The 72,089-nt window shown below is 45.1% G+C and overlaps 1 long non-coding RNA gene across 1 annotated transcript; it reads right to left on the reverse strand.

Moving 5' to 3' along the window:
* Nucleotides 1–25,088: 25,088 nt before the first annotated feature.
* On the reverse strand, nt 25,089–58,077 carry LOC140735071 (uncharacterized). Its single transcript, XR_012100677.1, has 3 exons — nt 57,939–58,077; nt 27,949–28,104; nt 25,089–25,268 (listed from the first exon to the last, which is right to left on the reverse strand). It is a non-coding gene; the product is annotated as an uncharacterized lncRNA (long non-coding RNA).
* Nucleotides 58,078–72,089: the final 14,012 nt, after the last annotated feature.

Here is a 72,089-nt window from a genome sequence, read left to right on the forward strand (position 1 = left end):
ATGCATTTGAGTTTCTCAGGCTTTTCAACTTCTGGCATTTGATATTTCATGTTAATGATTCCGGTAATACCTTCAGGGTGTGTGAGCGGGGAGGAAAGTTGGGACAGATGAGACAGGCAGGGTGGGGAGAATTGGGACAGGTGAAATGGGGGGGTGTGGGGCAGGTGAGATGGGGAAGTGTGGGAACAGGGGAGACTGGGGGAGTGTGGGGACAGGGGAGGCTGTGGGAGTGTGGGGACAGGGGAGGGTTGGGAGTGTGGAGACAGGGGAGACTGGGGGAGTGTGGGGACAAGGGAGGGTTGGGGAGTGTGGGGACGGGGAGTCTGGGGGAGTGTAGGGACAAGGGAGGGTTGGGGAGTGTGGAGACAGGGGAGACTGGGGGAGTGTGGAGACAGGGGAGACTGGGGGAGTGTGGGGACAAGGGAGGGTTGGGGAGTGTGGGGACGGGGAGTCTGGGGGAATGTGGGGACAGGGGAGGGTTGGGGAGTGTGGGGACAAGGGAGGGTTGGGGAGTGTGGGGACAAGGGAGGGTTGGGGAGTGTGGGGACGGGGAGTCTGGGGGAGTGTGGGGACAGGGGAGGGTTGGGGAGTGTGGGGACAAGGGAGGGTTGGGGAGTGTGGAGACAGGGGAGACTGGGGGAGTGTGGAGACAGGGGAGACTGGGGGAGTGTGGGGACAAGGGAGGGTTGGGAGTGTGGAGACAGGGGAGACTGGGGGAGTGTGGGGACAGGGGAGGGTTGGGAGTGTGGAGACAGGGGAGACTGGGGGAGTGTGGGGACAGGGGAGGGTTGGGAGTGTGGAGACAGGGGAGACTGGGGGAGTGTGGGGACAGGGGAGGGTTGGGAGTGTGGAGACAGGGGAGACTGGGGGAGTGTGGGGACAGGGGAGGGTTGGGAGTGTGGAGACAGGGGAGACTGGGGGAGTGTGGGGACAGGGGAGGGTTGGGAGTGTGGAGACAGGGGAGACTGGGGGAGTGTGGGGACAGGGGAGGGTTGGGAGTGTGGAGACAGGGGAGACTGGGGGAGTGTGGGGACAGGGGAGGGTTGGGAGTGTGGAGACAGGGGAGACTGGGGGAGTGTGGGGACAGGGGAGGGTTGGGAGTGTGGAGACAGGGGAGACTGGGGGAGTGTGGGGACAGGGGAGGGTTGGGAGTGTGGAGACAGGGGAGACTGGGGGAGTGTGGGGACAGGGGAGACTGGGGGAGTGTGGGGATAGGGGAGATGGGGTAGTGTGGGAACAGGGGAGACTGGGGGAGTGTGGGGAAGGGGAGATGGGGGAGTGTGGGGACAGGGGAGACTGTGGGAGTGTGGGGACAGGGGAGGGTTGGGAGTGTGGAGACAGGGGAGACTGGGGGAGTGTGGGGACAAGGGAGGGTTGGGGAGTGTGGGGACGGGGAGTCTGGGGGAGTGTGGGGACAGGGGAGGGTTGGGAGTGTGGAGACAGGGGAGGGTTGGGAGTGTGGGGACAGGGGAGACTGGGGGAGTGTGGAGACAGGGGAGACTGGGGGAGTGTGGGGACAGGGGAGACTGGGGGAGTGTGGGGACAGGGGAGGGTTGGGAGTGTGGAGACGGGAGACTGGGGGAGTGTGGGGACAAGGGAGGGTTGGGGAATGTGGGGACGGGGAGACTGGGGGAGTGTGGGGACAGGGGAGGGTTGGGGAGTGTGGGGAAGGGCAAATGGGGGTGTGTGGGGACAGGGGAGGGTTGGGGAGTGTGGGGACAGGGTAGACTGGGGGAGTGTGGGGACAGGGGAGATGGGGGAGTGTGGGGAAAGGGGAGATGGGGGAGTGTAAGGACAGGGGAGCTGGGGTGTATGGGTATAAATGAGTAAGGTATGTATGGGGTTAGGTGAGTCTGGGGTGTGTCGACAGATGACTCTACAGGAGTGTGGGGAAACATTATCTGGTGATCCAGATTCTAACTATCAGCATTTTGATGTAGTCTCATTACTAATAATGCAAACTTTGTTTTAAATTCCTTTGTATCCATGTAACTCCAGTTCGTTCAATAGTATGTTATGTGCTGTCTTGTATGACATCATTATTATGCGCCCCGTCATACGACCCGGGTGATCATGATTTTTCCATAACCATGGTTGTTCTTGGCAAATTTTTTTACAAAAGTGGTTTGCCATTGTTTACTTCAGGGCAGTGTCTTTACAAGACAGGTGACCATAGCCATTATCAATACTCTTCAGAGATTGTCTGTCTAGCGTAACTGGTCGCGTAACCAGGATGTGATATCCACCGGCTGCTCATACGACCATCCACCATCTGCTCCCATGGCTTCACGTGACCCTGATCGGGGGTGGGAGGGGCGGTTAAGCAGGTGACCCTTGCCTAAGGGTGGCCCGCAGGCTAGTGGAGGGAGGGAGCGCCTTACACCCCCTTTGGCAGAGACGTATCTCCACCTCAACATCCAAACCCCAGCGTCTGTTCCATTGATTGAAATCTGTTTTACTTCTCGCAGTGTTAAGCTGGGAAGGCTTGAATGTTGGTGCACTGACTTAGCACAAGGCTCGGGTACTGAGACTGGAATGAGTGCTTCTTCTTCCGATGTCTGTAAGTCGCTTGAATGTTGGTGCACTGACTTAGCACAAGGCTCGGGTACTGAGACTGGAATGAGTGCTTCTTCTTCCGATGTCTGTAAGTCGCTTGAATGTTGGTGCACTGACTTAGCACAAGGCTCGGGTACTGAGACTGGAATGAGTGCTTCTTCTTCCGATGTCTGTAAGTCGCTTGAATGTTGGTGCACTGACTTAGCACAAGGCTCGGGTACTGAGACTGGAATGAGTGCTTCTTCTTCCGATGTCTGTAAGTCGCTTGAATGTTGGTGCACTGACTTAGCACAAGGCTCGGGTACTGAGACTGGAATGAGTGCTTCTTCTTCCGATGTCTGTAAGTCGCTTGAATGTTGGTGCACTGACTTAGCACAAGGCTCGGGTACTGAGACTGGAATGAGTGCTTCTTCTTCCGATGTCTGTAAGTCGCTTGAATGTTGGTGCACTGACTTAGCACAAGGCTCGGGTACTGAGACTGGAATGAGTGCTTCTTCTTCCGATGTCTGTAAGTCGCTTGAATAATTAGCACCATGGGGAAACTTCCATTCCATTTCTCAGTATTGTCGAAACCAATATGGTTACTTTTTTGGACCCTAAGGAATTCAAGGAATTCTGGAAAATGGATGGAAGAGTGGATGAGGTTCAGTGTGCAAATAGTAAGATATCTGACAGTGAGACCCTGCAATAGATTGAGAGGACTGCTGAGAGAATCATTGTGGTTTCTCACTCCCCCCCCCCCCCAATTCAGGTCATATACCAGAGCCCTCAGTACTGTCAATGACCCCTCCCATCCATACCCACAATCTCTTTGGCCTCTTTCTATTAGGCAGGAGGTATCACAGTCAGTCTGGGTAACAGCTTCTTCCCCAGACTGTGAGACTTCTGAACACCCTGTTACCACCCAGTACACATTATTTTTCACAGCGCCAGTAGCAGTAATACTGATGTATATTTAATTATGTCGTATATACACTTTATGTCAACTTGTACATTGACAGAATATTATTATTATCTGTTAATATTATTGTGTTAATATTATTTTATGTGCTGTATGATACATGCACTACGTTTTACATCTTTTAGTCCCTGAGGAATGTTATTTCATGTTTGCTGTATAACTGTGTACGACTAAATGACAAAAAACTTAAACCTGAAGTTGAAAATAGCAGGTCTTTGGACATCAGACACCAAAGCAGAAATCAACTGAATTGCTCGCCTGTGGAAAGAGAAGGCAAAAGAAAGAGATCAGGTTGAAGATCCTTCGTACTTTGACTGGAAACATTAGCTCTGTTTCTTCCTCCTTAGATGCTGCCAGAACTGCTCACATTCTCGAACATCTTCTATTAGGATTAATTCTGACTTTATCAAATTGTGGAGCAGACTTGAATGCCCACATAGTCCACTCTGTTTTCTATATCTGACATTCAGAATCAGGCTTATTATTGAAGTCTCACATAGACCACTCTGATTTCTTTTTCTGACATTCAGAATCAGGTTTATTATCACTGACATGCAGAATGTCATGAAATATGTTTTGTGGCAGCAGTACAGTGCAAAACATGAAATTTTCTGTGAGTTACAAACTAAATAAATTGAGTAAAAGAGGAATAATGAAGTAGAGTCTGTGGATCGTTCAGAAATCTGATGGCAGAGAAGAAGCTGTTCCTAAAACCTTGGGTCTTCAGGCTCCTGTACCTCTTCCTTGATGGTAGTAATGAGAACCAGAATCAGGTTTAATATCACAGGAATATGTCATGCAATTTGTTGTCTTTGTGCAATGCATAATAATAGAGCAAAACTGAATTACTGAAATATACATACTGTAGTAGTTAAATTAAATAAGTAGTCTAAAGATAGAAATAAAACAATAGTGAGGTCGTGTTCATGGGTTCAATGTCCATTCAGAAATTGGACAGCAGAGGAGAAGAAGCTGTTCCTGAATGACTGAGTGTGTGCGTTTAGGCTCCTGTACCTCCTTCCTGATGGTAACAATGAGAACAAGGCATGACCTGGGTGATGGGGGTCCTTAATGATGGATGCCACCTTTTTGAGTTATCGCTCCTTGAAGATGTCCTGGGTACTGTAGATGCCAGTGCTCTTGATGGAGCTGACAGAGTTTACAACTCTCTGCAGTCTTGTGCTGTACCTGGCACCCAGCTGCCTCCTCCAAACCAAGCAGAGATGCAGCCAGTTAGAATGTCCTGCATGGTACATCTGTAGAGATTTTTGAGTGCTTTTGGAGACGTACTAAATCTTCTCAAGCTCCTAATGAAATATAGCTGCTGTCATGCCTTCTTTGGAGATGTGTTAGGTCCAGGTTAGATCCTCAGAGATATTGACACCCTGAAATTTGAAGTTGCTCACTCTTTCCACTTCTGATCCCTCAATGAGGACCTGTGTGTGTTTCCTCGCCTTACCCTTTGTGAAGACCACAATCAGTTCTTTGGTCTTACTGACATTGAGTGCAAGGTTGTTGCTACAACACCACTCAACTAGTTAATATAACTTACCCCTGTACTCCCTCTCGTCACCTTCTGAAATTCTGCCACCAGTGGTTGTGACAGCAAATTTATAGATGGCACTTGAGCTGTGCCTAGCCACGCAGTCATAGGTGTAGAGAGAGTAGAGCAGTGGGCTAAACACACACCCCTGAGGTGCGCCAGTGTTAATTATCAGTGAGGTGGAGATGTTGTTTCCGATCTGTACAGAGTGTCGTCCACTAGTTAGAAAGTCAAGTATCCAGTTCCCCTGACTTGGCACGAGACGATGCTTCACAGTTATTTTAAAACCACCCTGGCATTACCCACTTTTAACGTGCACACTCGAATTTGTGCTGGGATTGGGGCTGGTGAAGGCTCTTGGCCTGAAACGTCTACTGTACTCATTTTCATAGATGCTGCCTGGCCTGTTCAGTTCCTCCAGCATTTTGTGTGCATTATTTGTGCTGTATGCTGTGTGTGGCTCTATGTACTGTGATTTGCACCTTGGCCACAGAGGAACAATATTTTGTTTAGCTGTATATGACCATGACTACATCTGTTCTTGGTAAATTTTTCTACAGAAGTGGTTTTCCATTGCCTTATTCTGGGGTGACCCCAGCCATTATCAATACTCTTCAGAGATTGTCTGCCGAGCATCAGTGTTCACATAACCAGGACTCATGATATGCACCGGCTGCTCGTACGACCATCCACCTCCTGCTCCCATGGCTTCATGTGACCCTGGTCAGGGGCCAAGCAGGTGCTACACCTTGCCCAAGGGTGACTGGCAGGCTGGTGGAGAGAAGGAGTTCCTTGCTCCTCCTTTGGTAGAGACACATCTTCACCCTGACACCCAAACTTGTACTCCCCTGATTCTGGTCTGACTACTTTGCTAGATCACGACAAACATTCCCTTTCAGTTCGGCTTCAGAAGCCAGCATTGTCATGCTCTCTGCACAAGCTTATTCTGTCGGGAGCATCATGCCTCCCTGCCCAGGTATCTCTCGTGCGCCTGACCTCCCCTGCTGGATCCGGCCCAGCAAGACTCCAGTTACCCTCCGCATTGACAAAGAGCCTTTCTGCCGTTGGGAGCCCACCAGTGACCTACAAAGAGGCATCTCTGAAGAGCAGAATTTTATCTGGTAATTAAAACAAAGCCGAACGAGAGCGAGTGACATTTTCATTGGTGATGCAGGGTCTGAACAGCCGACAGTTGATTAATGATGAGAATTGTTGGTTAGTGGAGGTTCAGATCTATTAAATATGAAGTGCATCTCCACCCCTGCTGACTACACCGACCACCTGAAGTGATGGTGAAGCTCTTGCTACAAAACGGCAGGCTGACATTTCCAGGCGTTTGTTGTTTAAAGGCCACTTGCCATCCTAATTTGTTACTGCATTCTAAAGAAGCCCTACTTCTCTTCAGCTGACACACACAAAATGCTGGAGGAACTCAGCAGGCCAGGCAGCACCAGCAGGACTGGCAAAGAGTCTCGGCCCGAAACGGCAACTGTACTGTTTTCCATAGATGTTGCCTGACCTGCTGAGTTCCTCCAGCATCTTGTGTGTGTTGCTTGGATTTCCAACATCTGCAGATTTTCTCTTGTTTGTGATTTTTCTCTTCAGCTACACCGTTCACTTACAAAACACATGAAATATCGGAGGAACTCAGCATATCAGGCTGCATCTATGGAGGGAAATAATCAATTTTTGGTGGGCATACACTGTAAATCCAAGAACCATGATAGAATCAATGAAAGACCACACCCAACAGGAAAGACAAGCAACCAGTGTGCAAAAGACTTCAAACTGTAGAAATACAAAACAAAAAAAAGAATAATAGCAATAAATTAATAATAATTAAGTATTGAGAACATGAGATGCAGAGTCCTTGAAAGTGAGTCAATAGGTTGTTGGTATTTCAGTGATGGGGCAAGTGAAATTGAGTAAAGTTATTCCCTTTGGTTCAAAAGCTTGATGGTCGTGGGATGGTAACTGTTCCTGAACCTGGTGGTGTAGGTCCTGAAGCTCCTGATGGCTTGCGTGGTGGGGTCCCTGAGGTTGGATGTTGCTTTCCTGTCCCCTGTATTGATGCTACTGGACCTGTTGAGTTCCTCCAGCATTTTGTGAGTGTTGCTCAAGATTTCCAGCAGCTGCAAAATCTCTTGTGTTTATAACAGTGGGATAGAGGATGATTTTTAACATCATCTGTTATAACATCTTCAGAGGTGACTTCTAATATTTTCCCCATTGACAGCTGTTAACATAAATGGCCGGCAGTTTCCACCTTCTGATCACTCCCTTTTGAATTAAAAAACTGCATAAAGAGATCGGGGGGCACAGAGGTTTAGTAAGGAATTCCAGAGAATGGGCCAAAAGTAGCTGAGGACAGGGCTGCCGATAGCACAGAGGTTAAACATAAGCAAAACATGTAGGTCAGAATTGGAGGATGGTAAGGTTGGAATTTGGGTGGTGGGGTGGAGATACATCTCCACCAAGGGAATATAAAGTTCTCCTTCCCTCCGCTAGCCTGCAGGCCACCCTTGGGCAAGATGTAGCACCTGCTTAGCCTCCTGATCAGGGTCACATGAAGCCATGGGAGCAGGTGGTGGATGGTCGTACGAGCAGCCGGTGCAGATCACAAGTCCTGGTTATGTGACCATGGATGCCAGGCAGACGATCTCTGAAGAGTATTGATAATGGCTGGGGTCACCCATCTTGTAAAGACACTGCCCAGAAGAAGGCAATGGCAAACCACTTCTGTAGAATTTGCCAAGAACAATCATGGTGATGGAAAGACCATGATTGCCCACGTCATATGACACGGCACATAACGATGATGATGATGATGATGATGGATGGAGGTAATTCCAGATCATGCAGATCAGGAGCTGGTTTAGACAGGGTCCATAGAGAGGAGCTGGTTACAGTAGACAGGGTCCATAGAGAGGAGCCGGTTTAGACAGGGGCCATAGAGAGGAACTGGTTACAGTAGACAGGGTCCATAGAGAGGAGCTGGTTACAGTAGACAGGGTCCATAGAGAGGAGCTGGTTACAGTAGACAGGGTCCATAGAGAGGAGCTGGTTTAGACAGAACCATAGAGAGGAACTGGTTACAGTAGACAGGGTCCATCGAGAGGAGCTGGTTACAGTAGACAGGGTCCATAGAGAGGAGCTGGTTTAGACAGGGTCCATTGAGGAGCTGGTTACAGTAGACAGGGTCCATAGAGAGGAGCTGGTTACAGTAGACAGGGTCCATAGAGAGGAGCTGGTTTAGACAGAACCATAGAGAGGAACTGGTTACAGTAGACAGGGTCCATCGAGAGGAGCTGGTTACAGTAGACAGGGTCCATAGAGAGGAGCTGGTTTAGACAGGGTCCATTGAGGAGCTGGTTACAGTAGACAGGGTCCATAGAGAGGAGCTGGTTTAGACAGGGGCCATAGAGAGGAACAGGTTACAGTAGACAGGGTCCATAGAGAGGAGCTGGTTACAGTAGACAGGGTCCATAGAGAGGAGCTGGTTACAGTAGACATGGTCCATAGAGAGGAGCTGGTTTAGACAGGGTCCATTGAGGAGCTGGTTACAGTAGACAGGGTCCATAGAGAGGAGCTGGTTTAGACAGGGGCCATAGAGAGGAACTGGTTACAGTAGACAGGGTCCATAGAGAGGAGCTGGTTACAGTAGACAGGGTCCATAGAGGAGCTGGTTACAGTAGACAGGGTCCATAGAGAGGAGCTGGTTTAGACAGGGTCCATAGAGAGGAGCTGGTTACAGTAGACAGGGTCCATAGAGAGGAGCTGGTTTAGACAGGGGCCATAGAGAGGAGCTGGTTACAGTAGACAGGGTCCATAGAGAGGAGCTGGTTTAGACAGGGTCCATAGAGAGGAGCTGGTTACAGTAGACAGGGTCCATAGAGAGGAGCTGGTTTAGACAGGGTCCATAGAGAGGAGCTGGTTACAGTAGACAGGGTCCATAGAGAAGAGCTGGTTTAGACAGGGTCCATAGAGAGGAGCTGGTTACAGTAGACAGGGTCCATAGAGAGGAGCTGGTTTAGACAGGGGCCATAGAGAGGAACTGGTTACAGTAGACAGGGTCCATAGAGAGGAGCTGGTTACAGTAGACAGGGTCCATAGAGAGGAGCTGGTTTAGACAGGGGCCATAGAGAGGAACTGGTTACAGTAGACAGGGTCCATAGAGAGGAGCTGGTTACAGTAGACAGGGTCCATAGAGAGGAGCTGGTTACAGTAGACAGGGTCCATAGAGAGGAGCTGGTTTAGACAGGGGCCATAGAGAGGAACTGGTTACAGTAGACAGGGTCCATAGAGAGGAGCTGGTTACAGTAGACAGGGTCCATAGAGAGGAGCTGGTTACAGTGGACAGGGTTCATAGAGAGGAGCTGGTTTAGACAGGGTCCATAGAGAGGAGCTGGTTACAGTAGACAGGGTCCATAGAGAGGAGCTGGTTACAGTAGACAGGGTCCATAGAGAGGAGCTGGTTTAGACAGGGTCCATAGAGAGGAGCTGGTTACAGTAGACAGGGTCCATAGAGAGGAGCTGGTTACAGTAGACAGGGTCCATAGAGAGGAGCTGGTTTAGACAGGGTCCATAGAGAGGAGCTGGTTACAGTAGACAGGGTCCATAGAGAGGAGCTGGTTACAGTAGACAGAGTCCACGGGGGGAGGCTGGTTTCTGTGATGTGCTGATAAGTGTCCACAACTCTGCAGGTTCATGCAGAGCAGTTGCTGTACCAGGCCATTATATTTCCAGACAGAATACCTTCCAATGCGCAAAGATAAATATTGACATGGGCTCAAGGGTGACAGGACAAATTTATTCAGCCTCCTGAGGAAGTAGAGGTATTGTGGTGAGCTTCCTTGGCTAAGGTGCAGGACTTCAGAAAGGGTCTCATTCTTTTGCCTTAGGGCCTTGTACTGAAGGAGACATTGGACTCAAACAGTGGAAATAATTGGAAAAGACTACAGTTGAATGGTTTGGAAGAAGAATTATTATAGACATCCATTCATGAAGTTACAATACTGAGCCTGCTCTAGAAGAATTAATTAAACCTCTCTTCAGACAATAACTGCTGAATTGAGTCGCACAATGGCCCTTCAAGTGAATGAGAATATTCAAATTTACTTCATTAATATTTAAAAATCTATGCTTTTATAATAAATAATGAAAGGCAAGATCTTAAAAATGAGACAGGAGAAAACAGACAGGTTGAATATTTAGTTTGAAAGAGAAGGTTAAATGTGGGTACAACTTTGAGTGAAATGTTCTAACTGGTTGTATCACTGTCCGGTACGGAGGGATCACTGCACAAGATTGTAAAATGCTGCAGAGGGTTGTAAACTCAGCCAGCTCCATCATTGGCACCAGCCTCCCCACCCTCGAGGGTACGAGCCTCTCCAGAATCCTGGACGTCTTCAAGGAGCGATGCCTCAAAAATAGGACATCATTAAGGACCTCCATCACTCAGAACATGCCTTCTTGTCATTGCTACCATCAGGGAGGAGGTATAGGAGCCTGATGACACACACTCAATATTTTAGGAACAGCTTCTTCCCCTCCGCCATCAGGTTTCTGAATGGACAATGAACCACCTCATGAACACTACCTCACTATTTTTGCTCTCTTTTTGGACCATAAGATATAGGAGCAGAATTGGGCCATTTAGCCCATCGAGTCTGCTCCACCATTTCGTCATGGCTTATCCAATTTTCCTCTCAGCCCCAGTCTCCTGCCTTCTCCCCATATGCCTCATGCCCGGACCAATCAAGAATCTACGACCTCTGCCTTAAATATACCCAATAACTTGGCCTCCACAGCTGCCTGTGGCAAAGAATTCCATAGATCCACCACTCTCTGGTTAAAGAAATTCCTCCTCATCTCCATTCTAAAAAGAAACTCCTCTACTCTGAGACTGTGTCCTCTGGTCTTAGACTCTCCCACCACAGAAAACATCCTCTCCACATCAAGGCCTTTCACCATTCGATAGGTTTCAATGAGGTCACCCCTCATTCTTCTGAATTCTAGTGAACATCAGCCCAGGGCCATCAAATGCTCTTCATATGACAGGACATTCAATCCTAGAATTATTTCTATGAACCTCCTTGAACCCTCTCCAGTGTCAGCACATCCTTCCTATGTTAAGGGGCCCAAAACTGCTCACAGTACTCCAAGCGAGGTCTCAGCAGTGCTTAATAAAGTCTCAACATTACGTCCTTGTTTTTATATTCTAGTCCTCTTGAAATGAATGCTAACATTGCATTTGCCTTCCTCATCACCAACTCAACCTGTAAATTAACCTTTAGGGAATCCTAGACAAGGACTCACAAGTCTCTTTGCACCTCAGTTTTTTTTGTATTTTCTCTCCATTTAGAAAATAGTTAACCCTTTCATTTCTTTTACCAAAGTGCATGACCATACACTTCCCAACACTGTATTCTGTCTGCCACTTCTTTGTCCATTCTCCTAATCTGTCTACATCCTTCTGTAGCCTCTCCGCTTCCTCAAATCTACGTGCCCATCCACCTATCCCCATATCATCTGCAAACTTTGCAACAAAGTCATTAATTCCATCATCCAAATCATTGACATATAATGTAAAAAGAATCATTCCCAACAGAGACCCCTATGGAACACCAGGGTCAAATTTGTGCACTACTTATTTAATTTATTTTATAGTATATATAAAATACTTTAATATTATAAATTCCATATACTATGTATTTCTCATTGCAATTTATAGATTTTCTTATGTGTTGCATGCCACAAAAGAACAAATTTTACAAGATATGTCTGATAATAACACTCAAAAGAACGCTGGAGGAACTCAGCAAGTCAGGCAGCATCCGTGGAAAGTTCACATTTCGGATCAAGACCATTCTTCAGGCCTGGAAAGGAAGGGGGAAGGATCCATAATAAAAAGATGGGAGGAAGGGAAAGAGGATAGCTAGAAGGTGATAGATGAAGCCGGGGGTGGGAAAGGTAAAGGGCTGGAGGAGAAGGAATTTGATAGGAGAGGAGAGTGGACCATAGGAGAAAGGGAAGGAGGAGGGGTCACAGAGGGAGGTGATAGGCAGGTAGGAAGAGGTAAGAGGTCAGAGTGGGGAACAGCAGAAGAGGGGAAGAGGGGAGGGGGAGGAAATATCTTCAAGCAGAAGGATAAATTGATATTCGTACCAACAGGTTGGAGGATACCCAAACTGAATATAATGTGCTCCTCTGCCCCTGAGGATGGCCTCATTGTGGCAGTAGAGGAGGCCACGGACTGATGGAATGGGAATGGGAATGGGAATGGGAATGGGAAACTAAGCCCATTTTCATTTTCACTTTCTTTGGAGATCAAATGCTGCCCACAGAAACAATGCTTTTTTCTGCTTTAAGGCACAAAGTTCATTGATGAAAAGTTCAACATATAGATCACTGTGGTGCGGATGGTTAGGAGGCAGGTGTGAAATAAACAGAAGGAGATGTGAATCGAAACAATGTTAAACACCAAGAGGTTGGAAAATTTGGAATTAAAAATAACTGCTGAAATTAAGGATCTTTAATTTTTGATGCATTCATTCTTTTGATGAGATTTGGTATAGTGTATTACCAAAGTTTCTTGTACATTTCTGCAGATGTACCATGGAGAGCATTCTAACTGGTTTCATCACAGCCTGGGACGGAGGAGGCAGAAGATTGTGGACTTAGCCAGATTAGTCACTGGCACAGCTCTCCTCACCGCTGAAGACATCTTCAAAAGGTGGTGAGTTAAGAAGGCCACATCCATCCTCACCATCCAGGACATGCCCTCTTCTGATTACTACCATCAGGGAGAAAGTACAGGAGCCTGAAGACCTACACTCAACATTATAGGAATACCTTCTTCCCCTCTGCCATCAGATTTCTGAACGGTCCATGAATATGAACCCATGATTCCTTTTTTTTGCTCCATTTATCTATCTATTTGCTTATTAATTGATTAATTAATTAATATGCTTATTTTTATCTGCTTATTTATTTATTATTGTACTGTGGTAAATTTTATGCACCGTATTGCTGCTACTGACCAACAATTTCATGATATACATCACTGATGATTACAGTGGAGCAGGCGAGGAGTTTCTCTAACCAGAGGGTGGTGAATCTGTGGAATTCGTTGCCACAGATGGTTATGGAGGCCAAGTCATTGAGTATATTTAAAGCGGAGGTTGATACTTCTTGATGATTAGTAAAGGTGCCAAAGATTAGGCAAGAGAATGGGGTTGAGAGGGATAATAAATCAGCCATAGTGAAATGATGGAGCAGACTCAATGGGCTGAATGGCCTAATTCTGCTCCTAGGTCTAATGGTCTTATGGTTGTGTAAATCGACTTCAACAAGGACCTGGACATTATCCCTCATGGTAGCATGGCCCAGAAGGCTAAGAATACTTGGGAGTCATGGTGAGCCAACTAACTGGATACAACATTAGCTTGTCGGTAGGAATTAAGAGGGTAGTGGTGGGGGATTGTCTGTCAGATTGTGGCATTGACTAGAGGTGTGCCACAGAAATCAATGTTGGGTTCTCTATTGTTTGTGAAATGCAGGTGGTGTAGTACCTTGCTGCCTCAGTAAAGCAGCCAGCAATATTCAAAGACCCCTCCCACCCGAGAGGGAGAAGGTGGGAGGGAGAGAGAGGGTGAAAGGTGGTGGGTAACAAGGGAGCACGAGAGAGAGAGAGAGAGAGAGAGAGAGACAGACCGACAGACAAAGGCACAGACGGAGGGAACACAAAGAAGTGAGGGATGGGGTGGAGAGCTGGGAAAGAATGATAAAGAGTGGATTCCAAGAAAAGTTAAATTTAAATACTTTCATATACTTGATTCAAGAAGATGCACGGTGAGATGCTGAGGTGCCAGATATGAAATGAATGTCAGTGAGTGTTTCCACTGACATATCTGTAGATACAAACCCTCTGTAGACAAAACAGTTGCAGTTTGTGTCCCCTCAGGAGATAGCACCTTGCTCTGCAGAAAACAACTCATTCTGGCCTTTATGAATCACTGGCAATGCTACTTATTAAAAAGTAAGTGATTAATTATTGTATCAGTTTACTAATCAATAAGACTGATGATAGTCACATGCCTAATGGCACTGGAATTGGTATTGTAAGCTGGACAGGAATCTTGCTAAGATGAAAATCTTACAGGAGCCGGATGCCCACATCTCTTTGTAACTGTGTTTTAAAGTTTAACTAAAGATAGCGATCAGTAAAAGGAAAGGAATTTCATGGCTTGAGATTCTTGAACATTGAACCTCGATCCCTGAGACACTCTGCATTAAAAACAGTTTGAACTTCAACAGCAACAAACACAAACCACAAGACACACAGGGTGGCATGGTAGCATCATGGTTTATTTAATGAGATACAGCATGGTACAGGCCCTTCCAGCCCCTCAAGCCTCACAGCCCAGCAATCCCCTGATTTAATCCTAGCCTAACCACGGGACAATTTACAACGACCAATTAACCAAGCAATCGGTAGGTCTTTGGAATGTGGGAGGAAACTGGAGCACCTGGAAGAAACCCAGGCAGTCATGGGAAATGTGCAAATTATGTACAAAATTCCTGACAGGCAATGGCAGGAATTGAACCTGGTTTGCTGGTACTGTAAAGCATTGCACTAACCACTGTACTACAGTGCCTGCCTACCTTTAGCACACTTGCTTTACAGCACCAGTGATCAATAATTGGAGTTTAATATCCACCACTGCTTGTATAAGGAATTTGCATGTTCTCCCCATGATCGTGTGGGTTTCCTCAAGGTGCTCTAGTTTCCTCCCATGTTCCAAAAGTCCATAAGATAAAGGAGCAGAATTAGGCCATTTGGCCCATCTAATCTTCTCTGCCATTCCATCATTCATTCATTATGTACTGTATCGTATGATGTGGGCGACCATGGTCTTCCCATGACCATGATTGTTCTTGGCAAATTTTTCTACAGAATTGTTTTGCCATTGCCTTCTTCTGGGCAGTGTCTTTACAAGGCAGGTGACCCCAGTCGTTATCAATACTCTTCAGAGATTGTCTGCCTGGTGTCACATAACCAGGACTTGTGATCTGCACCAGCTGCTCATACGACCATCCACCACCTGCCCTCATGGCTTCACGTGACCCTGATCGGGAGGGCTAAGCAGGTTCTACACCTTGCCCAAGGGTGACCTGCTGGTTAGCGAAGGGAAGGATCACCTTACACCTCCTTTTGGTAAAGACACTTTTCCATCCCACCGCACAACCATTCCATCATGGTTGATATATTTAGTCCACGTCCCTATAAACCTTCTCTGTCCATATACCTGTCCAATTATCTTTTAAGCATTGTTATTTTACCTGCTTCAACTACTTCCTCTGGCAGCTCATTCCATATACAGGCCAAACTCTGGATGAAAAATTTCCCCCTCAAGTTTCTATTCAGTCTTTCCCCTCTCACTGTTAACCAATGCCCTCTAGTTCTTGATGCCCAGCCCTGGGAAAAGGGCTGTGCACATTGTGCCTATCAAAATGGGAAGAGACCAGAGCATCTGGTGGACTGTGCACATTGACCCTATCGATATGGGAGGAGACAGGGCATTTGGTGGACTGTGCACATTGACCCTATCGATAAGGGAGGGGACAGGGCATTTGGTGGACTGTGCATTGACTCTATTGATATGGGAGGAGACAGGGCATCTGGTGGACTGTGCACATAGACCCTATCGATAAGGGAGGGGACAGGGCATTTGGTGGACTGTGCATTGACTCTATTGATATGGGAGGAGACAGGGCATCTGGTGGACTGTGCACATAGACCCTATCGATAAGGGAGGAGACAGGGCATCTGTGTGCACATTGACCCTATCGATAAGGGAGGGGACAGGGCATTTGGTGGACTGTGCATTGACCCTATCGATAAGGGAGGGGACAGGGCATCTGGTGGACTGTGCACATTGACCCTATCGATAAGGGAGGGGACAGGGCATCTGGTGGACTGTGCACATAGACCCTATCGATAAGGGAGGGGACAGGGCATCTGGTGGACTGTGCACATAGACCCTATCGATAAGGGAGGAGACAGGGCATCTGTGTGCACATTGACCCTATCGATAAGGGAGGGGACAGGGCATTTGGTGGACTGTGCATTGACCCTGTCGATAAGGGAGGAGACAGGGCATTTGGTGGACTGTGCATTGACTCTATTGATATGGGAGGAGACAGGGCATCTGGTGGAAAACCCAAGGAGTCACAGGAGACAACTTGCAGACTTCACACACACAGCACCAAAGGACAGTTTTGAACCTGGGTGTCTGGCACTGTGCATAATGGATCTACCAAATGCACCACTTTGAAACTCTCAGTGAATCACTACAGTACAGGCCTCTCAGCCCACAATGTTGTGCCAACCTTTTAAGCTACTGCAAGGGCCACTGCACAGGATTGGAAAAAGCTGCAGAAAGTTGCTAACTCATCCAGCTCCATCATGGAACTAGTCTCCACAGCATCTAGAACACCATCAAAAGGTGGCACTTTAAAAAGGTGGCATCCATCATTAAGAACTCCCATCACCCAGGACATGCCCTCTTCTCATTGCTGCCATCAAGGAGGAGGTACAAGAGCCTGAAGACACACACTCAGTCTGTTAGGAACAGCTTCTTCCCCTCCGTCATCAGCTTTCTGAACAGACAAGGAACCTGTTGTGTATTTAATATTTCAGTAATATTGTAAATATATTATTTGATTAAGCAAACTTTGTTTTTTATATAACTCATTATGGCTTATATGTAAAACTACGGGAATGGCATATGTTATTACGCCACCATGTCATATGCGCACATCTTGCAGAAGTAAAACTAACATACACAAATTATCCTGCCTCCACGTTTTTCTTTTGATTACTTTCTGGAATTACTAAAATATAACCGTGGCAACAAGGGAGTTTTTAATGAAAGCAATGGACCAGGTACCGCAAGGCTGCCCAGGCACTCAGTGTTACGTGGATAATATCATTGTTACCAATGAGGGTGACAAGGAACAGCTACAGAATCACAAGACAGTGTTAAAAATAGATTATGGGCTCAAGGCAAGACACAACAAGTGTGAATTCTTTAAACTAAATACCACTTAATCTTTGTCACATTATTGACACAGAGGAGTTACACAAGTGTGCTGAGAAAATTCAAGCAGTGGTGGATGCCCCAAGGACAAAGGATGTGTCACAGTTGAAGTCTTTTTTAAGATTTGTTAACTACTATAGCAGGTTCCTGCCAAACCTGGCTATGGTGCTCCACCCCTTGAATTCGTTGCTGTAGATCAGGAAGAAATGGCAATCGACAAAGCAGTGACTTTCTGAAAGACAAAGGAAATGAACTCACACATTGGTTCCATGCCATCCAGTGAAGTTTGCCAGTGAAGCCTCAGCTTTTAATAAAGGTGCAGTCATGTCACATGTTATGAGTGAAAGAACTGAGTAACACCCATGGTCAGGAAAGATGCTATGTCAAAACAGTACAAAATCCTCCACAGCAATGAAATCGTTAGGCCTGAGTAGGACAGTTTAAAATTTACTATACTGTGGATGACTATATAGTAATCGTATTATATACTATTCTGTATATATAGTTGAGAGCATTCTATTTCGAGTTTTAGTTAAATAGAGAGGAGTGTTGTGCATTTAATATTGTAAATATGTTGTTTGGTTAAGAATTCTTTGTTGTTTATATAATTTAATATGAGCTATATGTAAAACTATGTGAATAGCATACGTCATTATGTTACAAAGTCAAGCGCGTGTATCTTGCTAAAGTAAAATTAAGCTAACATACATGAGTTATACCGGCTCCATGTTTTTTTCTTGATTAATTTCTGGAGTTACCAAAGCATGACAAACCCATGAACTCAGTGTTTCCCCTCTCTTTCTGCACTACTTATTTAATTTATTTTTATATATAATTCTTATTACAATATATAGCTTAATTACATTGTATTGCAATGTACTGCTATTGCAAGGCAACAGATTGCACAACAATGATAGTAAATTAATTCTGATTTTGAATCTGATCAATCTAATCCTTCCCTCCCACAACCATCAATTTTTTAAACATCCGTGTGCCTATGTAAGAGTTTCTTAAATGACCCTAATCTATCTAGCTCACCTCTGGCAGGGCATTCCATAAAACTAACACTCTGTGTAAAAGCCTACCTCTGACATCCCCTCACCTATACTTTTCTGCAATCACCTTAAAGTTATGCCCTCTCCTATTAGCCATTTCTACTCTGGGGAAAAAAAGGCATTTGCTGTCTATCTATGCCTCATGCCATCTTATACACCTGCATCAAGTCACAAATCTACCTCTTATCATCTTGTACATCTCTATCGTCACCTCTCATCCTTCTTCAGTCCAAAGGGAAAATCCCTAGCTCGCTGAATCTGTCCTGTAAGACAAGCACTCTAAACCACACAGCATCCTGGTAAATCTCCTCTGCACCCTCTCTAAAGCTTCCACATCCTTTATATAGTGAGACGACTCTTTAATGGTGCCACCCTGTCATTTTTGAGAATTATGCATGTTCACCCAGAACATCCAGGTCCCAGTTAACTCTTCATCCCCAATATAACCCTACCCCCTCGCTCAGACTTAATCCACAACATTCCCACAGCAACCCCCCCCCACGCTATAACATATATAACCCTCCCCCTCGCTTTGAGTTAATCCACAACATTCCCACAGCAAACCCCCCCACGCTATAACATATATAACCCTACCCCCCTCGCTCAGAGTTAGAACACATTCCCACAGCAACCCCCCCCACGCTATAACATATATAACCCTACCCCCCTCGCTCAGAGTTAGAACACATTCCCACAGCAACCCCCCCCACGCTATAACATATATAACCCTACCCCCTCGCTCAGAGTTAGAACACATTCCCACAGCAACCCCCCCCCATGCTATAACATATATAACCCTACCCCCTCGCTCAGAGTTAGAACACATTCCCACAGCAACCCCCCTCCCCACGCTATAACATATATAACCCTACCCCCTCGCTCAGAGTTAGAACACATTCCCACAGCAACCCCCCCCCACGCTATAACATATATAACCCTACCCTCTCGCTCAGAGTTAGAACACATTCCCACAACAACCCCCCCATGCTATAACATATATAACCCTACCCCCCTCACTCAGAGTTAGTCCACAACATTCCCACAGCAACCCCCCCATGCTATAACATATATAACCCTACCCCCTCACTCAGAGTTAGTCCACAACATTCCCACAGCAACCCCCCCATGCTATAACATATATAACCCTACCCCCTCACTCAGAGTTAGTCCACAACATTCCCACAGCAACCCCCCCCATGCTATAACATATATAACCCTACCCCCTCACTCAGAGTTAGTCCACAACATTACCACAACAATCCCCTCACGCTATAACATATATAACCCTACCCCCTCGCTCAGAGTTAGAACACATTCCCACAGCAACCCCCCCACGCTATAACATATATAACCTTACCCCCCTCGCTCAGAGTTAGAACACATTCCCACATCAACCCCCCCATGCTATAACATATATAACCCTACTCCCTCACTCAGTTAATCCCCAACATTCCCACAGCAACCCCCCCACGCTATAACATATATAACCCTACCCCCTCGCTCAGAGTTAGAACACATTCCCACAGCAACCCCCCCCACGCTATAACATATATAACCCTACCCCCCTCGCTCAGAGTTAGAACACATTCCCACAGCAACCCCCCCCCCACGCTATAACATATATAATCCTCCCCCCTCGCTCAGAGTTAGAACACATTCCCACAGCAACCCCCCCCACGCTATAACATATATAATCCTACCCCCTCGCTCAGAGTTAGAACACATTCCCACAGCAACCCCCCCCCACGCTATAACATATATAACCCTACCCCCTCGCTCAGAGTTAGAACACATTCCCACAGCAACCCCCCCCCACGCTATAACATATATAACCCTACCCCCTCGCTCAGAGTTAGAACACATTCCCACAGCAACCCCCCCCCACGCTATAACATATATACCCCTACCCCCCTCGCTCAGAGTTAGAACACATTCCCACAGCAACCCCCCCCCCACGCTATAACATATATAACCCTACCCCCTCGCTCAGAGTTAGAACACATTCCCACAGCAACCCCCCCCCCCACGCTATAACATATATAACCCTACCCCCCTCGCTCAGAGTTAGAACACATTCCCACAGCAACCCCACCACAGCAACCCCCCCCACGCTATAACATATATAACCTTACCCCCCTCACTCAGAGTTAGAACACATTCCCACAGCAACCCCCCCCCCCACGCTATAACATATATAATCCTACCCCCTCGCTCAGAGTTAGAACACATTCCCACAACAACCCCCCCCCCCACGCTATAACATATATAATCCTACCCCCTCGCTCAGAGTTAGAACACATTCCCACAGCAACCCCACCACAGCAACCCCCCCACGCTATAACATATATAACCTTACCCCCTCACTCAGAGTTAGAACACATTCCCACAGCAACCCCCCCCCCCACGCTATAACATATATAACCCTACCCCCTCGCTCAGAGTTAGAACACATTCCCACAGCAACCCCCCCCCCACGCTATAACATATATAACCCTACCCCCCTCGCTCAGAGTTAGAACACATTCCCACAGCAACCCCCCCCCCACGCTATAACATATATAACCCTACCCCCTCGCTCAGAGTTAGAACACATTCCCACAGCAACCCCCCCCACGCTATAACATATATAACCCTACCCCCCTCGCTCAGAGTTAGAACACATTCCCACAGCAACCCCCCCCACGCTATAACATATATAACCCTACCCCCTCGCTCAGAGTTAGAACACATTCCCACAGCAACCCCCCCCACGCTATAACATATATAACCCTACCCCCCTCGCTCAGAGTTAGTCCACAACACCCCCCCCCCCCACCCCCCACGGTATAGCAGTGCAAAGTTCTTTCCAATCTGATACTCTTGAGCACTGGTTTATTTGAAATGAGGGACAAATAGAGTAAAAGCTTCCATAAATGGCAGAAAATCCTCCTTCACACCGAGACCACAAAAACCTGGCTCACAATTGACATCCTTGAGGGAGCCACAATCTCTAAATGCTACGATTAGGCTCAAGATGTACGCTCAGTGGCTACTTTATTAGCTACCTCCTACACCTAATAAACTGCCCACTGAGTGTACGTTTGTTGTCTTCTGCTGCTCTAGCCCGATCACTTCAAGGTTTGTTCAGAGATGCTCCACACTGCACTACTGTTGTAACGCGTGGTTAGTTGTGTTAGTGACCTTCCTATCAGCTTAAACCAATCTGGCCATTCCCCTCTGACCTCTTTCATTAACAAGACATTTTCATCTACAGAACTGCCGCTCACTGGGTGCTCTTTGTTATTTGCACCATTCTCTGTAAACTCCAGACTCAGTTGTATGTGAAAATCCCATGAGATCCCCAGTTTCTGAGATACTGAAACCACCCCATCTGGCACCAACAGTCACTCCACGGTCAAAGTCACTTAGATCACATTTATTCCCCATTCTGACATTTGGTTTGAACAACTGATCCTCTTGACCATGTCTGCATGCTTTTATGCGTTGAGTTGCTGCCACATGATTGGCTGATTAGATATCTGCATTAATGAGCAGGTGCACAGGTGTACCTAATAAAGTGGCCACTGGGTGTAGTTTGTATGCAGTATAATCACACTAGAATGTTAATATTATTTTACAGTGCACAGAGCGTATCAAAGGAGAAAAGCACTGCTTTAATATTTAATCAAGAGCAAAACAGCGACCGGCTGGAAGTATTTTTTAACCACAGCATCCCTGTCTACCCCATGGCAGATGTTGCCACAAACTCAGAGCAAAGGAGGGATGGCTGCTGAATATTAATGTTCAATTGCTTCAAGTTCTTCAAATTCAAGATTATTTAATGTCATTTCCAGTCCACAAGTGGAAAGGCAAATAGAACAACTGTCATTCCAGACCCTCTGCAGCACAGAAAAATGAAATCATTTAAATAAAAAACACAATCAATATAAATATGTAAGATAGTTTATATACATACAGTATTTTAATCCATTCATTCGCTATGTGCCGTGTCATATGAGGTGGGCGATCGGGGTCTTTCCATGACCATGATTGTTCTTGGAAAATTCTACAGAAGTGGTTTGCCATTGCCTTCTTCTGGGCAGTGTCTTTACAAAATGGGTCACCCCAGCCGTTATCAGTACTCTGCCTGGCATCAGTAGTCGTTTAACTAGGGCTGGTGATGTGCACCGGCTGCTCAGATGACCATCCACCTCCTCCTCCCCTGGCTTCCTGTGACCCTGATGGAGTGAGTGTGGGAGAGGGGGGTAAGGAGGTGCTGAACCTTGTCCAAGGGTGAACCTCTGGCTAATGGTGAGAAGGAGCGCTTTACACCTCCTTTGGTAGAAACCTTTCTCCACTCCTCCACCCATATACAGGGATTGCATGTCCATAAAGTGACTCTGGGCACAGGAGTGTCTTACATAAGGTGACTGACATGAAGTGATAAAGCAGTAGTGGTTGGGAGTTTGGAGTGGTGGAGTTGGTGGGTGGAGGTGTTGATCAGCCTCACTGCTTGGGGAAAGTGACTGTTTTTGAGTCCGGTGATCCTGGTGTGGATGCTAGGTAGCCTCCTCCCTGATGGGAGTGGGAATTGTGGCCACTAGTAACAAGTAATACTCATAGTGATATTCCTCCATTCACTCTCATCCCATTTTAGAACCTCTCCCCACACATTCCCATTAACTTCCCCAGATCCTACCCCTCACGTACTGCTGTTGGGGTAAGAATAACGAGGCCTAATAACTAGTAAACCGGGATGTGGATGGTGCTAATGGGGTAACAGGGGACCTTAGACAGAGCCTAGAAGTAGAGACATGGAATGTAGCAATGGCGGCACGTAAGTTTCAAGAACTTCACTAATTGTGTAACATATTTTTGTTTATTTAGAGATAGTGCAGAACCGGCCTTTCTGGCCCAATGAGCTGCATCGCCCAGCTACACACCTATTTAACCCTAGCCTAATCACAGGACAATTTACAATGACCAATTAACCTACAAACTGGTATGCCTTTGAACTGTAAGAGGAAACTGGAGCACACGGAGGAAACCCACCTGTAGCAGAAAACTGAATTAAGTAGTGATCTGGAATGTAGCGGGGATGATACCCAAGTTTCAGGAACCTCACTCTGTTCACAAAACCATCCCTACGAACCTGAAAAGAACCCTTAAAAGCTAAATAAATCTAAGCTGCAACCTCAACGGAGAGTGCCAGCCCAGCCCTTGTGTCACATGTGACCACTGTTCCCTCTAAGCTACGCGGGTGCGCGGCCGCACGGTGGCTGAAACACCCCCGTGCACATAGCCTTTGTTGCCGTGCAGCTGGTACTTCCTTTTAGGTAATATTTTATCAAAGAGCTGTGCAGTCTTCGGGCGGTGTGAAAATTTCCTGCTCGGAGCAATGGCTGGTTTGCGCAGCTGTGAAAAAAAAATGGATTGCGATCCCAGTGAGTGCAAGATGTATCTCACAGGAGCTGGGAAGTTAGGTTAGGTTAGATGGTACACTTTCTGTTAGCCTAGGCTCCTTGAGTCTTGTTAAATTCATCGGTTCTATGATCCTTTGCTTTATTTTTTAAAGATAATAACATTTCACCGCACTCACAGTGGGAAGGAAATTTCCAGCCCAGTGTTTTATTTACTGTTTTGTCAATTGTTTAAAGACAATCGCCTCTCTGCCCAAAAGGTCATGTGGATTTTAGTCAGATCAGGCCTCACTTGACAGAAAGCAAAGTCCTCTGAGTCTCTGGTAGATATAAAAAGTAGGGCAGTCGATCTCTCAGGGCTGCATCAGCGTGGCACGCATCCAATACTCTGAGTGGAGTTGCCTCTGGCTACACCCGGCGCGGCCTGTATGCAGTCTGCTCGTCAGTGAGTGAAGACACGGGAAGCGCCCACTGCTCGAGGCTCCTCACGCTGTTTAACCTGCCACTCATGTCGAAAGGGTAATGAACTGCCCGTCAGCTCAAATGGGGTCGTCTTGCCTCATGAAAGGAAGCATTGGGAATGGGACGCTTGAGTCATTTCTAGATCTGTGCTGTTTCAGTCCCTCCAAAATAAAATGTCGAGTGTGGCTTTTCAGACTCCGGTACCTCCTCCCAGATAGTAGTAATGAGACGAGGGTGTATCCTGGAAGGTGAAGGTCCTTAATGACAGACAGCCAGCACAATCTAGAGGGCAGGTAACACTTGAAAGGTGAACTGTCTCCATTGCTAAGATTGATCACCTCTGATCAATTCTCTCTGATCTAGTTGCCGTTGGCAGCCTGTATGAAATGAATTATAGTCCCCATTCACCTCTGGCTCCAACTAAATGCACTTCTGAGAAAACAAAAATCATTTGCGGCCAAAGATTACCTGCAAATGGATAGAAAGCTAGCTCACTAAATAAAACTGATATTATCTCATAGTTCTTCTATTGATCAAAAGATGATTGCATTTAGCACTAATATGCTGCCTGCTCAGGGTCTGCACACAGCTTATTGATGCATTCAGTTGTCTGCTGTCGTGTTTTTATGGGCTTTGTAGAATGCCGTCTGCTTGCTGGAGCCATGTTGATCCTTCCCAAAGCCCATGGGACGAATTGAGTGGATGGACAAGGCAGCAAACTGCAGGGATTTGCTGATCACGGGTTGACAACGCAGGCTTGGCGGAATGGTGAGTTTTGTGGAGAGTGGGAGATTGGATGTGGGTCAGGCCCTGTTCTGTCTCGCGGGCGGACATTTATGGTCTCCAAATCAAAGGCGCGACGGAGTCATTGATTCATACAGCACCAAAACAGATCCAGGCCTACCATCAAATATGCGCTTACACCAATCTCACTCCCTCTGTAAAGCAGTCAGCATAATCATAGACTCACTTGAATCAGGTTTATTATCATTGATATACGAGGGGTGATTGATAAGTTCGTGGCCTAAGGTTGAAGGGGTCAATTTTAGAAAACCTAGCACATTTATTTTTCCTACATTTACACACTTAGTCCAGCGGTCGTGGAGCATACAGATCCCTTCTTTGTAGTAGTCAACATCTTGGACCTCCAGGTGTGTCCACAGCAGGGGTGATTGATAAGTCTGTGGCCTAAGGTCGAAGGAGATGAGTTATTAGCTTCAAGCTTTCTGCATAATCACTCAAAGAGTTGCACTGCGCGTGCATGTTACAACAGCTGTATAACTATACAAATGTAGGAAAAATAAATGTGCTAGGTTTTCTAAAATTGACTCCTTCTACTGTAGGCCACGAACTTATCAATCACCCCCTGTACATCGTGAAATGTGCTGTTTTGTGCAATAGTACTGTGCAATGCGTAAAAAATAACTGCAGCTGCAGTGGTGAACTGGCTTCATGGTAGTGGACTAAGTTCATCATGAGCTTCGGTTCTGAGTGTTCCTTGTTTATATTTTATTGTTTGCAGAGTTAGTTTTCATATTTGGCACATTGTCTGTTTTTTTAATGGGTTCTATTGGGTTTCCTTTTTTTTGTGGCTGCCCGCTAGAAGACAAATTTCAAGGTTGCACATAATGTAAATACTTGGATAATAAATGCACTGTGAACTTTGAACTTTGATCTGAGCATGAACAGTACCACAGTACACGTGACCTTAATAAACCTAAACCAAAATCTCATTTTATTCTTTCCACATTCCCATCAATTTTCCTGGGATTCTACTACCAACACCACCAGAGTAAGGCGAATCTCAAACAATAACGAGACAGAGAATTCAGTGTCAGGGCATCACGACAACATCCTCTCCCTCAATATCCACGAAAACATTGACTTCAGGAAGTGGGGCAGAGTACACACCCCTTTATGTATCAGTGGAGATGGTGGGAGGTCCTCTCACTGTTGCCTTCAGGAAGAAGGTACAGGAGCCACAGGACTCACGCCACCAAGTTCAGGAACAGCTACTACCCCTGAACCATCAGGCTCCTGAGCCAAAGGGGATAACTTCATTTAACTTCACTTGAAATGTTCCCACAACCCATAGACTCACTTTCAAGGACTCTTCATCTCATGTTCACGATATTTATTGATTATACATTTATCATTATTATAATTTCTTCTTTTGTATTTGCACAGTTTGTTGCCTTTTGCACATTGGTTGAACCTCCAAGTTGTTGCGGTCTTTCATTGATTCTGTTAAGGTTATTATTCTATAGACATATTGAGTATGCCCACAAAAAATAAATCTTATGGTTGTGTATGATGATATATATGTACTTCAATAATAAAATTTATTTTGAACTTTGAGCTTGAAGTTCCAAGTTGTAAAAATCACCAACAATTCACCCAGGTGCAGTCATGTGGACGTTGCAGCCAAGAAAGCACGCCAACAGCTCTACCTCCTCAGAAGACTTGGTCGTTGTGAATTGTCCCGTGATTAGGTTAGGGTTAGTCAGGGTTGTCGGGGTTGCTGGGGCGATGTGGCTTGAAAAATCAGAAGGGTCCACTCTGCACTGTATCGCTAAAGAAAATAAATCTGGCAGGTCCCCGATGACCTTCACCTATTTTCATACAGAGTCTAAGCCAAAGTGCATCTATTATCTAAGTATGTAAACTATAAACAACCTTGAGATTCGTCTCATTACAGATAGCCACAGTACAAAGAAACCCAATAGAACCCCCAAAAAAAGACTCAATCATCCAATGTGTCAAAAAACAAACCATGCAAACATCAAAAGCAAGCAAGCAAGCAGCTAAACTACACGAAAGTGAGTCCACAGCCACAAAGCCGGTCATCGCTCCAGCTGATGGAGTATCTCATTACATGCAGGCCACAGCATCAGTTCAGCACAGAGACGAGTAAACCTCGCAGAGCAATGAGCTGAACCAGTCTCTACTTCTCCAGTTTCGACACCCTTTTCAATCTAGCCTGGTGCTTAAATTGCCCAAACCTCAGATCGTTCCTTGCTCTTGGACCCAGGCCCTCCTGCTTTGATACACTCTCAGGCTTGGATCCTGCCCTCAATTTGGCCCACCCTCGACCTTTCCAATTAGGCCCGTTTAAATCAATCAAACCTTGGGTCTGCATAGGAAGGCATCCTATCCAGATACATCATAGCTTGATACAGCAATTGCTCTGCCAAGACCATAAGAATCTGCAGAGAGTATAGAACACAACACACTCCACCATGCAAACCAACCTCTACTCCACAGAGTCCGTCTGCACTTCCCACTGCCTTGGGAAAGGAGGCAACACGATCATGGACCCCTCCCACCCCAGTCATTCTCTCTTCCCCCTCCCCACCCTTCCAGTGCCTCAATGCACTGTGTCATGATCAGAGCCTGCAACGTGCTGCCAGGGAAAGCTGTGGAGTTACTGAGTAAGACTGCACAGAAACAGGCCCTTCTGCCCAAGGGTCCTACCATGATAGACCCATTTGCCTACCTTTTCCCCACATCCCTCTAACCCTTTCCTATCCATGTAATTAACCAAATGTGTTTATAACGTTGTTACTGGACCTGCCTCAACAACTTCCGCTGCAATTTATATGAAAAACAAGAGAAAATCTGCAGGTGTTGAAAATCCAGAGCAACACACACAAAATGCTGGAGGAACTCAGCAGACCGGGCAGCATCTATGGGAAAAAGTACAGTCGACGTTTCGGGCCGAAACCCTTCGTCAGGAATGTGTTTCTGGTTTCTGGTTGTTCCCGGTTTTATTGTATTTTGTGTGATTTTTGATCGGGCGGACCGGCTCTGCGGCCTGTAGTCAATGAGCAACTGAGTGCTAAATTGAACCGAACTGAAATAAACTCACCATTCCTAGACCGTTTCGAGGACTGTGTAGTTTGATGTTCAATTGGCTCATTTTTTTTTTGCTGTTTACATGACTTGCTCTTTTTTTAGTGCATCGGGTGTTGGATGCTTTCTTTGAACAGTTCAGTTCTGTGCTGGTTCTTTGTTTCGTGGCTGTCTGTGGGAAGACAAATCTCAGGGTTGTATACTGCACACATACTTCGATGAGAAATGTACTTTGAATCTTTGGTAGCTCACCCATATGTGACCTGAGGGGCAGCTTCTTTGCAAAGATGCTTCCCCTCAATTCCCTTTGAAATTTTACACCTCTCACCTTAAACTGATACCTTCTGCTTTTGGATCCCTTTCCCCTATCTTGGCTCTAATGTGGTGGTGGTGGAAGCAGATACCATACTGATGTTAGAGGCCTTTAGACAGACAATGGACATGTACGGAAAGGAGGGATATAGACTATGGGCTGAGAGAAGGGATGAGTTTAATTTGGCTTCCTGGTCGGCACAGACATTGTGGTTTGAAGCGCCGGTTCCTGTGCTGTACTATCCTATGCTCGACCTACTGTATGTGTCGGGATTGAGTTGCGTGGCCTCAGTTGTAGTGAGGATTAGGTCTCAAGTCGTGGCGTTGCCTGCTTACAGAGGAAGGCATCAGAGATGGTGCACACCACCAGAGGCAGTGTGGCGGGTGTCCAAGTGCCCCAGTGTTTGCTCAGCAAAAGACGAGCTACATTGTGTTGGTCTGCAGACTGCTGCAAAATTCATGGCCTCAGGCATTGAACTACATTTTTGTGTGTGACTGTATTTTACTGCTACCTTATATGTTCTATGTGTGCCTTGTGTTCTGTACGACTGTTGGTACTGTGTTTTGCACCTTAGCCCCGGAGTAACGCTGTTTCATTTGGCTGCATCCATGGCTATTCATGTATGGTTGAATGACAATTAAACTTGAGCTTGGAGTTGAACTTGAGCAAGCTGCAGGAACTGAACTACAGGTCTGACTGGCTCCCTAGCCCTGCAGCTCACACGCGTCAACACAATTACTATTTAAATGTGATGGGGGTTTCTGTCTTCTCCAGACACCCCTGAACCATAGATAGAACATAAACTTCATTGAAAGATGCCTCGCAGTCCACTTGTGACTCCCGAACAGAACAACTCATTAGTTCTATGAAGATACAAGAGACTGCAGGTGCTGGAATCTAGAGCAAAAATATCGATGGTCCATTTCACTCCACAGATACTACCGGACCCACTGAGTTAGAGTCACAGAATCATAGAAAGCTACAACACTGAAACAGGCCCTTTGGCCCATCCAGTCCGTGCTGAGCCATTTAAACTGCTTTGTTCCATCGACCTGCACCCAGACCAGGTTATGGAGTCCATCCAGCACTTTTTTCTTGCAACTCACTAGTTCCATTCCTGCTCTTCCTCTGTAACCTTGGAAACCTTTCTCCAGAGCATACTTATCCAACTCCTTTCTGGTGCCCTCCCATTGGGCAGAAGATATAGAAGCTTGAATGCACTTGCCACCAGTCTCAAGGACAGCTTCTACCCCACTGCTATCAGATTATTGTACAGACTTCTTGAACGATGAAGGTGGGCTCTTGATCTCTTGAACTCTCAATCTACCTCACCATGGTTGCCTAGTATGATAAGCTAGGACTCTCGACCTCACAACCTACCTCATTACGACTTTGCATATTATTTGTCTACCTGCACCGCTTTCTCTGTAACTGTATAATCTGCAATCTGCTATTGTCTTCCTTTTTACCACTTTGATGTACTTGTGTATATCATGATCTGTCTGGACAGCCACAATTCGCTGTACCTTGGTACATTTACAATAATAAGCCAATAGCCAGTTAGACGAGCTGCTATGAATGGGACAGTCTGAATTAATTCACTAGCAACTGGAGCAACTTCAATTTTGTGTGAAACCGATTTCATTCTGTCTAAGCCAGAACTAATGCCGGTGTTGCAGTACGCACCCAACTGCGCTGGCCTCCCAGGGTTAGCACTCCGATTCTCTGGAGTACAGATAGCTGGAGTGGTCCCTTTAAAGAGTCTGGCCCACTCTGCAAATTGACACCAAGATTTTGATATTTAAAGAGCACCTGAGTTTAGGCTCTGTGCTCAATTGTCAGTTCAACTTTGGTTCAGTCTGCGATTCCCATCTCATTTGGATTCTAGTCTAGCTTTGTCAGGTTCTCGTCTAGCATCTAGTCAAGAACCCTGTTCTTGTCTCAGTCTCAAAATCGTGTCTTGATTCGAGTCTCAGAATCTCCATTTCTTGGGTTCTTACCATCCTCGCCTAGGCCCCTCATCACGTGCCAGTTGCACTAAAGTAGAACAATCCCGCACTGCCCATCTCTACCTCCTACCTAAGATCCACAAGCCCAAATGCCCCAGTAGGTCCATTGTCTCCCCTTTCTCCTGCTCCAGTAAACTCACGTTCTCATACCTCAACCCCACTTTGTTCTTCCTTTTTTGAAAGTTTTCTTTCCAGTCCTGATGAAGGGTCTCGGCCTAAAACGTTGAGTTTTCATTCCTTCCATAGAAGCTGCCTGACCTGCTGAATTCCTCCAGCATCTTGTGTGTGTGTGTGTTGATCAAAATGATTGCGTATATTTCAATAAGGTCCCTCACAGTTTACAACTCCTCCCTTGGAGTGTCAGACACCCTGAGCCAATAGGCTGGTCCTGGACTTATTTCCACTTGGCATAATTTACTTATTATTATTTAATTATTTCTGGTTTTATATTGCTATATTTCTACACTATTCTTGGTTGGTGCAACTGTAACGAAACCCATTTTTTTCTTCAGGATCAATAAAGCATGTCTGTCAGTCAGTTTCCTTAGCTCTAGAGAACATGTGGGGTTCAAATTGTCCCATCCCAAGGGTCTGCAGAATTAAGCTCCCTCGGGTCCACTGAAACGACCCCAGTCCACCAGATCTTTCCTCAGAGCCAAAAGCTGTTGGTCAAAAGTGTGACTTTTTGCCCTTTATTCTGGGCACCAAGGAGATGGGGAGATGCCTATACAGTGTGGCACAGTAGAGGGGGCACCATAGCAGCTGGTGTCACGCTTTACAGAGCCAGCAATCACTGATCGGGGTTCAGTTCATACTGCAATCTATCAGGAATTTCTACATTCTCCCCACGATCACGCAGTTTCCTCTGGGCACTCTGGTTCCCTCCCGCATTCCAAAAGACGTAGGTACGTTGTGGGTATACTATGTTGGTACCAGAAGCATGGCGACTCTGTTCCCAGCACGTCCTTGGACTGTGTTGTTCATTGACACAGACTACGCACTTCTCTGTACGTTTTGATGCACATGTGACAAATAAAGCTAATCTTTAGTCTTAAGTCTTGTTCTTTTCTGCTCTCCTTCATTATTATTCCGTTCACGTTCGCTCAGCTGGTGACTGCGGAAGATCAGATCCCATACAAGACAGCAAGAAATTGGCCAAAAGTATTTGAAGTAGTAAAGGCACTAACAGCCAGAAACCTGTGCCAAATATGTCCTGTATTGTAACAAGGGGACTTTGTTCATCAGAACACTTGCTGCTAGTTTACTGGCTACCAGGAGAAATTCACTTCCCACAGCTAAAGTGTCTAATTGGGTGGTGAGGTGGAGATACATCTCTACCAAAGGAGGTGTAAGGTGCTCTTTCCCTCTGTTGTCCTGCAGGTCACCCTGTATCACCTGCTTAGCACCCTGATTAGGGTCACGTGAAACCATGGGAGCAGGTGGTGGATGGTCGTATGAGCAGCCGGTGCATATCACAAGTCCCAGTTATGCGACCACTGACCCAGGTAGACAATCTCTGAAGAGTATTGATAATGGCTGGGGTCACCCGTCTTGTAAAAGACACTGCCCAGGAGAAGGCAATGGCAAACCGCTTCTGTAGAAAAACTTGCCAAGGGCAATCATGGTCAAAGACCATGTTCGCCCATGTCATACAACATGGCACGTGATGACACTTACAGGCTGTCCTCAGCACATCCTTGGACACATTTCACTGTATGTTTCGATATTTCCACAGACATGTCACAAATAAAGCTGATCTTTAATCTGTAACACACCTCACCAAGGCAGGGTATTCAAGGTCCAGAGAGTGTGCTGTACAGTATTTCTCATGATCTGGTCGATAAGCACTAATACTTCCAAAATTTTTTCCTAAGAGGTGACCTCTGAGCCAGATAACATGGCAGGTGTAAGATGATCAGATTGATTGTGTCCGTATTCTGCAGAGAAGTTCTTTATAAAGAAGGTTTTGACGTACCGATAAAATAAACAGATGGGTTCACCTGATGCAACTTGTTATATCCTTAGCAAGGCACACAAAAATGCAGCAAGTCACAGAACATCCATGGAAATGAATAAAGAGTGGGCATTTTGGACGAAGATTCTTCTTCCGGAAGGGAAGGGAAAGATGCCAGAAGATAAAAGGTGGGGGGGGAGGGGAAGGAGGAAAGCTAGAAGGTGAGAGGTGAAGCCAAGTGGGTTGGAAAGATAAAGGGCTGGAGAGGAAGGAGTCTGATGGGAGAGGATCAGACTTTGAGGAGTGTAAGATGGCTCTGGATCTGTACTCGCTGAGGTTTCAATGAATGAGAGGGGATCTTATTGGGTGGAGTTCATCTCGAACAAATATCGAAAGGTCTAGATAGGTTGGATATGGAGACGATGTTTCCTGTAGTGGAGGAGTCTAGGACTAAAGGACACAGCCTTAGAATAGAAGGACGTCCCTTTAGAACAGAGATGAGGAGGAATTTCTTTAGCCAGAGAGTGGTGAATCTATGGAATTCATTGCCAGAGACAGGTGGGAAGCCAAGTCATCAGGCATATTTAAAGATGGGTCCTTGATTAGTAGGAGTGTCAGAAGTTATGGGGCAAAGGCAGGAAATGAGATTGAGAGGGAAAATAAATCAGCCATGAGGGAATGGTAGTGCAGACTTGATGGGCTGAATGGCCTAATGCTGCTCCTATGCCTCATGATCTTATGGACTTGATTTGATTTCAGACAAGGAGGTTTGAAGTGTCTGGCTCTGTCTTTGATATTATGTCACATTGTATACATCAGATTTAAATTTCGGGGGCCAGCAACTTGTGACATGCAGTCGGAGAGTTCACTGAAGAGATGAGCTGTCAAAAACTTTAAAGATGACTGACGATTTCTCCTTCAGCTAGCGTTACTAAAAGCAAGTCGGCTAAACCATTATCTCTGTGAAATGTTACTGTAAGTTGGCTACAGTGCTGAAGTGGCTGCATGGTTATGGACTTACTACCAGGAACTCTGCGGTCCATGTTCTATGGATTGTTTATTTGCTTTTTAAAAATTGTTTGCACAATATTTTTCTTTCTTTTTTGCACATTACATGTATGACTGTCTTTGTGGTGTAACTTCTGTAAAGAAAATGGTTAATAAATCAAACCTAACCTGAAACTGGGTTTGTTTGTGCACCACTCTCTGTAAACTGTATAGACCGTTGTGTGTGGAAACCCCAGGAGTTCAGCAGTTTCTGAGATACTCAAACCACCCCATCTGGCACCAGCAATCATTATATGGTTAAACTCACTTAGATCACATTTCTTCCCCATTCTGATGTTTGGTCTGAACAATAACTAAACCACTTGAATTTTGGATCTGTATTCCCAAATCCCTTTGTTCTGCCACACCCTTTGGTGCCCTGCCAAACACTGTGTAAATCCTACCTGATTTGTCCTCCCAAAGTACAACACCTCACACTTGTCTGCATTAAATTCCATCTGCCATTTTTCTGCCAATTTTTCCAGCTGGTCCAGACCACTCTCATTATCAAGGCATTTTCACCCACAGAATTGTCACTCACTGGATGCCTTTTTTTTCTCGCACCATTTTCTGTAAACTCTAGAGATGGTTGTGCATGAAAATCCCAGGAGATCAGCAGTTTCTGAGATACTCAAACCTCCCTGTATGGCACCAACAATCATTCCAAGGTCAAAGTCACTAAGATTATGCATTTAATTTGAAAGGGGGACAGTTTAACTGGGATTTGATGGTCCACTTATTTTTTACAGAGAGATTGGAAATCACCTTAAAATTAGCCATTTCTGCCCTGGAAAAAATCAGTGGCTGTTCTCTCGATCTATGCATCTTCACCTTGTACCCCTCTATCAAGTCACCTCTCGTTCCCATTCACTGGACAGACAAAAGCCCTAACTCAATCAACCTATCCTCATAGGACATGCTCTCTAATCCAGGGGCATGCTGGTGGGCTGAATGGCCTGTTCCTGTGTTGTATTATGTTCTATAATCTCTAATACAAGAGATCGAGAATTTGAATGAAAACAGGAAAGGCATGCAGGGAAGACTGAGGGTCAACAAACACCCTGCAAAATTCCCCTGTCCTTTGGAGAAAGACATCAGTAATGGAAGCTCTCAAGTTCAAGTCAAGTTGAAGTTTATTGTTGTAGACACTCATACCCAGGGTATAAAAGCCATGAAAATTAATCTTTGCAGGAGCAGCAGTCTACATTACATGGTGAGGACAGATACATGTTAACTTCAAAGGTCGAGGTTCAAAGTAATGTATTATCAAAGTACATACGTATATGTTGTCATATACAATAACTTGCAAAAGTCTTCAGCGCGCGCGGCGCACGCACACACACACACACACACACACACACACACACACACACACACACACACACACACACACACACACACACACACACACACACACACACACACACACACACACACACACACACACACACACACACACACACCAGTACTGGAGTAATTTTATGCATTGCACTGTACTGCTGCCACAAAAAAAAAGTTATATGTGAAAGATGATAAACTCTGGGTCTCTGTTGTGGTCTGAGAGTGGGAAGGGGGCAGGGAGAGGGGAATCATGGTTGGGAAAAGGGGAAGGAAGAGGGGAGGGAGCGGGAAGCACCAGAGAGACATTCTGCAATGATCAATAAACTGATTGTTTGGAATCAAACAACCTTGCCTGTTGTCTCAGGGCTGGGTGTGTCTGCACCGGCATCATCCTCACCCCTGGCACTCTGTCTCTGCCCCCCCTCCAATTGCACACCTCCCCCCGCCCCCGTGGTGCTCCACCTTCACCATTTCCAACATTCTTTGTTCCTGGCAGATTTACAAATTCGCTCTCCTCTCCATGTTGATAAATACAGTACTGTGCAACAACTCTTGGGCACTAGCTATATATATATAAGAAATAATAATAATAATTAAGCAATAAATATCGAGAACATGAGATGAAAAGTCCTTGAAAGTGAGTCCATAGGCAGACTATTATCTGAAGGAGGAGAAGGTTCAAACATCAGAGGCGCAGGGGGACTTAGGAGTCCTCATGCAAGACTCCCAGAAGGCTAATTCACAGACTGAGTCTGTGGTAAAGAAAGCAAATGCAATGTTGGCATTTATTTCAAGGGGAATAGAATATAAAAGCAAGGAGATAATGCTAAACCTTTATAAGACAACAGTAAGGCTGCTTTTGGAGTACTGTCAATAGATTGGGCCCCATATCTCAGAAAAGATATGTTGTCATTGGACAGAATCCAGAGGAGGTTCACGAGGATGATTCCGGGAATGAAAGGGTTAACATTTGAGGAGTATTTGGCAGCTTTGGGTCTGTACTCACCGAAATGCATGGGGATCTCATCTTGAAAGGACTAGATAGGGTGGATGTGGAGAGGATGTTTCCTATGGTGGGGGTATCCAGAACAAGAAGGCAGAGCCTCAAAATAGAGGGGCGACTTTTTAGAACAGAGGTAAGGAGGATGTTTTTTAGCCAGAGAGTGATGAATCTGTGGAATGCTCTACCACAGACCACGGTGCAGGCCAAGTCTGTGGGGGTATTTAAAGCGGAACTTGATTGTTTCCTGATTGGTCAGGACATCAAAGGATATGGTGAGAAGGCAGGCCTATAGGGTTGAGTGGGATCCAGGATCAGCCATGATGGAATGGCGAAGCAGACGATGGGCTGAATGGCCTAATTCTGCTCCTATGTCTTATGGTCTAATGCAGAATAAAGCGTAACAGCTGGTAAATGATAAAGTACAAGATCATAGCAAGGCAGACAGCGAGGTCAAGATTCCATCTTTTTATACCGGGGGCCTGTCAATTGTTCTAAAATGGGGGCAAAAGCTGTCTTTGTGCCTGGTGGTATGTGTTTTGGATCTTTTCAATCTTTTGTCTGATTGGAAGGAGTACAAGGAAAAACTTTGGGGTGGGTGGGGTCAGGTTTCGAAATCATTAACAAGGGTATGTAAGGGCCTGGTGGAGAATTCTGAGAGTTCACAAATTGTGGATGGGAGCTTGGTGACCTAGCTGTCTCACATCTCCCCTTACTTGGGCTTGACTCCCACCTTTCCTGTGTACGATTGACTGGTGGGTGGTAATCAGGGTGGTGTCGATGGGCATGAGTGAGCTACAGGGAAATATGTGGGGGGTGGTTTTGCCTCGAAAACCAGCATAGACGTGATAGGTCAAATGGCTTCCTTCCACATCATGTGAGAATGTGAGATGGGGGTGGGGTGGGCAGCATATGGAACACGGTTTACCACACAGGCTTTCGCAGGCAGTCTGTATGCTTTGCATCAAACAGTTGGAGCAGATTCAGATTCATTTTTGTATTTATTAAATCTACATCGAAACAGTAAAATTCGCCGTTTGCATTGACAACCAACACACCTGAGGGAGTGCTGAGGGCCGTCCGCAGGTAATGCTACACATTCTGGTGTCAACAGAGCGTGCTCACACCATCCAGCAAAACATCACAGAAAACAACAGAACAGACTACAAAATAGATAGATCAATAGATAGATAGACAGATAGAAAGATAGATAGATAGATGGACAGTTAGTAAAGATAGATAAATAGATAGTTAATAGATAAGTAATGAGATATACATAGATAGATAGATAGATGGATAGACAGATAGATATATAGATAGACAGAGAGATAGATGGACACAGACAGATAGATTGATACTAGGTACTGTAGATGGATAGATAGGAAGATAGACGGAGACACAGAGAGAAAGAGAGAGAGGCAGAGACAGGGATAGAGAGAGATAGAGACAGAGAGAGGGTTTGATGCAGCCCCTTGGAGTGGATTCAATTAGTAAGATTTTGTAAGTCTTACATAGATCACGATTCATGGTTGGCGGAAGCAGTGTGTGGACATGGTACATGCACTCATGGACTTGCAGTTCCTTCCATTTATTTGGGCTTATAGACTGACATTTCATTGAATTTTAAGAAGCAAAATGAATGGATTTTGGCAAACAGTCAAAAGACCCCAAAACAAACCAAAAGTTCCAGCAGTAAGTAAAGGGCCAAAGAGATTACTGTCCAGATTCCAAGCAAGTGGTTAAATTCACAGGAGTCAAAGCAAACTGATGGGCCAACTCTCAGTGTCATCACAGTGCTGTTACAGTGAGTACCCAGAGTAAATATCAAAAACTCGTAACTGTGCCAAGAACACATTTTATTTCTGTACATTGTTGAAGTTCAAGTTGCCCATTGCCAATGCAGTGTCAGAAAGTGCAAGGAAGTGAGTCTTACACTGAAATATTTAAAGACCAGCTCATTGCTTCAAATAGACAGGGGTTGGAAGCAAGGTCTTGGGTTAAACCAGCCTCCCTGTCCCACACCCATCAGGGAGGAGGCTACATGGCATCCATGCCAGGACCACCAGACTCAAAAACAGTTACTTCCCCTGAGCAGCAAGGCTGATTAACCCCTCCACCACTGATGGTCATGGAGACCATGATCGCCCACATCATGCGACTCGACACATAATAATGATGATGATGGATAGGAAACCTCGAGATATATGAACCTCTGGACTCAAAGACAGTTACACCCCCCCAAGTTGTGAGGGTGATCAACACCTCTGCCCACTAACCCACCCCGCTTCCCCACAACCACCACTACGTTCACATCACCTAGCGTCACTTTACAATCGTCCTATGTATATAATAGTTACTTGTACATTGTCTATTATATGATTGTTTTATTTATTTATTGTGTTTTTTTGCATTTTATTGTGTTCTTTATGCATATTCATTTATTAAATGTTGCATCGGATCCGGAGTAACAATTATTTCATTCTCCTGAACAACAACAATAAGCAATATTGAACTTTGAAATGTGCCCAATGGGACTAGCTTGGATAGGTATCTTGCTGTGCATGGAATAGATGGGCAGAAGGGCGCATTTCCACATTGCATAACTCTATGAATGTACGTGTCCTTCCAGTTTAAGGGGTACCATGGTAGCATAGCAGTTCACACAACACTATTCTAACATTTGGGGTGTTCCAGAGTTCAAAGTTCAACTCCAGCGCCATCTGTAATGAGTTTGTACATCCCTCCCCTTGAGAACCGCGTGGGTTTCCTCTGGGTGCTCTGGTTTCCTTCCACAGTTCTGGTTAGTAGGTTAATTGCTCATTGTGAATTGCCCCGTGATTAGGCTGGAGTTAAATCGGTGGGTTACTAGGCAGTGCAGCTCATAGGGCCAGAAGGGCCTGTTCCACATTATATCTCTAAAATAGATATTCTGGGAAAAGGCTCCGAAGCATTCAGGCTCTCACGACCAGACTATGTAATAGTTTCTTCCCCCAAGCTATCAGACTTCTCAATACCCAGAGCCTGGACTGACACCTTGCCCTACTGTCCTGTTTATTATTTATTGTAATGCCTGCACTGTTTTTGTGCACTTTATGCAGTCCTGGGTAGGTCTGTAGTCTAGTGTAGTTTTCTCCGTGTTGTTTTTTTTTATTACGTAGTTCAGTCTAGTTTTTTGTACTGTGTCATGTAACACCATGGTCCTGAAAAACGTGGTCTCATGTTTACTGTGTACTGTACCAGCAGTTATGGTCGAAATGACAATAAAAGTGACTTGACTTGACTTGACTTGAAAATAAAGCATTTAAATCTTCAATTTATACAGCACCAGTAGCAGCTGTGGTCTGACATTTAATTAAAATACAGTGTATGTACATAGATTTTCACTCATTCTCCACATGGTTGAATATTGGATTCAGAACATTTTTTAAAATATAATTTTCACTCAGTTTCCACTTTATTAGGCATACCTATACACTTGTTTGTTAATGCAAATATCTAATCAGCCAATCCTGAGGCAGCAACCCAGTGCATACAAGTTGTTGTTCAGACCAAGCATCAGAATGGGGAAAGAAATGTGATCTAAGTGACTAACTGTGGAGTGATTGTTGGTGGAAAATGGGGTGGTTTGAGTATCTCAGAAACTGCTGATCTCCTGGGATTTTCACGCACAACAGTCTCTCGAGTTTACAGAGAATGGTGCGAAAAACATCGAGTGAGTGGCAGTTCTGTAGGCAACCATGCCTTGTTATTGAGAGAGGTCTGCACCAGCTAGAAAAATGGCAGATGGAATTTAATCCAACAAGTGTGAGGCGTTGCACTTTGGGAGGACAAAACTGGGTAGGAATTAGGTGAGTGGCAGGGCACTGAGGGGTGCAGTAGAACAGAAGGATCTGGTAATACAGATCCAAAATTCCCTGAAAGGGCTTCAGGTAGATTGTGTCATAAAGAAAGCTTTTGGCACATTGGCCATCATAAATCACTGTATTGAGTACAGTAGTTGGGACGTTATGTTGAAGGTGTTGGTGGGGCCTAATTTGAAGTTTTATGTACAGGTTTAATCACTCGCCTACAGGAAAGATATCATTAAGATTGAAATAGTGCAGAGAAAATTGCCAAGAATGTTCCCAGGACTTGAGGACCTGAGTTATAGGGAAAGGTTGAATAGGTTAGGACTTTATTTCCTGGAGTGTAGAAGATTGAGAGAAGAATTGATAGAGGTACAGTATACAAAATTATAAGGGGTATAGATAGGGTAAATGAAAGCAGGCTTTTACCACTGAGATTGGATGAGACTAGAACATGGGTTAAGGGAGGAAGGTGAAATGTTTAAGGTGAACATGTGGGGGAATGTCTTCACTCAGAGGCTGGTGCGAGTGTGGATCGAACTGCCAGAGGATGTGGTGGATGCCGGTTTGATTTCAAAACTTAAGAGGAGTTTGTATAAGTTCATAAATGGGAGGGATATGGAGGGTTATGGTCCAGGTGCAAGTCAATGGGACTAGGCAGACGAGTTTCTGCTCTCTAATGTTGTAGGACTCTATAAGAACATTTAACAATTATAAATAATAAAAAATTATACAGAAAATAGTGAAAGGTTAAAGGATGGATTGAGAATATAATGTCCATAAATACAAAAATACCAGCATGTATTCACAATGTAAAAGGCATTATAAAAAGCAGTTTAAAGTGCTTAGAGTGTAGTGTTGAAGCAATCAGAGAAGAAACTTGAGGTTCTTAACCGGTCTGGTCCCCTGTAGCTCCAAAGCCAGACAAAGTGGTGACTTTGAAATGGACAAGGGCAAGTAGAAAAGGACAGTGAATGCCGGCCTTTCCAGCGAGTCCCAGATCCCGGATAAATGAAACAAAAAGAAATGGTGCTGATAGCCACAGCGCATGGTCAATGGTTAGCCCAGTCCTAAAGGAGTAGAGACTGGAAATGAACTCTTAACTCCAACGCCCCAAGCTGTAATAACGTTGCACCAACTACTTTGCTCCTGTGGTGTCTAATTCTTTTAACCAACTCTAAGATAAATCTCTTTCCCTTCCATAGCTCTCCATTTTTAATTAATCCATGTGCCTATCTAACAATCTCTTAAATTCCCTAATGTATTTGCCTCTGCCACCACCCCTGGCAGTGCATTCCTACCACTCCAGAGGCTTTCCTCTGACATCACCTCCCCCCACTCCACTCCATACATTCCTCTTATCATCTCAAATTGATGCCCTCTCATATTCATCAGTTCAGCCGTGGCGCTGGCTGTCCACCCCATCTATGCCTCTTATCATCTTGTACATCTCTATCAAGTCACCTCTCATTATCCTCCTTCACTCCAAAGAGAAAAGCCCTAGCTCACCCAGTGTCCTCTAATTCAGGCATTAGACAATAGACAATAGACAATAGGTGCAGGAGTAGACCATTCGGCCCTTCTAGCCAGCACCGCCATTCACTGTGATCATGGCTGATCATACACAATCAGTACCCCGTTCCTGCCCTCTCCCCATATCCCTTGACCCCGCTATCTATAAGAGCTCTATCTAACTCTGGTCTAAGTTGACCAGAACTGAACACAATATTCCAAGTGTGTTCTAACCACAGAGCTGCAACATTGCCTCATGGCTCTTGAACTCAATCTCTCACTAATGAAGATCAACACCTTCATAACCATCCTACCAACTTGCATGGCAACTTCGAAGGAGCTGTGGACATGGACCCAACGTCTTGCTTCTTCTTCTTCTTCGTCTTCTTGGAAAACTTATGGCGGTTGGCAAACCAACATAAGGTGCATTACCACCACCTACTGAGGTGGAATGTATATCAAAGAGACAGGGAGTATACCAACTAAATTCCTCCCCCCCATAAAAAAACTCTAATAACATCAAACAGTCTAATAGTTTTCAGAAAGTCATTTTATGCACTTATATACATTAAGATGGCAGTAATATCCTAACAAAATTTTCATGTTAAACTGTGTCTCTCCTAAAGATCTGAATCTAGCAATTAGATGTTCCCTTTGCTTCTTCTTTCTGCCCGTTATGCCACTGGTGTTTCGGGCAGCAATGAAGATCCTCCATCTCTGGTGGTGTTCGGGCTTCCTTCATCGTGCCAGTAGCAGTTTCACTGCTATCAGCCATGCAAATCCCGGGTGGAGACCCAGGGATAAATTCAGACGTAGAAGGATTCTTCATTGCTGTTTCCTTAACAGTTTTGTTTTACCAGTCAGGATTGTAGCCCTGAGCTGACCCCCTAAACCTGGAGGACCAGTGGACCACTCTTAATATGGCCTGTACCCTTTGACCTGTTTAGCATGGGTGACCCTACCAAGAGCCAAAGCATAAAGCCCTGACTCCAGCCAGCATAGCTCTCTGGGTCGTTGAGGCACTCGAGCCTCCAAACCACACGATGAGGTTGTGGGTTGTGGCCCTGTTGGAGGAAGTTTCCTTCGCACCTCATAGGAACTTCATTCTAACAATATATGCTGCACTGTTTCTTGTCAAGTGATCTCCCTTCAAATGCCTGTGTCATGCATATTAATACTGAGAAAGGAATTATTCAACCTTAGTATATCCAATATCAAGTCAAGTCAAGTCAACTTTTATTGTCATTTCGACCATAACTGCTGGTACAGTGCATAGTAAAAATGAGACCACGTTTTTCAGGACCATGGTGTTACATGACACAGTACAAAAAACTAGACTGAACTACGTAATAAAAAAAAACAACACGGAGAAAACTACACTAGACTACAGACCTACCCAGGACTGCATAAAGTGCACAAAAACAGTGCAGGCATTACAATAAATAATAAACAGGACAGTAGGGCAAGGTGTCAGTCCAGGCTTCGGGTATTGAGGAGTCTGATAGCTTGGGGGAAGAAACTGTTACATAGTCTGGTTGTGAGAGCCCGAATGCTTTGGAGCCTTTTCCCAGATGGCAGGAGGGAGAAGAGATTGTATGAGGGGTGCATGGGGTCCTTCATAATGCTGTTTCTTTTGCGGATGCAGCGTGTATTGTAAATGTCCGTGATGGCAGGAGGAGAGACCCCGATGATCTTCTCAGCTGACCTCACTATCTGCTGCAGGGTCTTGCGATCCGAGATGGTGCGATTTCTGAACTAGGCAGTGATGCAGTTGTTCAGGATGCTCTCAATACAACCCCTGTAGAATGTGATGAGGATGGGGGGGTGGGAGATGGACTTTCCTCAGCCTTCGCAAAAGGTAGAGACGCTGCTGGGCTTTCTTTGCTATGGAGCTGGTGTTGAGAGACCAGGTGAGATTCTCCGTCAGGTGAACACCAAGAAATTTGGTGCTCTTTACAATCTCTACCGAGGAGCCATCGATGTTCAGCAGAGAGTGGTCGCTCCGTGCCCTCCTGAAGTCAACAACCATCTCTTTTGTTTTGTTCACATTCAGAGACAGGTTGTTGGCTCTGCACCAGTCCGTTAGCTGCTGCACCTCCTCTCTGTAAGCTGACTCTTGTTCTTGCTGATGAGACCCACCACGGTCGTGTCATCAGCGAACTTGATGATATGGTTCGAGCTGTGTGTTGCAGCACCGTCGTGGGTCAGCAGAGTGAACAGCAGGGGACTGAGCAATATGTTAACATACTAGTATATTTCTTTCCTCCTTTCACACCCATCTCCCAGTCCAAGATTTTGGTGTTTCTCCATACTGCTAAAAATCCTGCCATTATCTTTGAGCTTTGCCTTCAATTAAAGGTTAATCTTTTGTACACTATCTTAAGCAATCCTGGTAAGAAATCTTCATTATCCTCTTCCTCTTCCCCTTTCTCTTCCACTTCCACTTCCTCTTCTTCATTCTCTTTCTGCTCCTACAAAGAAAAAGTTCTTCATTTTCTATACTTTTCTCTACTATTGACGTGGAAATGATTTCTGACAGAATCCGGCATTAGGTGCTGTATTTCCAATCGGTCACAGGAAGTTAGAACAACATAAGGATGGACAGGTCAGCCAATCAATGGTAACAGAGCAGATGAAAGCAGGAAGTGATGTAATTAAACCCCTTCCAAATCGATTTGTTCTGGGTAACTCCTTGCCTTTTAGGTCTTAAGCTTTCAAACATTTCCCCCAATAAAATATAAAGAGTTACTTTAAAATGCTGTGCTGTTCAGTGCCTAGCTCGAGTATTGCGTAACAATAAAGAACTAATTTATAATCTTATGGTTAAAGGCCCTTAAGGAAAAATAAGCATCATATAATAGAATTTTATATTAAGATTGATACCTATTTAGTTCAATATAAAACCAGGCTCTTAAATCTAAACAAAATATATTGGAAAAGGATGAGTCATGAGTTACTGTGGTAGGAAGGGAAATGATATTATAAGGAATGACAGACTACTGGCAGTGGCTAGCATTTAAAGATATTCATAGTTTACGACAATTACAGGTCTTCTTAAGGCATAAAAATCCCTCAGGAAGTGTGGTTGAGCTGTGGACAGGAAGACAATTTAAATAGTCTTGGGTGAGAAGAATGGGCATCATAATGCTGTCAAAAAGTTAAATCAGATTTTAGCAACACGAACAAAATGCTGGAGGAACTCAGCAGGCCAGGCAACATCTATGGAGAGGAATAAGGAACTGATGTTTTGGGCTGTGACCCTTCATCAGGACATCAGTCTTCAATAATTCTGAAGACTGGGAACATATTGATTGTGGACTTCAGGAAGGGGAAGTCAAGGGAACACACAGCAGTCCTCATCGAGGGAGCGGCTGTGGAACAGGTGGGCAGTTTCAAATCCCTGGGTGTCAACATTTCTGAAGATCTATCCTGGGCCAAACATATTGAAGTAGTTACGATAAAGGCACAACAGTGACTATATTTCATTAAGAGTTTGGAGGGACTTGGTATGTCACCAAAGAACTCGAGCAAATTTCTACAGATGTACTGGTTGCAACACCGTCTGGTATGTGGTGGTGTGGGGTTGGGGGTTGATAACTGCACAGGTTTAGAAAAGGCTGCAGAAATTGCAAACTCAGCTTCATCATGGCTACTACCCTCCCCAGCATCCAGGACACCTTCAAAAGGCCATGCTCAAAAAGGTGGCGTCAATCATTAAGGACTCCCATCAGCCCGGATTTGCTTCTTCTCATTACTTCCTTCAGGAGGAGGTACAGGAGCCTGAAGGTACACATCCAATGTTCTAGGAGCAAGTTCTCCTTCTCCGCCATCAGATTTCTGAATGGACAATGAACCTATAAACACTAACTCTTTTCCTTTCGCTCTCTTTTTGCACTACGTATTTAATTTTTTATAGTGATCGTGTGGATGGTCAGAGGCTTTTCCCCAGGGCTGAAATGGCTAACACGAGTGGGCATGGTTTTAAGGTACAGAAGAGATGACAGGGGTATGTTTTTTTATGCAGAGAGTGGTGAGTGAGTAGAATGGGCTGCCGGCAATGGTGGTGGACACGGAGCTTAGAAAAATAGAATGTAATGGGTAACCCTAGATAATGTCTCAAGTAAGTTAGTGTTCGGCACAGCATTGTGGGCTGAAGGGCCCGTATTGTGCTGTAGCTTTTCAATGTTTCTATATATTTATGTGGTTATACATATTTCTTATTGTAATTATTATTTTTATTACGTATTGCATTGTACTGCTGCCACTAAACAGCCCATTTCATGCCAGTGATATTAAATCTGATTCAGATGTCAGAACTCAGTAAAGGAGAACTCAACGCCTTGAGAAGAGAAAGCAAATTGAATTACCCCCAACACCATCGCATCACAGAAACATGGGAGTCTGTGGGTTAATTGGCCACTATAAGTTGCCCTTTTACATTGGTGAGTGGCAGCTTCTGGGGGTGTTAATGGGAGTGTGGAGGAGGGGGAATAAAGATCATAAGATATAGGGGCAGAATTAGGCCATTTGGCCCATCAAGTCTACTCCACCATTACATCATGGCTGATCCATTTTCCCTGTCAGCCCCAATCTCCTGCCTTCTCCCCGTATCCCTTCATGCCCTGACCATATACCTAGCAACTTGGTCCCCACAGTTGCCTGTGGCAACAAATTCCACAGATCAGCCACTCTTTGGCTAAAAAATTCCTCCTCATCTCCTTTCTAGAAGGACACCCCTCTATTTTGAGGCTGTGTCCTCTGGTCTTAGACTCTCCCACCATAGGAAACGGAATAAGTGTGGATGGTTAGTGGGGCTTGGTGTTCTGAGGGTTGCATTCCATGCAGTGTATCTCTGTGACTCAGACCCAGTGTTGATTCACCTTAGCTTAGCTTACTGCCTACTATGCCACTAGCATTTAGGACAGCAGTGAAAGGCCTCAACTCGGTTTTTCCTTTTCAACTTGGTCTTAGTGGTGCTCAGGTCTTCCTTCATTGTACCAGGAACTTCCTCTCAGTTTTCACGACTGTCTGCCATGCAAGTCCCGGGTGGAGACTCAGGAATGCCGTCGCACTCAGATGTAGAAGGATTCTTCATTGCTGTTTCCATAACAGTTTTGTTTTACCAGTCGGAGTTGTTAACTCTGAGCCGAAGCCCTGAATCATGAGGTCCACTCTTAGTCTGGCCTCTACCTTCTGCTCTGTCTTGCATGGGTGACCCTACCAAGAGCCAAAGCAAAAAGCCCCGACTCCGGTCCGGTAGCTCTCTGGCTTATTGAGGCACACAAGCCTCCAAATCACGACAAGATGGTGGTCCTCTTGGGAGAGTGTTGATCCAGTGAGCAATAATCTCCTCTCCAGAAACTGAGAAAGAGAAAACCCTCCCGCAGCCAGAGGGAGTGGTTGAGATAGGTACAACAGCGCTATTTAAGAAGAACTTGGATAGCTTCATGGATGGGTTGGACTTAAAGGGATAAGGGCAAAACACAGGAAATCAGGACACGCTGGGAGAACAACATGGTCTGGTTGGGTCAGAGGACCTGTATCTGTGCTGTGTTTCTCTGTAACTCGATTACCTGACTGGCAGACCACAGTACGTGCGCTTGCAACACTGTGCGTCAGATAGAGTGGTCAGCAGCACTGGGGCTCCACAGGGGACTGTCCCGTCTCCCTTTCTCTTCACCATCTACACCTCGGACTTCAACTACTGCACAGAGTCTTGCCATCTTCAGAAGTTTTCTGATGACTCTGCCATAGTTGGATGCATCAGCAAGGGAGATAAGGCTGAGTACAGGGCTAAGGTGGGAAACTTTGTCACATGGCGCGAGCAGAATCATCTGCAGCTTAATGTGAAAAAGACTAAGGAGCTGGTGGTGGACCTGAGGAGGGCTAAGGCACCGGTGACCCCTGTTTCTATCCAAGGGGTCAGTGTGGACATGGTGGAGGATTACAAATACCTGGGGATACAAATTGACAATAAACTGGACTGGTCAAAGAACACTGAGGCTGTCTACAAGAAGGGTCAGAGCCATCTCTATTTCCTGAGGAGACTGAGGTCCTTTAACATCTGCCAGATGATGCTGAGGATGTTCTACAAGGCTGTGGTGGCCAGTGTTATCATGTTTGCTGTTGTGTGCTGGGGCAGCAGGCTGAGGGTAGCAGACACCAAGAGAATCAACAAACTCATTCGTAAGGCCAGTGATGTTGTGGGAGTGGAACTGGACTCTGACGGTGGTGTCTGAAAAGAGGATGCTGTCCAAGTTGCATGCCATCTTGAACAATGTCTCCCATCCTCTCCATAATGTACTGGTTAGGCACAGGAGTACATTCAGCCAGAGACTCATTCCACCGAGATGTAACACTGAGCGTCGTAGGAAGTCATTCCTACCTGTGGCCATCAAACTTTACAACTCCTCCCTCGGAGTGTCAGACACCCTGAGCCAATAGGCTGGTCCTGGACTTATTTCTACTTGGCTTAATTTACTTATTATTATTTAATTACTTATGGTTTTATATTGCTATATTTCTACACTATTCTTGGTTGGTGTGGCTGTAACGAACCAGTTTCCCTCGGGATCAATAAAGTATGTCCGTCTGTCTGTCTGTCTGTCTGTCTATCTGTCTATCTGTCTGTCTGTTCTTCTCTCCCTGATGGATGCTGAAGATCTCCTCGCGCTGCTCTGCAGAAGAAAGAAGGCAAAATGCATTTCACTTGATGTTTTGATGCACTTGTGACAAATAAAGGTAATCTTTAAAATTGACGGTTAGAATCTTCTTATAATATCTACCTCTTGGTCAACATTACTGGATTATTCAATCATAAGTTACTTAATCAATCTGTTTGTTTGTTTGCTTATTTATTGAGATATTCCAGCCCTTCAAGCTGCGCCACCTAATAGTCCCCTAATTTAACCAGGGCAGGAATGGATTCTCAATACTCCTGGATTTCAGTGCTTCAAAAGGGATAGAGAGGGGGGGAAAAGGGGAGGAGGGGTGGCATTACTGGTCAGGGATACTATTACAGCTGCAGAAAGGGTGGATAATGTAGCAGGATCCTCTTTTGAATCAGTATGGGTAGAAGTCAGGAACAGGAAGGGAGAAGTTACTCTACTGGGGGTATTCTGTAGGCCCCCTGGTAGCAGCAGAGATACCAAGGAGCAGATTGGGAGGCAGATTTTGGAAAGGTTCTGATGCACCATCAATAACTCTCGGAGACGGGAGGTGAACGATAGGCTTTTATTAGCAGCAAAAGGGACCACGACATCTTGGAGACTGAGGGAGGAGCAGTGCCTCCAATCGCCTTTATACAGGGGTCTGTGGGAGGAGCCACAGGAGCAGTCAGCAGAGGGCCGTGTCCAGACAGGTATACACATAGTTTACCACAGGTGCCAAAATAACAGGGTTGTTATCATGAGTGACTTTAACTTCCCTAATATTGATTGGCACTTGTTAGTTCCAAGGGTTTAGATGGGGTAGAGTTTGTTAAGTGTATCTAGGATGGATTCCTGTCACAGTATGTTGACAGGCCGACTAGGGGGAATGCCATACTAGATCTAGTATTAGGTAACGAACCAGGTCAGGTCACAGATCTGTCAGTGGGTGAGCATCTGGGAGACAGTGATCACCGCTCCCTGACCTTTAGCATTATCATGGAAAAGGATAGAATCAGAGAGGACAGGAAAATTTTTAATTGGGGAAGGGCAAATTATGAGGCTATAAGGCTGGAACTTGCGGGTGTGAATTGGGATGATGTTTTCGCAGGGAAATGTACTATGGACATGTGGTCGATGTTTAAGGATCTTTTGCAGGATGTTAGGGATAAATTTGTCCTGGTGAGGAAGATAAAGAATGGTAGGATGAAGGAACCATGGGTGACAGGTGAGGTGGAAAATCTAGTCAGATGGAAGAAGGCAGCATACGCGAGGTTTAGGAAGCAAGGATCAGGTGGGTCTATTGAAGAATATAGGGTAGCAAGAAAGGAGCTTAAGAAGGGGCTGAGAAGAGCAAGAAGGGGGCATGAGAAGGCCTTGGCGAGTAGGGTAAAGGAAAACCCCAAGACATTCTTCAAATATGTGAAGAAAAAAAGCATGACAGGAGTAAAGGTAGGACCGATTAGAGATAAAAGTGGGAAGATGTGCCTGGAGGCTGTGGAAGTGAGCCAGGTCCTCAATGAATACTTCTCTTCGGTATTCACCACTGAGAGGGAACTTGATGACAGTGAGGACAATATGAGTGAGGTTGATGTTCTGGAACATGTTGATATTAAGGGAGAGGAGGTGTTGGAGTTGTTAAAATACATTAGGACGGATAAGTCCCCAGGGCCTGACGGAATATTTCCCAGGCTGCTCCATGAGGCGAGGGAAGAGATTGCCGAGCCTCTGGCTAGGATCTTTATGTCCTCGGTGTCCACCGGAATGGTACTAGAGGATTGGAGGGAGGCGAATGTTGTCCCCTTGTTCAAAAAAGGTAATAGGGATAGTCCGGGTAATTATAGACCAGTGAGCCTCATGTCTGTGGTGGGAAAGCTGTTGGAAAAGATTCTTAGAGATAGGATCTATGGGCATTTAGAGAATCATGGTCTGATCAGGGACAGTCAGCATGGCTTTGTGAAGGGCAGATCATGCCTAACAAGCCTGATAGAGTTCTTTGAGGAGGTGACCAGGCATATAGATGAGGGTAGTGTAGTGGGTGTGATCTACACGGATTTTAGTAAGGCACTTGACAAGGTTCCACATGGTAGGCTTATTCAGAATGTCAGAAGGCATGGGATCCAGGGAAGTTTGGCTAGGTGGATTCAGAATTGGCCTGCCTGCAGAAGGCAGTGGTGTTGTAGATAGTGTAGAGGATTGTCAAAGATTGCAGAGAGACATTGATAGGATGCAGAAGTGGGCTGAGGAGTGGCAGATGGAGTTCAACCTGGAGAAGTGTGAGGTGGTACACTTTGGAAGGACAAAGTAAATGGCAGGATACTTGGTAGTGTGGAGGAGCAGAGGGATCTGGGGGTACATGTCCACAGATCCCTGAAAGTTGCCTCACAGGTAGATAGGGTAGTTAAGAAAGCTTATGGGGTATTAGCTTTCATAAGTCGAGGGATAGAGTTTAAGAGACGCGATGTAATGATGCAGCTCTATAAAACTCTAGTTAGGCCACACTTGGAGTACTGTGTTCAGTTCTGGTCACCTCACAATAGGAAGGATGTGGAAGCATTGAAAAGGGTACAGAGGAGATTTACCAGGATGCTGCCTGGTTTAGAGAGTGTGGACTATGATCAGAGATTAAGGGAGCTAGGGCTTTACTCTTTGGAGAGAAGGAGGATGAGAGGAGACATGATAGTGTACAAGATATTAAGAGGAATAGACAGAGTGGACAGCCAGCGCCTCTTCCCCAGGGCACCACTGCTCAGTACAAGAGGACATGGCTTTAAGGTAAGGGGAGGGAAGTTCAAGGGGGATATTAGAGGAAGGTTTTTCACTCAGAGAGTGGTTGGTGTGTGGAATGCACTGCCTGAGTCAGTGGTGGAGGCAGACACACTAGTGAAGTTTAAGAGACTACTAGACAGGTATATGGAGGAATTTAAGGTGGGGGGTTATATGGGAGGCAGGGTTTGAGGGTCAGCATAACATTGTGGGCCAAAGGGCCTGTAATGTGCTGTACTATTCTATGTTCTATTCTATGTTAACCTTAGCCTAATCACAGGACAATTTACAATGACCAATTAACCTACCTACTGGTATATCTTCGGACTGTGGGAGGAAACCTGAGCACCCAGAGGAAACACACACAGTCACTGAGAGAATGTACAGACAGCGTTACCGATGTGGGATCTTGCTGTGCACGGATTGACCACAAGCAGAAACACCTCGTTGTCACAGACTTTTAGGAGCCATAGGTTATAGAGTGTACAGCATGGAACTGGGCCATTCAGCCCACTATGTTCATGCTGAACAGTGGATACCCACCTTGGTCATTGGTATTGGTTTATTGCTGCCAAGTGAATGGCTGGTTATAAATTTGCATTAATGAGCAGATGTACAGGTCTGCTTAAAAAAGTAGCCACTGAGTGTATATATATATTTCTCTTTAATTTCTTGGGACGTAGAGAGTGCTGGCAAAGCCAACTCTTATTGCCCACGCTTAATTACTTACGATTCACCCTTTTAATTTAAATGTCTGTGTTGGTTGAAAATGTATTTTTCCACAGCTAATTTTATCACAAGGGCCCTGTAACTATAAATGCTTCCCAAGAAATGGAACAATTTCAGATCACTCAAGCCTGAAGGATCACAGCTGTTTTGTATCTCTGAAGTTGTAATTGGATGAAATGACGTACATGGTGTTAGTGTATGAAAAAAAATTCCCCATTTAATTGTTCATCTAAAGCTCTTAACTCCCATACAAACAATTTTGCTTTGTTCCAAAGGCAGTCAGTGTTTGGTAACCTGTTTCATAATTGTCACTACAATGAAATACAATAGAAGAAATTGTTTCCAAGGAGGAAAATATCATTAAATTATTCAGCCCTTCTAGTCTCCTCTAACTTCAGTTGATTTCTCCCCTCCCCCTTCTTTCTTTTCAATTCTTCACTCTGGCTTTCCTCTTCCCCCTTCTCTTCTCCTCACTTGCTTATTATCTTCCTCTGGTACCCTTCCTCCTCCCCTTTCTTCCACAGTCCAGTCTCCTCTCCTATCAGATTCCTTCTGCAGTATTTCATCTCCTCCACCTGTCCCCTCCCAGCTTCTCACTTCTTCCCCCTTACCCCACCTTCCTCCTCTCCTGGTTTCACCTGCTGATCATCTGCTGGCTTGTACCTCTGTCCCACCTTCTTATTCTGGCTTCTTCCACCTTGCTTCCCAGTCCTGATGAAGGGTCTCAGCCCAAAACATTAACGGTTTATTCTTCTGCTTAGGCACTGCCTGACCTGCTGAGTTCCTCCAGCACTCTGTGTTCGTTGCTCTGGATTTCCAGCACCTGCAGAATCTCTAGTATTTACTTCCTTTGAAAACTCTCTATTTAGAAACTCTGGTTGAAGATGGCACTGGTGAAATCCAACAACTACTTACTGGTGGGAAGCAAAACAAGGAATACAACTAAATACTTTATTAAGAAACAAACAAGAGAAAACCTGCAGCTGCTGGAAATCCGAGCAACAAACACAAAATGCTGGAGGAACTCAGCAGGCCAGGCAGCATCTGTGGAAAAAAGTGCAGTTGACATTTTGGGCCGAGAACCTTCGGCAGGACAGTTTATCAAAAACATGTTTCCATGGAAAATTTTTGGTAGACGATCATCGCAATCAGTGGAGAGGCGAGCGAAGGCGAGGCTGTTGAGGGTTGAAGCATGCAAGTGTGAGGTGAAATCTGGGTGAGGTCGAGGCAAAGTTGGAGCTGAAGAGATGCAGATTCAAGGCCCATCCACCTAAATGGGGAGTGAGGTTTGATCCATCTAAATGCCAGGCCAATTTGGAAAGGTCAGGTATGGTCTGAAACATGGTGGCAGGGTCCAGGCCCAGAGCGTGTAGATGCAACAGGGACTGGGTCCCAGTGCGACAAACAACCCAATATTTGGATGATCTAAATGCCGGGCCAGGTGGATCAAAAAGGCAGGGTGTCAGGACAAGAGGCTAGGGTTGAGCCAGTTCTGCTCTCTGCCCCGCTGCATTTGCTCAGTTCTGTGCTGAACTGAGGCTGAGGCTGTGGGCCTGCTCCAGCTGCTTTAGGCTCCATATCTGAGGGCTCAGCAGTGAACTGAGGCTGAGGCTGTGGGCCTGCTCCAGCTGCTCTAGGCTCCATATCTGAGGGCTCAGCAGTGAACTGAGGCTGAGGCTGTGGGCCTGCTCCAGCTGCTCTAGGCTCCATATCTGAGGGCTCAGCAGTGAACTGAGGCTGGGGCTGTGGGCCTGCTCCGGTTGCTCCGGGCTTCATGTCTATGGATTCACTTTTGTTCTAAATGCTCTTTGCTTACTTTTATTGTTTGCACAATTGTTTTCCTCTCTGTACATTGAACGTTTGACGGTCTATTTTCTATGAGCTCTTTTGGGTTTCTTTGTTTTGTGGCTGTCTGTAAGGAGACAAATCTCAAATTTGTATAATGTGTACATACTTTGATAATAAATGCATTTTGAACTTTGAGTTATACACCATGAAAACAAGCCCTTCAACCCAAATCATCCATGACAACCAAGGTGCCTCCTTGAGCTAGTCCCTTTTGCCTGGTTTTGGCCCATATTTGGAATTGATTGTGGACTTCAGGAAGGAGAAGCTGGGAGAACACCCAACAGTCACACGAAAAAAAAATGCTTGCAAGAAAATAAATCTCAGGGTTGTATATGGTGATATATACTGTAATACATTGATAACGAAGTTATTTTGAACATTGAACTTTGATGAATGCAAGTTCCAAGGTACAGAAGTGGTAATCTTCTCTCCCATTGCTGCTCCAAAACTCATAGGACCTAGTGGATCAAATGTAAGAGAATTTTCTTTTGCAAATTGGAACATAATTTTGTTTGGATGCTGTATCCTAAAACAATCGCCTATGAGAGCAAGTGTTCAGGATCTCAAACAACTGAAATTAATTCATTGAGAGTGGTGTCACAGGTAGATAGGGTTGTAAAGAAAGCTTTTGGAACATTGGCCTTCATAAATCAAAGTACTGAGTGTAGAAGATGGGATGTTGTATTGAAGTTGTACAAGATGTTGGTGAGACCTATCTGCAGTTTTGGTCACCTATCCATAGGAAAGATGTCAATAAGGTTCAAAGAGTGCAGAGAAAATTTACAAGGATGTTGCCAGGTCTGGAAGGACCTGAGTTTTATGGAAAGATTGAAGAGGTTAGAACTTTATTCCTTGGAATTTAGAAGATTGAGAGCTGATTTGATAAAAGAGTACAAAATTATGACAGGTATAGATAGGGCAAATGCAAGTAGGCTTTTGCCACTGAGGTTGGGTGGGACTACAACCAGAGGTCATGAGCTAAGGGGTGAAAGGTGAAAAGTTTAATGGGAACATGAGGGGAAACTTCTTCACTCAAAGGGTGGTGAGAGTGTGGAATGAGCTGCCAGCACAAGTGATGCATGCAAGCTTGATTTCAATGTTTAAGAGAAGTTTGGATAGGTACATGGATGGGAGGGGTATGGAGGCCATGGTTCTGGTGCAGGTCGATGGGACTAGGCAGATAAATGGTTTGGCATGGACTAGGTGGGCAGAAGAGCCTGTTTCTATGCTGTAGTTTTCTATGACTATGACTCTAAGTAATTCATTGTGGTGTTAATAAGCCTAACCTACATTGTAAAAGGGTGTTACCTCAAGGAACACAAGTGTCCCCAGTAACCACTGCCAGATTTGTTTTAGTTTTGGCAAGATCTGATTGGCATGGTCTTGGCCCAAAACGTCGACAGTTTATTCATTTCCATGGATGTTGCCGGGCCTGCTGAGCTCCTCCAGCATTTAGTGCTTGTTGCTCTGGATTTCCAGCATCTGCAGAATCTCTCAAGCAGATTTGTTGCTCCACTGCAAAGTCTCTTCAAGGGATGCCTGCCCTGAAGAAGCATAAATCTTCTCTTCAAGAAATCAGTGAGTCCATCTGTCGCTGATTCCCCTCCGTGATCTCTGCTGCACTCTGATTTTTCGACCATGTACTCACCCAGACTCACTACCACAGCGACATATCCTCCACGGGAATGTCAGCTAGCTATCCTCCTTCCCCTCCCACCCTCTTAATTCTGGCATCTTCCCCCTTCCTTCCCAGCTCTGTCGAAGGGTCTCAGTCCAAAATTATGACTATTTATTCATTTCCATAGTTGCTGTCTGACCAGCTGAGTTTCTCCAGCATTTTGCATGTGTTACATGAGGTAACGTTGCAAGTCTGTAGAATCCTGATTAGATCATGCTTGGAATATGGTGTTCACTTCTGGTTGGCTCATTATAGGAAGGATGTGGAAGCTTTAGCGAGGGTACAGAGGAGATTTACAGGTGTTCTGTCTGGATTAGGCAGCACGTCTTATGAGGATAGATTGAGCAAGCTAGGGCTTTTCTCTTTGGAACGAAGGAGGGCAGAGACATACAAGATGATGAGAAGCATAGACAGAGCAGACAACTAGTGACTTTTTCCCAGGATGGAAACGATTCATAATGTGAGTCATATACAGACCCCCAACCCCGAGAAGGCCATTTGGATTTTGTAGGGGCCACAAGTAAAATACAAGGAACTGGGGGCAGCGGGAGTTGGAAAGGGCCATGAAGCCATGATAACTTTACTGTTTTAATGAATTATTACTAAAATATAGAAATAAAAAAGAAATGAGTATTTGTAATTCAGTTGGAACCCTGAATGAAATGAATGGGAAAATATGTTAGATGATGCAGCGAATCAGCTTAGCCTGTGTGAGTGTGGGGGGTGGGGGGAGTGCGGTGCACCATTTGTTATCTCTGATCCTGCACAAGCCACCGTTCACACCCCACAGGACAGCCCGCTGAGCCCCGCTCCGCATCCACTCCTAAATCACAAACTGCAGATTGGGGAGGGCTATCTGGAGCAAGGCCAATCAGCAAGAATGTAGCAGGAGGCTGGCTCTGTCTGCTTTGCACTGACCCGCGCGTGTTATACCGAACGTGACATGAAGGCTGCAGCTACTTGCAGAGGGGTCATCTGCCAGAGGCGAGAACACTTGAAGTCTGCCATTGCATCACTATCTTCTATTGAATCCCTGGTACTTACCATATTTTGAAAGGAAGTTCAATTCGCTTTTCTTGATAGTATTGCAGCATTTCTAAGCGATAAACAGCTTGGAGAACAAATTGCTGCTGCTAAGTCTGACAGATTTTGCCTGTCAGATATGATTGATAAACTGAATTTATTAAACAGTTACAAAGAAAAAAACTGCAATCTCAATATCATGCAAAGAGGCGATCACCGCTTTCCTTGGAAAACTCAAACTTTTCAGCAGCGACTTTGGATGTCGCGAATTCATGCAATTTCCTTCACTGGCCACTCTTAAAATAGAATTGCATGATGATGGTCTGATTATATACCTTGATCTTTTGAAACAACTGCACGCTGATATGGAATTTCGTTTCAGAGACCTGCTGGAGATGCATATTCCAGATTGGGTGGTGGATCTGTTTGGGGTGAATGTGAATGGTGTTGATACCACATTGCAAGAATGTCTTATTGAGCTGCAGAAAGATAGAACACCTCAAGCAAAATTCAAACGCAACAGCAAGCAAAATTTCTGAAAAACTAGTGATATTTAAAATAAGCTTCCATTGTTGTGGGAGAAAGCAAAGTTGTTTTTAATTGATGTTATCTAGTGAATGAGGTTTTAGTCATGCTCTTCACCTGCTATCAAAAGCTCATAACTGACTTGATATTGTGAAAAGAGGTGATCTTCGATTATCTTCAATGAAGTTGCAACCGGATATTCAAAAACTCACTAGTTTGCATCAGCCACAAGGATCTCACTAAATACCCGAAGTAAAAATGTTCAGCACTTTTTCATTGCTGGCTGGAAGAATATTATATAGTTTCTAAATAAAGTCTCTTGTTCAGAGCTTTGAAATAGTTTTATTTTTCATATAAGCCTGTTGTGGGCCTTCATTGGTTAGGGTCAGCCGTGTACGTTGCGTCCCAGCTGTCCACGTGATAGGCAAGCCAGGACAGAACGATATGGGGAGCAAGCTGTTGCCCCTGTGGGAGGCTCCCCCTCTCCACACAGATGATGAACTCAAAGGAACGGCAGAGACCAATACAGTTTGGCACTAGCAGCATATCAGGAGTATCCAGTTGGCATTGAACTCAATGTAGGACAGCCTCAGGAACTCCAACTCCTAATTTTTTCCCCCTTGGGATTTACTCCCAAAGCCTTCTCCATGAGTGGGAATGGCCGTAAGGCAGCGGAGGTTTGAGATCAGAGTTTTCCTTCTCCAAGGTGAGCTGTCAACCTCGGCTGACGAGCCCCATCTGCCCAAAGCAACTGGTTTTAAGGTGCTAGCGACCTGCCTTTGCCCCTTCTCCTATCAGCAGAAGCGGTTCTGTCGGGCTTCGTAGCTCTACCGCACAGAAAGGCCAGGAGCTGGATGGGATTGTCAGAGGTTATATGAGGTACATGTCTTTGGGAGTATTCACTCGGTAGTGGGAGCTAATAGGTGGAGGACCATGATTTGACGGAGCCAGGTGCTGCGGTCGGCTGAGGATCGGTGAATGTTACCTTTGGAAGAGCTGAGCTCCAACTTGTGCACATTTAACTGTTTAATTATAATGGGCCCTTTTCGTTCTTTTCTTCACTAACCCTTTAGTTAAGCTAAGATTCATAAATATAATGTTTGCAGTGTGCTGTCTGTTATCTCTTGGCACTGAGTTGATTACACAGATTCCACACAAGCCAGGGTTTGGGGTGAGAGAACCGTCTCTATCACGTGGGATTGGCGGGACCGGAGAGTGTATATCCTCGTGCAGCCAGGGAAACCAGCGGGGTTTCATTTGTTATATTATATTTGACATATTTAGTGATACCTGTAGCCTGCTGAAACATAAACATTGACTGTATATTAGAATAATTCATACAGGTGACCAAAGAGAGTATGAGGGGTGGGGGAAGTGGCCACAGAGATAAATGGACACAAGTGGGCAGGAGCAGGAAGAGCAAACACGAGGAACACGAGGAAGAGCAGGGAGAGACGGAGAACCAGCGAGCTGATTCAAGGGAGCATAATTTTAAAGTGATTGGAAGGAAGTATGGGGCGGGAGGGGGGGTGTCAGAGGCAGCTTTATTTTGCACAGAGCAGGGTGGGAGCATGGAATGTGCTGCCAGGACTGCTGGTACAGGCAGATAATTTAAGGGACATTTAAGAGTAGATTAAATAGGCACATTGTTGATAGAAAAACGGAGGTCTATGTGGGAGGGAAGGGTTAGATTGATCTCAGAGTAGATTAAAAGATCAGCACAGCATTGGGGGCTGAAGTCCCTGTATTGAGCTGTACCATGTTCTTACCTGCCAACTGTTATGCCACTAGACTAAGTGAGAAGAGCATCCTGGGAAAGGTGAAAGATAGAATGAGTGGCCTGTTTCTGTGCCGTGGACTCAATGTAATCAGCTTCTCTTTCAAAGTAAAGTCAGCATCAGCAAGTGCAAGCTGTTCTTTCCATCACTGCGATGAGCCAGTGTGTGGGAGTGTGCCGGGGGTTTCCAATCCATGTCAGGCCATCCGGGGCGGTGGGGGTGGAACATGTTATTCAGAAGTTAGACCGAACAAATATTCAATTAAAGCTTACTTTGGCAGACTCCAGCTGGGAGTTCTGAAAGGGTAAGTCTGATCTGAAATTTATAACCGATAAAAAAAACAAACTTTCAGAAAACGTCTCTTGGAAGATAATAATTAACAGCAGCATGAGTGAAATATGCTTCCTATTTGCAATTGGATAAGAGCTGTGTTCATTTGCAATGTACATCTGAAAGATGGCCCATCACCTTCGGAGAGTTACAAATCCTTCTGCAGGCAGCAAGCTGCTTTGAAAGGGCAAATACTACGTCAGTTATTTTTAATTAATAAAGGATTTACTGATTTTTTTAAAGTTTAGCAGCATACAGTACTGTGCAAAAGTCTTAGGTGCATATATACAGCTAGGGTGTCTAAAACTTTTGCACAGTACAGTAATCCGTCAAAGTTGAGAGGAGAGCGAGTTTGTAAACCTGGCAGGAGCAAGGGATGTCAGAATGAGAATCAGAATCAGGTTTATTATCACTGGCACGTGACGTGAAATTTGTTAACTTAGCAGCAGCAGTTCAATGCAATACATAGTCTAGCAGAGAGAGAGGAAAAAATAATAATAATAAATAAAATAAAACAAAATAAATAAACAAGTAAATCAATTATGTATATTGAAGAGATTATTCAAAAATGTGCCAAAACAGAAATACTGTATATTAAAAAAGTGAGGTAGTGTCCAAAGCTTCAATGTCCATTTAGGAATTGGATGGCAGAGGGGAAGAAGCTGTTCCTGAATCACTGAGTGTGTGCCTTCAGGCTCCTGTACCTCCTCCCTGATGGTAACAGTGAGAAAAGGGCATGCCCTGGGTGCTGGAGGTCCTTAATAAAGGATGCTGCCTTTCTGAGACACCGTTCCCTGAAGATGTCCTGGGTGCTTGTAGTCTAGCATCCAAGATGGAGCTGACTAGATTTACAACCTTCTCCAGATTCTTTCGGTCCTGTGCAGTAGCCCCCCCCCCCCCCCCCCTCCATACCAGACAGTGGTGCAGCCTGTCAGAATGCTCTCCATGGTACAACTATAGATGTTGGGAATGGCGAAGGTGGAGCACCATGGGAGGGGTGTGTGGACAGGTGGCAGAGAAGGAGTACCGGGGTGGGGGAATGGCATGGGTACAGACACACCCAGCCCTGAGTCACCAGTCAAGGTCATTTACTTCCAAACAATTGGTTTATTGATCATTACAGAATGTCTTTCTGGTGCTTCCTGTTCCTTCTGCTCTCCCCTCCCCTTTTCCCAACCATGATTCCCTTCCCACTCTCAGTCCACAACAGAGACCCATATCAGAATCAGGTTTATCATCACTCACATTTGTCATGAAATTTGTTTTTTTTGCGGCAGCAGCATTACAGTGCGATACATAAAATTACTACAGTACTGTGCAAAAGTCTTAGACACCCTAGCTGTGTCTGTGCCTGTGTCTGTGTCTATGTCTGTGTCTGCGTCTGTATGTGGTGTGTGCCTAAGACTTTTGTACATTACTGTATGTCTGACGAAAATAGATTGAGCGAGCTTTTCTCTTTGGAGCAGAGGAGGATGAGAAGCGACTTGATAGAGGTGTACAAGATGATAAGAGGCATAGATCAAGTTGACAGCCAGAGACATTTTTGCAGGGCAGAAATAACGAATACAAGGGAGCATGACTTTAATGTGATTGGAGTGATGTCAGGTTTTTTTTGCACAGAGAGTGGGTGCGTGGAATGCCCTGCCAGAGGTGTTTGTAGAAGCAGGAACATTAGTGCCATGTATAAAACCCTTAGGTAGGCATGTTGATGATAGGAAAATGGAGAGCTCTGTGGGAGGAAAGGATTAGATTAATCTTGGAGTAGGTTAAAATGTCAGCATTACATGCTGGGCTGAAGGGCCTGTAAATTAAAGCATCATCTGGAAGGAGAGATGCACCAACACCAGGGTACTGGAGGAGGCCAACATGAACAGCATCTCGACCACGATAAAGCAACACCAACTCCAATGGATAGGTCACCTCAGCAGATACCTAACTCACACCTCCCTAAACAGATCCTTCACTCCCAGTTAAAGGAAGGTCAGTGAGCCGCAGGTGGGCAAAGGAGAGGCTTCAAAATCAGCCTGATGAACTTCAACATGACGTCTAAAAACTGGGACGACATCGCTCTCAGTAGATACAGCTGGAGGAAATCTGTTCAAGAGGGAGAGTGACTCAGCTGTGCCCCAGAGAACAAGTGACGGCTGTGAAAGGACAGACTGAACAACCAAACGACCCGACCACAACCACAGTCACCACCCACTCTTGCCCACACTGCGCCAGAACGTGTGGATTCTGGATTGGCCTCTACTACCCATGGGAGAGTAGTGGTTAATGCCATGACATTAAAGCTTGAGGAGTTCAATTCTGATGTCATCAGTAAGGAGTCTGCACATCCTCCTAGTGGAATACGTGGGTTTTCTCCAGTGCTCCAGTTTCCTCCCACGGTCCAAAGTCATAGCAGATGGTAGGTTAACTGATCATTGTAAATTGTCCCGTGATTAGGCCAGGGTTAAATCAGGGAGTGCTGGGCAGAGCAGCTCAAAGGACCCAAAGGCCTATTCCACACTGTATCTCAATAAACTAACAAATAAATAAACTTGAGCATAATTAGAACATAGAACATAGAATAGTACAGCACATTACAGGCCCTTCAGCCCACAATGTTGTGCTGACCCTCAAACCCTGCCTCCCATATAACCCCCCACCTTAAATTCCTCCTTATACCTGTCTAGTAGTCTCTTAAACTTCACTAGTGTGTCTGCCTCCACCACTGACTCAGGCAGTGCATTCCACGCACCAACCACTCTCTGAGTGGAAAAACCTTCCTCTAATATCCCCCTTGAACTTCCCTCCCCTTACCTTAAAGCCATGTCCTCTTGTACTGAGCAGTGGTGCCCTGGGGAAGAGGCGCTGGCTGTCCACTCTGTCTATTCCTCTTAATATCTTGTACTCCTCTATCATGTCTCCTCTCATCCTCCTTCTCTCCAAAGAGTAAAGCCCTAGCTCCCTTAATCTCTGATCATAATCCATACTCTCTAAACCAGGCAGCATCCTGGTAAATCTGCTCTGTACCCTTTCCAATGCTTCCACATCCTTCCTATTGTGAGGTGACTAGAACTGGACACAGTACTCCAAGTGTGGCCTAACTAGAGTTTTATAGAGCTGCATCATTACATCGCGTCTCTTAAACTCTATCCCTCGACTTATGAAAGCTAATACCCCATAAGCTTTCTTAACTACCCTATCAACCTGTGAGGCAACTTTCAGGGATCTGTGGACATGTACCCCCAGATCCCTCTGCTCCTCCACACTACCAAGTATCCTGCCATTTACTTTGTCCTTCCAAAGTGTACCACCTCACACTTCTCCAGGTTGAACTCCATCTGCCACTCCTCAGCCCACTTCTGCATCCTATCAATGTCTCTCTGCAATCTTTGACAATCCTCTACACTATCTACAACACCACTGCCTTCTGCAGGCAGGCCAATTCTGAATCCACCTGGCCAAACTTCCCTGGATCCCATGCCTTCTGACTTTCTGAATAAGCCTACCATGTGGAACCTTGTCAAATGCCTTACTAAAATCCATGTAGATCACATCCACTGCACTACCCTCATCTATATGCCTGGTCACCTCCTCAAAGAACTCTATCAGGCTTGTTAGGCACGATCTGCCCTTCACAAAGCCATGCTGACTGTCGCTGATCAGATCTTGATTCTCTAAATGCCCATTGATCCTATCTCTAAGAATCTTTTCCAACAGCTTTCCCACCACAGACGTGAGGCTCACTGGTCTATAATTACCCAGACTATCCCTACTACCTTTTTTGAACTACTATATAATATAAATTATATAAATTTGAATTATATGATTCTTTTGAATGTGGGAGGAAACACAGGTGGTCATGGGGAGAATGTACAAATTCCTCACAGGCAGCAGCGGGAATCGAACCCTGATTATGATTGCTGCCACTGCAAAGTGATTGCACTAACTGCTATGCTGCCATACTAGACCTTTAAATAAACCCTGCAAGGCCACAAGACCGGGTGAGCTCAACACTACGTGACTGTTTTGGGAAGGGCGTGTCACAACATTTCAAAGCTAGACCATTATAGTTCTGAGGAAACACTTGGTTTGCTTTCTTTAGATTCGAAGACACTCAGAGGGGATTTAATTGAGGTGTACAAAATTATGAGGAGCAAAAGCTTGTTAAAGAGAGGACCTTGTTAACTTTGTAAGGAGGTCAATAACTACAGGGCAGGGAAATATATGCGACATATAAATCTATGAGGCTATTAAAACAAAACTTCACACAATCTTAAAAGTTTCTTCCCCCAGGCCGTTAATCTGATCAACCATTCTAGTTCATACCCTCCCCACCCCACTCTATCCATTACCCCCTCACCCCACTCTATCCATTACCCCCCCCCCCCCCGCCCTATCACTGCACAGTACTGTAAACACTTTAAACCACTGCTTATAAATCTGTTTATATTGTAAATACATGCTGGTGTTTTATGTACTTATGCACATTTTATTCCATATCTGTTCTTAAACCTCTAACTTTATTTTTATATAATTCTTTATTCGTTATAATTACTGAATGTTGTTGTTTTCTTTTGTTGCATTTCACACCCTGACCAACACACCACAGCAAATTCCTAATACAGGTAATGTATATGGTGAGTAAAGTTGATCCTTGATCAAGTTCAAAGTTCAAAGCAAATGTATATCACCATGTACTACCTTGAGATTCATTTTCTTGCAGGCATTTGTGGGAAATAAAGAAATGCAATAGAATTTATGAAAAACTATGCATGAACAAAGACTGACAAACAGCCAAGGTGCAAGTCAGATTGTGCAAGCAAAAAAAGTAAGTAAATATATTGAAAAAATGAGTTAAAGTATCCTGGAAAGTGAGCCAAGGTTGTGGAATAAGTTCAGTGCTGAGGTGAGTGAAGTTATCCATGCTGGTTCAGGGGCCTGATGGTTGTAGGGTAATAACTATTCCAGAACCTGGTGGTGTGGGATCTCAGGCTCCTGTACCTCCTTGCTGATGGTAGTAGTGAGAAGTGAGCATGGTGAAGGTCCTTTATGATGGATGCTGCTGTCTTGTGCCAGTGCTCCTCGTGAGCCTGCTCAGTGGTGTGGACAGCTTTGCCTGCGATGTATTTGTGCTCGTGACAATAAACTACCTGGCTGTAGACACAGGGGTGGAATGGTATCACCTGGAAATGATTAATCTTCCAGAGCGAGAATTTACCTGGGAATGGGAGGAATGGGTCGAAGCCTGATAGGGAACCAGGAATGGAGAAGGCTACAGAAAATTGTTGTCACAGAATAGCCCATCCCAGGCAAAGCCTTCCCCATCATTAAGCACATTCACGTGCAATGCTACCACAAGAAAGCAGCCTCTCTCATCAAAACTTCCGCCATCGAGACCATGCTCTCTTCTGTCTACCACCATCAGGATGGAGGCACCGGAGCCTCAGCTCCCAGAGCTCCAATTGCCCTACAACATTCCGGTTCCTGAACTTGCCTGGATATCTTAATTGAGCACTACTCTACAAGCTAGACTCACTTTCAAGGACTCTTTACAGCATATTTTCTCGGTTTTATTTTTTATTTGCAGTTTGTCTTCTGTTGCATGTTGGTTGTTTGCCAGTCTTTGGTTAAGTATATTTTTCATAAATTATTCTCTATTTCTTTTTCCCTGTAAATTCCTGTAAGGAAATGAACCTTGGGGTAGACGTGGTAAAATATATGTACTTTGATAATAATTTTATTTGAACTTTAAAGCCTTGGAGTGAGGAATACCCATAGGAATGAGGTATTACCTGGAGTGACAAATTACCTGGGAATGACAGGAATTACCCGGAGGATGCAATCTTCTGGAGTGAGCTAACTCCTAGGAATCAGGAATCTCCTGGGAATGAGAAATGCATAGGATGTGGAGCATAGAACGGTACAGCACAGGACAGGCCCTTCAGCCCACAATGCCAATGCCAGACACAATGCCAAATTAAGTTAAACCTCCAAATATAGTAAAAGGTAAATAGGGTTTTAACATTTACTTAGCAGGTGAAGACAGAGAGTGACTGGAGGCTTCTGACTGGAGGCCTGAAACTTGTGGTGTGCCACAGGGATTCGTGCTAGATCCATTGTTTATCATCTATATTAATGATTTAATGTGGTAAACTAGATCAGCAAATTTTTAGATGATACCAAGACTGGGTCATAGTTGGCTGTGAGAAGACTAACAAAATTTACAGTGTGATCTGGACCAACTGGAAAAGTGGCTAAAAAATGGCAGATAGATTTTAAGACCCAAGACCATAAGATAAAGGAGCAGAATTAGTCCATTTGGCCCATCGAGTCTGCTTCACCATTTCATTATGGCTGATTCATTTTCCTCTCAACCCCAGTCTCCTGCCTGCTCCCTGTAACCCTTCATGACCTGAATGATCAAGAATCTATCAAACTCTGTCTTAAATATGCCCAATGTCTAGGCCTCCACAACCACCTGTGTGAATGAATTCCACAGATTCACCACTTTCTGGGTCAAGAAATTCCTCCTCAACTCCATTCTAAATAGATATCCCTCCATTCTGAGGTTGGGCCCTCTGCTATTAGACGTCCCCTCCAGAGGAAACATTGAAGACAAGCATAAGGTGTTTCACTTTGGCAGGTAAACCAGGGCAGGACATTGTAAGGGCACTGAGACACAGATCAATAATTCACTGAAAGTGATATCACAGGTAAATAGGGTTGTAAAGAGAGCTTTTGGCACGTTGGCCTTCATAAATCAGAGCACTGAATGCAGGGGTTGGGGGTGTTACATTGAAGCTGTGGAAGATGTTAGTGAGGCCATAGTTGAAGTATTGTATGCATTCTGGTTACCTAGCTACAGGAAAGCTATCAATAAACTTGAAAGCATATAGGAAAAAGTTACAACGATTTTGCCAGGACATGAGGGGTTCTCAGTTACAGGGACAGGTTGAATAGGTTCAGACTTTATTCCCTGGAGCGTAGGAGAATGAGGGAAGATTTGATAGAGGTGTACAAAATTATGAGGGGTATAGATCGGGTCAATGCAAGCAGACTTTTTCCACTGAGGTTGGATGAGGTTAGAATTAAAGGTCTTAGGTTCAAGGGAAAAGGAGGAATATTTAGAGAAAGCTGAGGGGGATCGTCACTGAGACGGTGTTGAAAGTGTGAACGGGCTGCCAGTGGCAATGGTAGATACGAGTTCAATTGTAACACTTGAGAGAAGTTTGGATAGGCATATAGATGAGGGGGTTATGGAGGGATATAGTCTGGGTGCAAGTAGATGGTACTAGACAGAAGACTAGGTCAGCAGGGACTAGATGGGCCAAATGGCCTGTTTCTCTGCTCTAGTACTCAATGACACCATGACTCTTCTGCCTACACATGATCCATATCCCTCCATTCCCTGTGTCTGTCTAAAACCTCACTACAAAATCCACCACCACCCTTCAGGCTCCCATCTCTCTCTGTGCAAAAGGCTTGTCCCCAACATCTCCTCTGAACTTTCTCACCTCTCTCACCTTAAATGCATATCCTCTACTTTCACCTGTGGGCTGCCCCCGGCACATCTTCAATGTGTCTTTTGATAACGACACCATTCACTGTATGTTTTGATACACATGTGCTAAATCTGAATCTGAAAATAATTTTTTTTTACTGTCTATCTTATCTATGCCTTTCATAATTTTATAAACTTCTTTGTAATTAGAGATACTGCATGGTAACGGGACCTTTTGGCCCAATGAGCTTGTGCTACCCAATTATACCCATGTGACCAATTAACCCACTAACCCATCTGTCTTTGGACTGTGGGAGGAAACCAGAGCACCCAGAGGAAACCCACGTGGTCACAAGGAGAACGTACAAACTCCTTCTAGACAGCGGCACTATAGTAGTAGTACACTAACCACTACGCTACCACACCATTTCTATCAGTCCATCAGGTCTCCTGTCAGCGTCTTGTGTCCAACAGCGATGGTAAAGAACTCTGTTACCCTGCGTATTCCTGGCACTCGTCAGAAATGCATGGCGTATGGAAGATGGCGCTGCTGGATGGCAGTGTAGGGGAGAGTGCAGACTGGGGACTTTCCCCGTGACAACCGGCTCCTGTATGTCTGCGCACGAACCTTTTAGAGAAACCAGAGCAATGTTGAAAACATACAGGAGAGACGTGCCGGCCTCCAGGAAACAAAACCTCGCTTTTTGCAATACTCCAAGGTTGCGCAAATATTAAGCCTGAAAGGGAAGACCAGCCCTTCCTGGTCCCAGTCTAGGGTGTAATGATCACTGTTTTTCTCAGGGTAGGAAAGTTGAAAAGAAAGGGCACAAGGTGAGAGAGCACCTTCCACTCCCTGTGTAAAAAAAATCTAGCCTTGTAAATCTCCTTTAAACAACAGGGTGCCTAAGAATTTTGCACAGTACAGTTTTTGTCAGTGTGGAGTGGAGAACGAGTTTGTAAATCTGGCGGGAGCAAAGGATGTTGGGAATGGTGAAGGCGATGTGCCATGGGAAGGTGTGGGACAGGTGGCAGAGAAGGAGTGCCAGTGGTGGGTATGTTGGGGGGGGGGTGGGGGGTAGCGCAGGTGCAGACACACCCAGCCCTGAGACATCAGGGAATGTCATTTGATTCCAAACCACTGGTTTATTGATCATTACAGAATGTCTCTCTGGTACTTCCCGCTCCCTCCCCTCTCCCTTCCCCTTTCCCAACCATGATTCTCCTCTCCCTGCCCCCTTCCCACTCTCAGTCCACAACAGAGACCCATATCAGAATCAGGTTTATCATCACTCATATACGTCATGAAATTTGTTTTTTTTTTGTAGCAGCAGTACAGTGCAATACATAAAATTACTCCAGTACTGTGCAAAAGTCTTAGACACCCTAGCTATACATGTGTGCCTTAAGACTTTTGCACAGTACTGTATAAAATAATTTAATATATAAATCTAAAATATAAAAACAATATTTATATAGATATATAAAAATGAAAATATCCTAGTGCTTTACTTTTCCACTTTGGAAGGAAGACCCTTTCTGTCTACGTTTATAAACCTTTATCAGATCTCCTCTCGGCTTCTGATGTTCCAGAAAAAACAACCCAATTTCTCTCCTTTAGCTCCTGCCTCTAATCCAGGCAGCATCCTGGTAAACCTCTTCCATACCCTTTCCAAAGCCTCCACGTCCTTCTTGTAATTGGGTGACCGAAAATGCGCATGATACTCCAAGTACTGCAACATGGTTTCCTGATTTATAATAAATGCCCCCAATGAAGGCAAGTATTTTGGGCTTGAGGGATCTCCTGCGAATGAGGAATCACCTGTCAATGATCACCTGTCAATGAGGAAGCTCCTGGGAACATTGTCATCTCTACATCCTAAGGAAAGGCTGATTTGGTGGCTGGCTGGGAACCTGCACAATATCGTTCTCAATAATTTTCAACGTCAATCAGTCATTCAGGTGCAATTTCATTGTTTGTTCATGTTTACATCAATTGTGCTGTCAAGAGGGATGAGAACTTCATTTCAAATACCTAGGAGTGAACATCACTGATAGGCAGTCCTGCTCCAACCACGTTGACACCACAGCCATGAAAAGCATCAATATCTCTACTTCTACAGGAGTCTGAAGAAACTGGGCACACCACTGTCGGCCTTTACCAGAAAGCACTGTATCCAGACACAGCACGGCTTGGTAAGACAACTGTTCTGCCTGTGACTGCAAGAAACTGCAGAGAGCTGTGGGCATAGCTCAGCACATCATGGGAACCAGTCTCCCCACTGTGGACTCCAACTAACCCTAACCCATATACCTTTGGAATGTGGGAGAAACCAGAACATCCAGGGCAAACCCATCCGGTCACAAGAGAACGTACAAACTCCTTACAGACAACGGCAGGAATTGTACCCCGATCGCTGATCGCTGGTGCTGGAAAATTATACACTAACTGTTATGCTACTGTGCTGCCCATTGTAAAAGGCTTTTGTCTTTATTCTTCCCCATCTTCTTAACCATGTAACCACATAACAATTACAGCACAGAAACAGGCCATCTTGGCCCTTCTAGTCCGTGCCGAACGCTTACTCCCACCTAGTCCCACTGGCCCACACTCAGCCCATAACCCTCCATTCCTTTCCTGTCCATATACCTATCCAATTTTACTTTAAATGACAATACTGAACCTGTCTCTACCACTTCTACCGGAAGCTCGTTCCACACAGCTACCACTCTCTGAGTAAAGAAATTTCCCCTCGTGTTACCCTTAAACTTTTGCCCCCTAGCTCTCAACTCATGTCCTCTTGTTTGAATCTCCCCTACTCTCAATGGAAAAAGCCTATCCACGTCAACTCTATCTATCTCCCTCATAATTTTAAATACCTCTATCAAGTCCCCCCTCAACCTTCTACGCTCCAAAGAATAAAGACCTAACTTGTTCAACCTTTCTCTGTAACTTAGGTGCTGAAACCCAGGTAACATTCCAGCATTCTTGCACCATTCCCTGGGAAGGAGCAAAATTCCTCAGCACTCAGCTGGCTTTCTTCCAAGTTCCTGCCTTGTGCCTTTGCTCACATTTGGCCAGAGGCTTTTCAGGGAGGGCGGAAAAGGTATACTTTGATCTGGATGTGTAAAATCCATCTTCTCTGGTGTGCTGCCCACTCCAAAATTAATTCACACAACCGAGAAGTAGAAGATGGAGCTCAACTCAAAAAAGTGGGAAATGATTCATTCGGAAGGCAGAGCACAGAGTTAGCGGCAGGGTTTTAGCAGTGCGGAGGACAGAGGGATCCCAGGACCCACGTCCGTATAGGTCCCTCAAAGCTGTTGTGCAAGTTGATCGGGTGGTTAAGAGTGGTGGTCTTCATTAGACAGTGGATTGTGTTGAGGAGCTGCAAGGAAAGGTTCCAACTCTATAAAACCCTGGTTACACCACACTTGGAGTACTGTAAAACAAGAGATCCTGCAGATGCTGAAAGTCAACAAAATGCTGGAGGAACTCAGCAGATCAGGCAGCATGCATGGAGAGGAATAAACAGTCGACATTTTGGACCAAAATCCTTCAGTTCTACTCATCTTGTTATAGGAAGGATGTGGAAGCTTTAGAAAGGGTGCAGAGGAGACTTACCAGGATGCTGCCTGGATTAGAGAGTGTGTTCTTATAAGGGTAGATTGAGCCAGCTAGGTCTTTTCTCTTTGAAGCAAAGGAGGGTGAGAGGTGACTTGATGGAAATACTTAAGATGATAAGAGGCATTGATAGAGTGGACAGCCAAAGCCTTTCTTCCAGGGGGAGCATCATTTTAAGATGATTGGAGGAAATTATAGGGGGGAATTTCAGAGGAAGGTTGCTTACAGAGTGAGCTGTGGGTGCACGAGACATGCTGGCAGGAGCTTTGGTGCAGGCAGGTTCATTTGGGACATTTTAGAGATATGGATGAAAGAAGAATGGAGGGCTATGTAGGAGAGAAGAGTTAGATTAACTTGGTGTAAATCAGTACAACATTGTGGGCTGAAGGATGTTCTAACAACATTTTAGACAGAACAAGTGTAAAAAGCCAGTTCACTGTTAAGGGCAAGACCCTCAACAGTGTTGATGAGCAGAGGGACCTTGGGGTCCAAGTTCACAGCTCCCTGAAAGTGGCTACACAGGTTGATAGGGTGGTTAAGAAGGCATGTGACATGCTTGCCTTTATTAGTCAAGTCATTGAGTTCAAAAGTCAGGAAATTGTGCCGTAGCTTTATAAAACTCTAGTTAGGCTGCTTCTGGAGTATAACATACAGTTTTGGTCGTCCCATTGTAGGAAGGATGTTGAGGCTATGGAGAAGGTGCAGAAGAGGTTTACCAGCATGCTGCCCGGATTAGAGGGCACGTGCTACAAAGAGAGGCTGGACAAACTTGGGTTGGTTTCTCTGGAGCGGCAGATGCCGAGGGGAGATCTGATAGAGGTTTATAAGATTATGAGAAGCATAGATAGAGTAGACAGACAATATCTTTGTCCCAGAGTTGAAATGTTTAATACCAGAGGGAATGCATTTAAGGTGAGAGGGGGTAATTTCAAAGGAGATGTGAGGGGCATACTTTTTACACAGAGAGTGGTGGTGCCTGGAGAGGTGGTAGAGGCAGATACGTTAGTTACTTCTAAGAGATGTTTAGATAGGTACATGAATGTGAGGGAAATGGAGGGATATGGGCATTGTGTAGACAAAAGGGATTAATTTAGTTGGCTATTTGATTATTAACTTATTTGGACAACATTGTAGGCCAAAGGGCCTATTCCTGGGCTGTACTGTTCCATGTCTATGAGATGAGACAATATTAGCAACTAATATTGGCATTTCAGAGGCTGAGTATTCAGGGCATGGAGAGATATGGATCGTGTGCAGACAGAACAGATTTAATTTAATTTGATATTGTGTTCAGCACAGACATTATGGGCCAAAGGGCCTGTTTCTGTGCTGTACAGTTTTACATTCTTGGAACGTTTAAGTAATAATGTTGAAGGTGGAGGATGATGACCTGGATTCACTTAAGTGGAGATCTGCCATCATATTGCAGAACTCTGCATCCGAGGACTGGCTGTGCCTTGGGGGAGATTCTGAAAGCAAGTAGTTTCCTTAATTTGTTCACTGACATGGGTCTGGGGTGGGAAGGGGGAGGTGGGAGGTCTTACAAAGTCAGCTCAGAGCTCCATTGTCTGTCAGACCGAAAGGAAATGTTTCCTGTAATGTTGTCAGAACATATATTTTTATTTCCTTCCTTCCAGTCTCAGTTTGCAGTTGTGATAGATGTGCCAAGTATTACTTAGGTCCTAAGACCACAGGACTCAGGAGCAGAATGAGGCCATTCAGCCCAATGAGACTGCTCTGCCATTCCACCATGGCTGATTAATTTTACCTCTCAACTTCAAAGGTGTACCTTTGACACCCTTAATTATCAGGAACCTAACAACCACCGCTGTAAATATACCCAATTACTTGGCCTTCACAGAGTCTGCGGCAATGAATTCCACAAATCCACCAGCCACTGGTTAAAGAAGTTCCTCCTCATTTTTGTTCTAAAGGGATATCTTTCTCATCTGAGACTGTGCACTCTGGTCTTCGATTCAGCCACTGCAGGAAACATCTCAGAACTGCTCATATTATTCCAAATGTGGTCTGGTGAATGCTTTATAAAATCTCAGTATTACACCCTTGCTTTCATATTCTAGTCCTCTCAAAATGAATGCAAACATTGCATTTGGCTTCGTCACCACCAACCCAACCAATAGGTTAACCTTTAGGGAATCCTGCGCAAGGACTCCCAACTCCCTTTGCACCCCAAATTTCTGAATTTTCTCCCTGTTTAGAAAATAGTCTACACCTTTATTCTTTCTACCAAAGTGCATGACCATACATTTCCCTACAATATATTCAATGTGCCACTTCTTTGCCCATTCTTTTGATCTGTCTAAATCATTGTACAGTCTCTCTGCTTCCTCAACATTACCTGCCCCTCCACCTATCTTTGTATGGTCCACAAAGCCATCAATTCCACCATCCAGATCATTGGCATAGAGGAAAGCATGAAAAGATGCAGTCCCAGCACCAGCCCCTGCGAAACAACTCTAGTCACAGGAAGCCAATCAGAAAAATCCCCTTTATTCATGCTCTTTGCCTCCAGCCAGCTAGCCAAACTTCTATCCATGCTAGTATCTTTCCTGTAATACCATGGGTTCTTACCTTGCTAAGTAGCCTCATGTGTGGAACCTTGTCAAAGCCCTTCTGAAGACTGAGTAAACAACATCCTCTAACTCTCCTTTATCTATCTTATTTAGGCACCTTGTGAAGG

The sequence above is a fragment of the Hemitrygon akajei genome, chromosome 11 (genome assembly GCF_048418815.1).
Source record: "Hemitrygon akajei chromosome 11, sHemAka1.3, whole genome shotgun sequence".
Classification (NCBI taxonomy): Eukaryota; Metazoa; Chordata; class Chondrichthyes; order Myliobatiformes; family Dasyatidae; genus Hemitrygon; species Hemitrygon akajei.